General features: G+C 33.7%; 1 protein-coding gene across 1 annotated transcript; it reads right to left on the minus strand.

The window, feature by feature from the left end:
- Positions 1-4,822: 4,822 nt before the first annotated feature.
- Positions 4,823-57,215, minus strand: LOC135849108 (phospholipid-transporting ATPase IA-like). Its single transcript, XM_065369355.1, has 4 exons — positions 56,968-57,215; positions 13,079-14,392; positions 4,950-6,456; positions 4,823-4,888 (listed from the first exon to the last, which is right to left on the minus strand). The coding sequence occupies exons 1-4, from the start codon at positions 57,213-57,215 to the stop codon at positions 4,823-4,825; spliced, it is 3,135 nt and encodes a 1,044-aa protein (XP_065225427.1).
- Between the last annotated feature and the right edge of the window lie 14,874 nt (positions 57,216-72,089).

The raw sequence follows: 72,089 nt of genomic DNA on the forward strand, positions 1-72,089 counted from the left end.
GGAAGTTTTTGAGATTCTCTATCTCTACTAAGAAATGAAATATTCTTGATTTTTTTTTCTCTCAAGTATTATGTAGTTCAACATTTACACTACACAACAAAATAAAAAAAGTTTGAAAAAGTTGAAATTTGGGCTTCTCAGAGCATGTTGAAAAAAGTATAACCACAACTGGTACATACTTTACCTAATTTTTGAATTGATTCAAAATAATGTTATTTATCCAAGTCATACAATATCACTGGATAGTTGGAAAAATTGCTAAACTTTTTTCTCACTTCTGATTGGATTTATTGCGGTAAATTATCAGAAAAAAATTTCAAAAACTTTTTCGTGATTTTCATTATAAATTTTGAAATTTGAAAACTCGAGAAGAAGTAATGCTTGAAGTTGCGGATCCAAAAGTTGTTCTGCAGTCTTTTGAGATTCCATCACAACTGTTGAAACTATGATCTGGCGAATTGGGCCGGGTACCTTACTACACTCTTCAAAGAAATTTTTTTTCCCAATATGGAAACATGGAGCAATCTCCAAAAGGTTAATTTGACAACACTCTCTGTTTAAGCATTAGAGCGAATCCGAGTGAGATTGAAAGAGAGGGAATGGATGGTGAATATCGCGAAATATTTTTCGTCTGAATCTGAAATGAAAAACAAAGTATACGCAATCAGCAAAATCTCTCTTTCAATCAGTTATTTCATCGGCTGGTGTAGTGGTTAGTGTCTTTACAATCGGGTTAGAATGCGTCTTTTACTTTTTTTTGCTTACACTTGTGTTTTCAGTTTTTTCTCTTCCCTTTATTAACTTTAATTCAAAAACGAACAGATAATTCAAATTACTGAATTGATGAAGATGGAGAAGACAGGGGCAGTTAAAATTGAATTTTTTGAAAAACCGATGCTACAAAATCAAGTTTCTTTTAAAAAAATTGCTTTAAGGGGAAGTGGATTCTGGGTAAATTACGTAGATGATAAGGGTGCTGGGTTGAAGTTTGAAATTAAATTGACTTCAAATTTAATTTCAGAAAATTCAAATTAGCACTAGGCAGGATACCTAAAATTTTTAATTATGTTGTGGTATCCTGCCCAAAAAATTGATGAATTTGGATTTTTTCAAAATTATTTTTCACTTAAATTTAAGAAAACTGTTGGTTTAATAATAATAATAATAAAAAAAAACACAATTACTTACTATTCAAATTATTACCGCCGCTGTGTATTTCCAGTTGTGTTACAGCGTTTTTAGAATTTTTCATCTCGCATTTGCTCCAATTTTTCGTAAATTGTCATAGAAGGGTTTGCACGAGTTGCAGCTCCTAGCGGGCAACTTTTTCAGCTCATCTCTTTTGTAAAAATGGGACCACGCTGGTACGTATATGGTTTAGGTGGTCGTTTTTGGTTCTCCGATAAATAATAGAATAATCGAAAACATTTAATGTTAGCGAAGCCGAAGTGTAGACAAAAAAGGACCAGGAAAATGAAATTAAATAGGTATTTAAAATTATTGTAGGCAATTCAACAAATAATAAAAATAAAGAGTAATAACTTCAAGGTATACAGTTTTCTATTTCCCTCCCTAGTCGATTTTGTAACACCTACCTATACGTACGTTGTACTTCAGCAGATGCGTCCAGTATGATGGGTTCGTCGTTGACATTTTTCCCCTGGTAAATTAGGTTTCAAAAATCTGCTATAGAGGCTCTAAAAAGACCTGAATCCGGGTGCCTGCAGTTGCCTTGATAGCGTGCTGAATTTGGAATGCAGAGTGATTTGTGTATTTCAAGCTCTTGTTTCCCTAACATGGAAACATGGAGAATCTCCAAAAAGTTAATTTGACGACACTATCTGGTTTAAAGGCTGGAAGAGGGGGAATGGACGGTGAACATCGTGAAATATTTTTCACCTGAATCTGAAATTAAAAACAAAGTAGATACAAGCAATCAGCAAAATCTCTCTTGCAATTAGCCAGTTTGTCTGCCTGGGTAAATGGTCCGTTAACAGTGAGATGAATTTGTCAAAACGCTTCTTTTACGTTTTCTTCGATTAAGTTTGTGTTTTCAGTTTTTTCTCTGCGCCCTTTATGAACTTCAATTCAAAAATGAACAGATATTAATTCAAATTAGGTACCGAATTGTTCATGATGGAAGGGACAGAGGCGGTTAGAATTGAATTTTTTGAATAACCGATGCTACAAAATCGATCTTTTTTTCAAAAAATCTCTTTCAATGTGGGGGGGGGAAGGGACAGAGGCGGTTAGAATTGAATTTTTTGAATAACCGATGCTACAAAATCGATCTTTTTTTCAAAAAATCTCTTTCAATGTGGGGGGGGGGGGTGGATTCTGAATAAGTTATATGATAAGGGCGCTGGGTTGAAGTTTGGAATGAAATAGACTTCAAATTTGAGTTCATCGAATTCAAATCGGACAAGATGACTGAATTTTTTAAACTATGTGGTGGTATCCTGCCCAAAACAATTGACGATTTCGATTTTTTCAAAATTCTTTTTCACTTACATTCAAGAAAACTGCTGATTTTATCAAAAAAAAACTATGATTACTTAAGTACTATAACCGTCGTCGTTCTAGTAATGCTGTTTTTGAAATGATCAAGCTTTTTCTCCGCCCTGTTTTCGAATTTGACCAACTATTTTTTTCCGTTATATTTTAATGTAAAAAAAAAATCACAAGAAAAAACCGAGATGTTCTGGTTTTCAATTTTTAAAAATTGAACTAAGTCAAACTTTTTGATGTTGAAAACGAGACAATTTTTAAACAATTTTTGGCAACTATGTAAGGACTTACACAATTTCTGGCAAAAAAAACAACTTTTGTTCAAATATGACAATTTTAACAAGAGCATTGGTTTTATCACCATTTTTGGCAAAAAACGTGAGATTTTACGACAATTTCTGAAAAAAGCGACACTTGGGAATAATATTCTTTCACTTATTTCTTTCTTTACAGCTATCGTGCCTCACAAATTCTTTACAATAGTTCTAGACTGAAAAGTTGATACTAAGGTTGAGTCTTGGCGATTGCCTACTGGGCTTAAGGTATAAATTTTCCAATTGTGTCTTTGTTCATCGTATCAAATTTCAAAGCTTTATCATGATTATGATTTGCGATTATTCGTCCAAAAAATACATTTTGCCCCTCAACTATTTATCATCATAAGTCTTCTGTTTTTCATCGGGTACCCTTACGAATACATCTGAGCCATACATTTTTGAATTCTAAACTGTAGGTATGTAGTATAGGCTATAGGTATATGCTTACCATAAAATATCACGGAAGGCGTTTTCATATGAAACGTTGAACTGTTCAATAAAAGATTACTTACTTTCCTAAATAACAAGCAACATAAATAATCTCTAGGGTCTACGATGATAAAACCGATGTGGTGGGGGTGTCTTTGTCCCCCCCCCACAGTCATTTTGGAGTTGTCAATAGTTGGAAATTTCATGTGACAAGTTCGGCTAGTTGGCATTTTAAAACGAAGGCTGTATTCGAAAACATACTAGGTATTTTATGTTACACACAAATGAAACCATTTTTTTCACTTTTACCCACTTTGGGGAGGAGCTAGGGGCCGTGGATGAGGTCCAATCAAAAATCTGATGTCATATTCGTGTTCAGCGTCACAAAAACATACCAACAATTCGATATATCACATGCCCCTGATTATTTTTTGAAAGTTTTGCCCAAATTGGGAGGAGGGGGTTGCCCTCCTATAATAAAAGATTTCATCTTAAAACTTTCAATTTGAAAGTTCAACTTCCAACTTTTGAAAATTTAGAAATGCTTGAAAAGTTAAAAATCCAATGCTTTTTTGAACTGTGAAATCAGTTTTGATCGAAGTATCATAGCTTTGGAGAAATGCGTTGCTTAAGTTGAGTACCTCGAAATTATGTGAAAATAATTGAACCCCCCCCCCCACCCACTGAGGGACTGGGTCCGCAGTAACAAAATATTGTAAAATAATAAAAATATCAATTTTTAGTGTTGAATTTTTTTTCAAGTTTTTAAAAATCTGACGTAGTGCTTTTCCGATGAAGATCGACCAAATTGGAGGATTAAAATTTGGAAGAGAAATATGTAAAAAATATATTTTAAATTGATGGGGGGGGGGGGGTAGGGCTTCCTAGCACGACTTATTTTTATCAACGTGATTGTAGAAATTTCCATATTTTTTTCCTTAGTAGGTATGAATATGAGAGTCATCCCTTCTAATCCACTGGTCAGTCTCGGGTGAAGATGGAAGGGAGGCCAAAAATGGTGTTTATTTGATTTTATCCAAGTATGAATTTGACTCACAATGAGGTGTTCGAAATAGAAAGGTCTTATTTTTAACAATTTTGTCTGACACTTGAACTCCTTTTATATTTTGTAAAATGTGGGGGGGGCTCACCAGCTCCAATTATTTTTCATGAGGAGTCTGAAAATGTCATGGCATGATTTTCTCACCTGAGGTTACAACTTTAGGAGGTGGGAGCGAAAAAAACGAAAAAAAAATGTCCACCATTTATAAATAAGGTATGCCCTAGTTCTCATGAATACCAATTACCATTACCCCCCCCCCCCCTCCACCCATGCATATCAACGTCACTTTCAACTCGATTAAATTCTCGTAAGCAAATCCTAATAAAAACAACAACAACAATCATTTAATACAAAGTATTACACATACAGCCCATTGTACATATAGAAATCGATTACCTAGTTTTAAAAACAAGAAAAGGTACTTCAGTAAATCTAGCTAAGTTACAAAATACATGTTTAAAACACCTCAACGTCTCTCGTCAATCCTCATCTCATCAGACTATTCTCATCCCACGAATAACTTTAATTTTCCCATGAGTATTCTTAAAGAAAAACGTCCGATAGGCGACGACTGCGCAAAAATCAACAAACATGGTACAAATCGGAACGATAATCAAATTCAACCAGAATACAGGCGTGCCGAATATCATCGTACCCATACCCATCAAATCCGGATCGAGGAAAAGCGCATCCCACATATAGCTATAAATAAACAACACAGGAATCCACAGCATCGTTGTGAATATGACGAAAAAAACTGAAAACTTGGTCCAGTGCAGAATATGCAAACTACACTTGAGTAAAACCAGCAGTAAAATATTAGTGTAAACTATATGTCCTTGAATATAGATATGATCGGATAAGCCATTTTCCCACACTGTGTTCGTGGCAAACATATTCATGGTGATGAAAAGCATGACGATTGCGTGCCATATTCCATTGATCAGGCAAATATAGAAACTCTTCGTGTCGAACCAATCGTTATCTTTGTAGATAGAGTAATCAGTCATGAGTTTCTCTTCGGAATAGTCTTTTTCAAATATACCAACAGCTACGGTGGCTCCATCGGTGAACAGGACGTTATACAGGGTGAACGCCCAATCGTCAAAAAACGAAGATCCGGACCAGCCACTGGCCGATGATAGATAAAGCAGGGTGATAGCGATAGGTATATTTTTATAGTAAATGTAGTATATCAATTTGCAAACCCTGTTGTAATTCCAAGTACCGTGGACGAATAATAATCTCTTCAAGTGCTTGAACACAGCTATGGAGTAATCTGCAGCGTGAACAGCTTGTAGACCTTCGACTCCGGAGACACCTACGCCGACGGTGGCTGTCTGAATCATAGCTACGTCATTGGCTCCATCACCGATGGCCAAAGTAACCCATTGGGTTTTATTTTGAACGAAGTTCACGACCATTGCTTTCATAAGGGGGATCATTCGACAGCATATGACTACGTCGCAGTTCATCGAAAGAGTAATGAAGTAATCGGCGAAATCCGAGCTGAGCAGTAACCCCAGCGAATTACCATTTACGACCAAAGCTACCTTCCTGTTGGAGCTCATTTTATTCGTGATCTCGACGCAGCTACGTTGAAGTTCGGCTATATTCTCCGAATTCAAAACGAACATCAAGTTACTCGAAGATAGCAGTTTGGTCGAATATCCTATATTTATAGCTGTCTCTTGCTTGTCACCAGTCAACATCCATACTTTGATACCTGCCTTGATGAAAAAATCTATCGTCTCGGGTACCTCTTCTTGGAGTTTATCTTCGCAAGCGACTGCGCCCAACAAATTAAGATTTCTTTCTAGTTTTTCGGCTGTTCTGGCCACTGCTATGGTTCGAGACTGTAACGAAAGCTTGGCTTTTTCGTACAATTTGATCCATTTATTGAACTCGTCCTCTCTGACGTCGACCATAGCGATGCACAAAGTGCGTAGACCAGCCAGAGCGAATGTTACTACGTGTTTGTAGGTCACGTCTTTGATGCTGGCATCGTTCGAGAGACGAGAGAATATCATATCGTCGCTGCCCATGATGTATAATATGATTCGTTTTTCTGGTGTTCTCACTACGACGGTGGATCTTCGGCGTTCGTTGGTGAATTCTATGTCGGCTAGGATTTCGTATCTGGAAGAATGAAATTTTGGAATTAGGTATGGAAGAGGTGAACTAAGTGCTGATGTTGTTGACAGGGTGACGTGAAATGATAAAAATTGCGAGATTATTGTTTTAAAGTTTTGATTTAGTGTGTTTTAAGGCCCCTGAAAATGGATTTTGGGAGAAAATTACCTCTTTGGTTTTAAAAATTGTTTCCCAAGTTCAAAAAAAATACTTTCGAGAGCCCCTCTTCTCCACAAAGTTCAAAAAAATCAAAAAAATTTACCTACTTAATTAGATGTTGAAGTTTTTTTTTTAAGTAGGATGATGATCTGTGAAGAGGTTTTCATACTTGGAGAGCTGAAGGACGTTTTTTCTCGACCAAAAAATTATTTAAAAAGAAAAATTTTGTAATAAAAATTAAACAATTTTAATTTCTTCATTTGGAAATGGAAAAGGAAGTTTTGAGCAGAGAGGCCAAAATTGCTAGATGAAGGAAAGGTGATTTTTTCTAGGAAAGGAGATTTTTCCGAGTATTAATTAGACGTTTTTTACCATATTTTTTTGATTTTTTTAAATGCATGATTTTTAATCATATTTAAAATTGAGGCTTTAAAATTCTCAAGGATAATTTTTTTTTCAAAAAACCAACAATGTTATGGGAATGGAGACAAAAATATTACAAAAAAATAATTTCCTCGTTGCTACGGTACTAAAAAAGTTAAATGAGCACATGGATTTGTTGATATTTCAACAAGCTTAGATTGTCATAATTTTTCCACTTTTTGGAACTTTTCAGGATTTTTGTCGTCTTTTTTACATCTTTTTTTGTCCATTTTGAAAAAATAGAACGATTTTTACAATTTTTTTAACCACAAGAAAATTTTAAGTGGAATAAAAAATTGTCATTCTATGATCATATAATTTCAACTCCCCCCCCCCTAACTCTAAAACTCTCTCAAAATTATGAAAATTTCACTTGTTGCACTCAAATTGACCAAATTATTAGTATAGGCAATTTTTGAATTATTTTCAAGGAAATTTCAAGTAAAATGAAAAATGAACATTGCAGAATTCCAAATTTTCACCCTCCTCTTTCTTTGCCTTACACAACAAACTCGAAATTATATAGATTTCACTTTTTGGGTTCAAATCAATCAAACCCTTGGGGATTTTTAAATCATTTTGAAGTCATTAAATTTTATGTTTTCTTGAAAATTTCTTTGGTTTTTGTTTTCTTTTTCTTTTTTTCCAACCAACTCGATTTTGCAAAATAATATTCGTGAACATATTTTTTTGCAACGATTGGATTTATTTTGTTTGTTTGTCATCTGTTTTTTTTTTTTTTTTAAATTTTTCAGTAAGTACCTTTTTGAAATGAGAAAACTTCTTGATTTTTTACATAAAATTACCTTCTTTCTCAATTTGAGAATTCTTTTTCGTTATTTTTGAAAAATAATTCAATTTTATTCGTTAAAATAAGAGATTGTGACGTGAGCTCAATATGTTGGGAGAGGGACAAGGGGGAGGACCCAAAGATTGACATCTTTTATCTAAAACGATCGAGAATGAACAGTACAGTATAGTATCAACGTGATATGACAAAATGAGAATTGGAGAATTTTTCTGGTTTTACAGCTAAAAAACACCAAAAAATTTCGAAAAACCAAAAAAAAAAATTATGAATTAATAGCGAAAAGAGTCGAAAGATTACCAAATTGTTAACAATAATTTGGAGCACTTCTTGAAAAAAAAAAATTGAAAATAAAATAAGTAAGTACCTACTTGAACAAATAAAAAAATACACTTGAAAAATCGCTCAAAAATTATAAATTATTGGTCCTCAAAGTTGAAAGAATAATCAGGAAAAGTTTTTGAAAAATGTTGAACGTATTTGAAAAAATATGAAGAAATTGTTTTTTTCCCTTCGTTTTAAAACAAAAAAAAACTTTGAAAAATTTGAAAAATGATTCTGATACTGAAACATCAAGAAAATGTGGAAAACCGAAAAATTTGAGATGATAACGAAAAGAGTCGAATAATAGGTACCTACTTGATTGTGACAATAACTAAATTTTTTTGCGGTAATTAAAAAAAAAAAAAAAAAAAAAAAACTTGAAAGAAAAACTTATGGAGAAAAATTGAAAAGTGGAAAAAAATGATTCAAAAATTGGAAAAAATCGGCCCCCAAAGCTTAAAAAAGTAATTCGGTAAAAAGCATTTTTTTCCATGTTTGAAAAACTAAAAAATTTTAAAAGCGATTCTGAAGTTGGAAAATTACTTTTTTGTCATGGATGTTTTTTCAAGCTGTTAAATTTGGTCATTTGAAGAAAAAAAAAATGAGGAGCCAGGAAACAAGCTCAAAATTTTGACTTATTTCAAAAGTAAAATTTAAAAGAATCAAAATCTTCATTTCAAGTTGACCGAACCTGTCATAATCTTTTGAGGTTCTGTTGATACCAATTATATGAGAAAGGGAGCAAAAAACCTCAACTATTGAATCACATTTTCAATTACTTATCAATAATATTTGTAAATTTAAAAATGCAGCTTTGAAAAATCAATTTTCTTGAATTTCAATTTTTTTAAATAATTGTAAATTAGTAAGCTCTTCTGTTCTTATATCGAAATGTCACCATTTCATTCGAAAATTCTAGTTTTCAAAACTAAACATTCAAAAAGCAAAATTTTTCCATTTTAGAAATTTTGTTCTTCGTTTTTTCATGCACCATTAAATGGGTCTTTTCAGGTAGAAGAAAATTCTATGGCGAGAATCAGACACCGGAAATAAATTCCCCGCTGCCAAGAAATCCCCGTGGCCGAAATTCCCATTCATACGCCCCGAAATTCAAAGATTCATTTTTGTGGTTAAAAAAATAATGCACTTCGTATTTACGGCAAACTGGTTAGGCAATTTTATTAACACTTCTGTTGTTCATCAATGAACGCTCTTAATAGTCGGGGAGCCCGCTTCAGGATCTATTGCACCCCCCCGCACCGTTAACGCACCTTAATCAGCAAAACAACTCAAATCCATTACCTAAAACAAAAACATCTCCAGAAATTAGTACAACCTTCAGAGGACTGATCCATGGTATTTACTTGCATCCTTCAATGATGAAATCAATGATGATAAATAGATGTATGCCATGGTTGATCAACGTGATTCTAATGTATCATACTTATCTGACTTAAAGCATGAGCTATAATTTATGTTGAATTTAATTCCTGTTTTCAATGTTTTTTAGTCGTTTTTTTTTTTTTAGATCTACTTTGGTGTTAAGTAGGATAATTTTCCAAATGATTTTAAATCATCTAATCAACTTTGTATTTTTTTCATGTTCCAGGTGAGTAAGAATTTTTCTCGTTGAATTAAGAAAATGCCCAAAAGTACGCGGCTGGGTAAGTTATTTTCAGCTTGAAATGTAATTTAGCCCTCCTCGTCGTCGCTTTTTCGAGGCAAGGTAGGTACCTACCATAAAATTCTACATTGCGAGTGGAATTTTCCAAACCATATTTTGGGGCCCTTCATACCCCTTTGCTTTCCCTTTCAATTCATCGTGGTCTGGGTTCCAGGAACCCATCCCCATTATCTCCATGTACTACAATGTAGGTAGGTTACCGATTCTAATTTTTTTGGTCAACAAATTATTTATAGAATCGAGCAAATTTTCACCTTTTGTAACAAATTTTGGTGCTCTTAAATTCTTATCAAATGGGTTTTACGATGGAGATGTAATAACATCCTCAATGCGATACCGAAATATTCTACAAATGTTGAAATTCCGATTTTCGACATTTTCAAGCTAATCAACTCCCTCTCCCTTCGTCCTGTTCCTCATTTAGCCTCTAGATCAATTATTATTGGAGTAGGTTTACATGCGTCAATTTTTTTGATTCAGAAATTTTTTGAAATGAGACTGTTCAACTGGCGAGGTTGATGAAGTTGGAATTTTCTAAATACCAGCTCTACCAATTTCCTCCTCTGTTCTGAATTTCATATGCACGTGGCAAAAGCTCGATGTTTACTATTAGTCGGGGAGCGCGCATAAGGATCTATTGCACCCTCCCATCGATCCTCTGGGACAGATTTTTTCTTAAAGGAGGAGTCCTAAGGAACATTTCTAGCACTTGTCCTCGAAAAAAAGTGGCCCTATTTACAAAACGGCGGCCATTTTGATTGACAGGTCAGCCGAAATCGCAGATTTTGCGTTCCAACATAGGACTTGCACAAAATTTTTCAAATCGTACAAAGGTCGATCGAAAGATCAAGCAAAAATTTATCACCTGTCAAAATTTCAAGTGCTCAAGTGCGTTTTTCGATTTTTGGTGAATTTTTGAAAATCAAATTTAGGCCAAAAATGACGGAAAAAATCAAAATCTCACCAAATTGACCAATAAAGCTAAAATTTGAGATATACCCTGTTTTCGACATGCCAAATCGATTGGAAACTGTTTCAAACCGTTTTGAGAGTTTCTAGAGCCTCCAGCTGATTTTTGGAACTCGAAATTTCCACAAAATTTCATCAAAATGGAGTTGGAAAGCTGAAATTTATTCTGCAAACTAATTTCAATGCGCTACGAAGTACTTCAGGTAAATATCGAGTCGTTTGGGAGCCTACAGCGACTTTTTGAAAACTACTGGAGCTTCCAGCAGATTTCTGAAACTTTGAATTTTCACAAAATTTCGTCAATAATGGCGATGGAAAGCTGATATTTACTCTACACTCCAATTTTAACACCCTCTGAAGAAGACTTCAGGCGGGTTCAAGTCATTTTGGAGCCTCCAGCGACTTTTTGAAAATTACTGGAGCCTCTAGTAGATTTTTGAAACTTGAAATTCCCGCAACATTTTACCAAATGGAGTTTGCAAGCTGAAATTTACTTCGCAAACTAATTTCAATACGATATGAAGTCGACTACATGGTGGTTTCAAATGGTTTTGAAGCTTTCAGCTACTTTTTAGAAATTTCAATTTTCCAAAAAATGCCACACGACTTTTCAAAAAATCGCTGGAGGCTCCAAAACGACTTTAAATCTCCCTGCAGTTGACTTCGTAGCGTATTGAAATTACTCTCTAAATTTGAAGCAGTGAAAATTCACTGCTTAGCAGTCACGACATTTTGCCTTCTTAAAAGCAGTGGTTTTTTACTGCAAAACAGTAAAAAAATACTGAATCGGTCAGTCAAAATTTTTTTTTACTGACCAATTCAGTAGATTTTCTACTGTTTGGCAGTAAAAAACCACTGTTTTTAAAAAGGCAAAATGTCGTGACTGCTAAGCAGTGAATTTTCACTGCTTCAAATTTAGAGAGTAGTTTGCAGAGTAAATTTCGGCTATTCAAACTCCATTTGATGAAATTTTGTGGGAGTTTCGAGTTCCAAAAATCTACTGGAGGCTCCAGAACTGCTCAAAACGGTTTGAAACAGTTCCCAATCGATTTGGCATGTCGAAAACAGGGTATATCCCAAATTTCAGCTTTCTTGGCCAATTTGGTGAAATTTTTATTTTTTTCCCCTCATTTTTGACTTAAATTTGATTTTCAAAAATTCATCAAAAATCGAATAACGCACTTTAGCACTTGAAGTTTTGACAGGTGATAAATTTTTGCCTGATCTTTTGATCTACCTTTGTACGATTTGAAAAATTTTGTGCAATGTTGGAACACAAAATCTGCGATTTCGGCTGACCTGTCAAATCTATATGGCCGCTATTTTGGACCACATTTTTTTTTTAGTACAAATGTTAGAAATGTTCCTTAGGACTCCCCCTTATAAAAAAAAACTGTCCCGGAGGAGCGACCGGGGGGGGGGGTGTAATAAATCCTTGGTTTTAGAAAATGCCATTAAAAATGCAAAATTCGATAACCTTCGCTAAAACGTGAAAAAAATCATTTTTGTAAAAAAATTACCTACTCATTTTTCAAAATTGGATTTTGAAACACTTAATGGAACACTAACTAATTACAGTGGAGTCTCGATAACTCGAAGCTGAAGGGAGAAGGAGTTGACTTCGAGTAATTGGAGTTTTCGAGTTATCGGAGTTCGAGTTATAGAGGTTAATTTTGGTACATTTCGAGTTAGCGAAGTTTTGAATTAGATGAGTGTTTTTTTTTTTCACTAGAATGAATTGGAAACGCGTAATTATACCTGGTCGAAAGGATTAAAGTATGGAGTATGGAATGAGATTGTACCATTGAAGATAACTGATATGTGAATGTGATAAGAGTTTTGTATCAATGTGATTCGAATTTACAAGTGTTTTCAACTAGAAATTCGAGTTATAGAGGCAAAACGTTGGCAACGTTCGACTTACAGAGGTTTTTCTTGTCTTTTTCAAAAATTTTACTTCGAGTTATCGGAGTTTTTAGACTTTTTACTTCGAGGTAAAGAAGTGAATTTTACATTGAGTCTTATGGAGAGTTGAAGGGAAACAGACTCTGCTTCGAGTTATCGGAGTTTTTGAGTTAACGGAGTTTGAGTTATCGAGACTCCACTGTAATGGATCTGAGTCATCACTCTTCCTCCTCCCTCTTCACCCCCTTCCCCTTCAAACTTTCGCTTTTTTTCATCAAATTGACTCACCCTAAATTAAAATCTAAACACTAAACAGACACTACTACGAGACAACAAAATCTACGTAAAATACCTACTCAACATCGGTATTCTGCACAGCGACCGTAGCATTCTTGTAATTCCTATTCTTCAACACATATCCGTGCATTTTCGCAGCCTGAATCAGAGCCAAATGATCCGGCGACGAAGCGTAATACTGCAAACTCTTGGTATTCTTATTAAACACCGGAATTATACCAGGACAGAGACATATAGCGAGGAAAAAATGATCGCAAGTGGAATTCTTCGCACACTTCGCCTTCAGCTTATCGATATCTGCAACCGAGTAGGCTTCCCCATTCACCGAACATTTACGAAACTCGAGACTATTCTGCGTCAATGTGCCCGTTTTATCGGTGAAAATATACTTCACTTTGCCCAAATCCGAATTCAAAGTCGAAGTCATCGCTTTAGCATGGACCGCTTTCGGCTTACAGAACATTTTCTTATCGTTGTTGATGAAACTGGCTTGGACTAGTTGGACTACTTCGAGATAGATTTGCAACGAAATAGGGATCATGAAACTGTAACCGATGGCGAAGGTTAATATGGATAGGTAGTTGAACGCTTGCTGAGATGATAAGTCTAAATACCAGACGCTCTCTTTCATTTTATAATCCCAAAGGATGTACATGATGCTGTTGAATATGGTCAAAAAGACGAATACCGTGAACAATACCATCATGTGCCAATTGATTATATCGCTTTTGCTCGACTTCTTGTGCTCTTTACGTCTGGAATTGTGCGATATTTTGGTATCGATTCCGGTATAAATGACGATACCGAGGATCCAGTCTGTATTGCGTAAGATGGCCCCTCTAAGCATGATTTGATCTTCGCTGAGGGATAGTTTGGGCTGTTTTAAGGGTTGCAACGTACCATTGAAGTTGAATATAAGTTCGTTCGGTTTGTCGCAGGTTATCACACCTCTGAGCGTTTTAACAGTATCGATGCATTTATCGAGCATTTGAAACGGAACCCTTCTAATCTTCAGGTTACTTTCACCATCCAAGTTGACCGTCTCGACGTAAGCCAATCCGGTCGAGTTATCGCTGCAACACACCAATAACAAATCGGCCGGGAACTCGAGATTATTCTTGACTCGAATCACTTCGCCAACTTTGATCTCGTGCCATTTAACTTGCGCCCACGTATCGTCTTTCCAAACCTCGGTCACTCTAGAGTTTACTTTTTTATCTTCGCGATGTCGAACGATATCTTCGTATAGTTCTTTGAGACCGGTTACGATCAAGATGATTACGAGGGGTGTGACGGTGGTGTATTGGCCCATGGGAGATACACCGGGTAGTTGTTGAATGATCGAGATACATAGAAAGAATAAATTACTGTAGCTGCGAAATTGAGTCATTAAGAATATCGGTAGAAAGCTGAAAATGTTGTACTTGGCGGTTACTACGTAGTTGGATGCGAATTTGATTTTTTGATTTTCGTTTATTAAAATCGTCCGATGCTGATCGTTTTCTTTTTGCATCCCGCCAGTTGTTCTGTTATCAGTGCTAACGAGTCATGTTTCGTCAATCTGCCAAACAGAAATATTGATGAAATTATAAATCTGTGATTAAACATACTCACGATTTGTCGATTTAAAAATTACATTTCGAATACGTACGTCAAATTATACTCGGTTTCGTTTCACACAATGATATCATAGCGAGCAAGTTTTTGAGATTTTTTCGAAAAAAAATTATCGAGATAAAAATTGATAAATATTTACCTGCTTGTTTGTGGTGGCGCGCGCATCGTGGAGTTTCGAAATCTATGGGTTTGGTAACCATTTATTTCTTATTTACGAAGGGAACTGACTTTTTTTTTTAATTTCTATGAAATCAACTACAAAAATATTAATAAGAGTTTTTTTTTTTTTCATTTTGAATACTTAATAAATTAGTTAAGGTTGTACTTTAGCTTCCTATAAATCGAGAAAATAAGTAAGTAGTTGAATCAGCAATTACTCAAAATCAAATTCTAGACTGATTCGGAATTTTTTTTTATTCGTGTACGAATGGTTTTTTTAGTTGAATGTTCTAAACGAGAAATTCATTCGACTTCATATCATGATGAAAACAAAATGCAAAACTCTCTTGCAATCAGCGAATAGCTGATCACTTGTTTTCTTCGGTATTTCGATTTGTGACATGTACTATTGATTTGCTAAATTTAGTTGGTGAATTTAATTATTCGATCTGTTTTTACGAGAAAAAAAAATTAAATTTTATGAAACTTTGATCTTCTGAATTGATTGGCGGTGGTCTTGAGCTCTTTTGCAACCAGATTTATAGATTTTTCAGTTTTGGAAAAATTGTCAAGTCATTTTTTCCAACACAACAGAATCTAAAAAATTTTCTACAGGCTCAAAAGTGGCTTAATACTACTACCGATTGGTTTGGAAGCTCAAAAATGAGCTATACAGGGCTGAAATACCAAAACTGAAACTGAAATCTAAAAACTAGAAATCGAAAACGAAAAACTAAAACTCGCAGAAATTTTTTTTGCAATTTTATTATTTTTTCCGAACTTTTACAAAACCAAAATCGCAATCAATATTCCTTACTTACCATACCTCTCCTCTCCTCTCCCACCCAAAAAAAACAACGACTTGAGCAACCGAAAACACTACAAGACGTGAGCAAAAACATTTTGATGTACATAGAAAAAAATCGCAAAGAAGCCAGGACACTGCATTAAAAAAATGCAAAAAATTGACTTTTCAACTGTTTGACAAAAAGTGATAATTATTCCAAATTTTTGTCATGAAAGTGGGAATTTTTGGAAGTTTCTGACAAGTAGGCGTTAGTTTAATCATTTCAGCAGTATGCAGAGCTTTTTTGGAAATTTTTAGCCAAAAAAAATGCAAAAACTCTCTTGGACTAAATTTCATGAAACTTGATTCACGTCCTATTTTTGGTCTTCCAAATCGATTTGCAGTGTTTTTGATACAGTCATTTTTTCAACACAAAAGAATCTTAAACATTTTCCCCAGGCTCAAAAATTGGTTAATAGGTTCTACCACTAATTGGTTTGAGAGCTCAAAAATGAGCTACACGGGGCTGAAATACCAAAGCTGAAACTGAAACCCACTGACAACAGAGCAAGATTTTGATCATTTAAGCAAAATACAGAGCTTTTTTGGAAATTTTGGCCAAAAAAAATGCGGAACTCTCTTGCAATCAGGAAACAGCTGATGACCTTTTTTTTCTTATACGAACAAGCTTTTGGTATGCTAATTTTAGTTGGATTTCGATTTTTTTGGGGATTTTTGGCCAAAAAAAAAAATGCAAAAACTCTCTTGCAATCAGCGAACTAGTTTTTTTACTTCTAAGTTAGAATTGTAGAAACTTTTGATTCACGTCTTATTTTTAATATCCCAGATCAATTGGCGGTGGTTTTGAGCTTTTTTGCAAAAAGATTTGCGGATTTTTCAGTTTTGGAAAAACTGTCGTGAAAAAGATTGAAACGAAATTCAGTCATTTTTTCAAAACAAGAGAGTCTAAAAATTTTCTACAGGCTCAAAAATGGCCTGATACCTACTACTACCACCAATTGGTTTGAAAGCTCAAAAATAAGCTACACAGGGCCGAAATACCAAAACTGAAACTCAAATCCAAAAACTAAAACTCGCAGAAATTGTTTTTTGAAATTTTATTCTTTTATCCGAACTTTACAAACCAAAATCGCATTCAATATTCCTCCCCCACCCCTTCCCCCCCAAAAAACAACGACTTGAGCAAGGCAAAGCCCTACAAAACGTGAGAAAAAACAGTTTGATGTGTACAGAAAAAAATAACAAACGATCCAGGACATTGCATTAAAAAAAGTTTGATTAAAAAATGGACTTTTCAGCTATTACCGGCAGAAAATGATAATTTTTCCAAATTTCTGTCAGAAAAGTGATAATTTTTGGAAATTTCTGACAAAAAAGCGAGATTTTGATCATTTAAGCAATTTACAGAGCTTTTTTGGAAATTGTTGGCTAAAAAAATGCGAAACTCTCTTGCAATCAGGAAATACATATGTAGTTGATGACTTTTTTATCTTATGCGAACAGGCTTTATGGCATGCTAATTTTAGTTGGATTTCGACTTTTTGGTGATTTTTGAAAATTCGGGTTCAGGTTTTGTGAAAAAAAGATTTAACGTTATGAAACTTGGTTCACGTGCTAATTTATTTGGTCTGCCAAAGCAATTGGGTGTGGTTTTGAGCTCTTTTGCAACCAGATTTGCGGATTTTTCTGTTTTGGAAAAATTGTCGCGAAAAAGATCATAACGAAATTCAGTCATTTGTTTTAACACAAGGGAATCTATTGAAAATTTTCTACAGGATCAAAAATGGTTTAATACTACTACTAATTGGTTTGAAAGCTCAAAAATAAACTACACAGTGCTGAAATATCATATACTGAAACTGAAACCCAAAAACTAACAATCGAAAATGAAAAACTGAAACTCGCGTGAGTTTCAGTGGAAGTTTCTGACAAAAAAGCGAGAGTTTGATCTTCTTAGAAAAACTTGGAGCTTTTTTCTGCAATTTATGGCCAAAAACAAAAATGCAAAAACTCGCTTGCAATCAGTGAATAGTTGATGACTTGTTTTGTTTTTTTTTGGATATACTGGTACTTAACTTTTTGGTTCGCTAATTTTAGTTTGAGGATTTAATTTTTCGATCTTTAGCGGAATTTTGAGAATTTAGGTTCGATTTTTATGAAAAAAAGATGAGTTTGATCATTTTAGCAAAATAAAGAGCTTTTTTTGGCAATTTTTGGCAAAAAAAAAGAAATCACTCTTTTGCAATCAGCGAAAAGCTGATGACTTGTTTATTTGTCTCGGAGTACTTATATGTATATTTTAGCTTCATTTGCCAATTTCAGTTGACCGCGGATTCAATTTTTCAATTTTTTGCAGATTTTTGAAAATTCAGGTTCAGTTTTTATGAAAAAAGATCAAATTTTACGAAACTCGATTCAGGTCTTTTTTATGGTTTCCCAAATAAATTGGCGGTGGTTTTGAGCTCTTTTGTAACCAGATTTGCGGATTTTTCAGTTTTGGAAAAATTGTCTTGAAAAATATCGAAACGAAATGCAGTCATTTTTTTCAACACAACAGAATCTAAAAATTTTCTACAGGCTCAAAAATGGTTTAATACTACTAGTGTTGTTCAAACACCCGGTTTCTCGGACACCCGGTTGTTTTGATAACATGATCCGGGTACCCGGGTGGCAACCGGTTCCGACCTCAAAAATTGATGAAAAATGAAAAAATCAAGAAAAATTGCGATTTTTAAGATAAATTTAGCGAAATGTCGATGTTTTAATTCAAAGACGACGCGAATCTACAATTATTACTGCCGAAAATCCGAAATGTCAAATAAATAATTTTCTAAAGCGAATATTGAATTTTGATAAAAAATCGCGGACATTCCTATTTTTACAACATTCATTTACTTTTTCAATGAAATTTCCACCCGGTTGCGAATCCGGGTACCCGGTTGCTCCCCAACCGGGTGCAAATTTTATGGTGCAACCGGTTGACCCGGTTGTTTGAGCAACACTAAATACTACTACCAATTATTGGTTTGAAAGCTCAAAACTTTTTTTTTGCAACTTCATTATTTTTCCGAACTTTACAAAACAAAATCGCAATAAATGTTCCTCCTTTCCCCGCCCGCCCCCCACCTCCGCAAAAAAAAAAACTTTTTTGGAAATTTTTGGAAAAAAATGCAAAAACTCTCTTGCAATCAGCGAATAGCAGATGACTCGTTTTTTTTTCAAATATAAATTTTTTGTCGGAGTATTAAATTTTTTGATTTTTTTCAGATTTTTGAAAATTCAGGTTCAGTTTTCACGAAAAAAAATTTAATTTAATGAAACTTGATTCGTGTCCTATTTTTGGTCTCCCAAGTCAGTTGGTGGTGGTATTGAGCTCTTTCGCAACCGGATACATGAAAAAGACCATAACGAAATTCAGTCAATTTTTCAACACCTGAGAATCCAAAAATTCTCTGCAGGCTCAAAAATGGTTCAATACTACTGTCAATTGGTTTGAAAGCTCAAACATAAGCTACACAGAGCTGACATATCAAAACTGAAACTAAAATCCAGAAACTAAAAATCGAAAATGAAAAACTAAGGCTCGCAGACAATTTTTTAGCAATTTTATTATTTTTTTCAAACTGTGCGAACCAAAATCGCAGTCAGTATTCTTCCTTCCCCCTCCCACTACTGCAAAAAAAAGAACGACGACTTAATACAATGATAATTTTTCCGAATTTTTGTCATAAAAGTGAACATTTTCGACAAAAAATTGAGATTTTGACCATTTTTGTAAAATACTGAGCATTTTTTGGCAATTTTTGGTCAAAAACAAATGCAAAAACTCTCTTGCAATCAGCCTTATAGAAACACATATTGGCTATTTAGCAAATTTACTGTTAAACTTCGACACGAATTCATTAAAGAAAATTGCTCAAATAACACGTTTACTCACACACTCTGCAAAGAATACTCCTTTTGCAGCTGGGTAGGTAACTACTTTAGGTATGAATGGCTGACGACTTGTTTTTTTTTTTTTGATCGACATTTTTTGGTTCGTTAATTTTAGCTAATGGATTTAATTTTTCGATTTTTTGCGTGATGAAAAAAAAGATTAAATTTTATAAAACTCAATTCACGTCCTTTTTATGGTATCTCAAATCAATTAGCGGTGGTTTTGAGCTCTTTTGCAACCAGATTTGCGGATTTTTCCGTTTTTGAAAAGTTGTCGTGAAAAATATCAAAACGAAATTCAGTCATTTGTTCAACACTAGAGAATCTAAAAATTTTCTACAGGCTCAAAAATGGCCTAATACTACACTACCTATTGGTTCGAAGGCTCAAAAATGAGCTATACGGGGCTGAAATACCGAAACTGAAACTAAAATCCAAAAACTAAAAATCGAAAATGAAAAACTAAAACTTGCAGAAATTTTTCTTGCAATTTTATTATTTTTTCGACTTTTACAAACCAAAAAGTAATGAATATTCTTCCTCCTCTGGCCCTTCGGCCTTCTCCCTCCAAAAAACAACGATTTACGAACCAGGACATTGCATTAATAAAATGCAAAAAAGTAAACTTTCAGCTGTTTGACAAAAAATGATAAATTTTCCAAATTTTTGTCATAAGAGTGAGAATTTTTGGAAATTTTTAACAAAAAATCAAGAGTTTGATCATTTTAGTAAAATGCTTTTTTTTTTGGAAATTTTTGGCCAAAAAAAAATGCAGAAACTCTCTTGCAATCAGCTAACAGCCGATCATTCCAAATTTATCTAACAGTCGCTAATTTTAGTTGGAGGATTTAAGTTTTCGATTTTTTGCGGATTTTTGAAAATATCGCATTCAATATTCCTCCCCCTTCCTCTCCCCCTCCCAAAAAACTACGACTTAAGCAACCGAAAACACTACACAAGACGTGCGCAAAAACAGTTTGATGTTACATAGAAAAAAATCAGAAACAATATAGCTAAGACATTGCATTACAAAAATGCAAATAAATGGACTTTTCATCTGTTTGACAAAAAGTGATAATTTTTCCAAATTTTTGTCATAAATGTGAGAATTTTTGGAAATTTATGGCAAAAAAGCGTGAGTTTGATCATTTTAGCAAAATACTGAGCCTTTTTTGGCAATTTTTGGTGAAAAAAAAACGCAAAAACTCTCTTGCAATCAGCGAATAGCTGTTGACTATACGTAGAAATATATATATATAACTCTTTTTTGAATATGGCGGTTTCAATTGGCGGATTCAATTTTTCAATTTCTTGCGGATTTTTGAATATTTAGGTTCAGTTTTTATGAAAAAAAAAAGATTAAATTTCATGAAACTTGATTCACGTCCTATTTTTAATCTCCCAAATCGATTGGTAGTGGTGGTTTTGAGCTCTTTTGAACCAGATTTGTAGATTTTCCAGTTTTGAAAAATTGTCATGCAGAAGATCATGACGAAATTCAGTCATTTTTTCAACACGAGAGAATTTAGAAATTGTCTATACATGCTCAAAAATGGCGTAATTACTACACTACCAACTGGTTTCAAAGCTCAAAAATAAGCTACACAGGGCTGAAATACCGAAACTGAAACTGATACCCAAAAGCTGAAAATCGAAAATAAAAAACTAAAACTCGTAGATATTTTTTTGCAATTTTATTATTTTTTCCGAAATTTACAAACCAAAATTGCAATCAATATTCTTTCTCCTCCTCCCCCCCAAAAAAACAACGACTCAAGTAACCGAAAACACTACAAGACGTGACCAGAAACAGTTTGATGTACATAGAAAAAAAATCACAAACAAATAAAAACAGACATTTCGGCTATTACTGGCAGAAAATGATGGGTTTTTCCAATTTTTGTCAAAAAGTGAGAATTTTTGGAAATTTCTGACAAAAATGCGAGAGTTTGATGATTTTAGCTTTAGCAGAACGCTGAGCTTTTTTTAAAGCAATTTTTGGTCAAAAAGAAATGCAAAAACTTTCTTGCAATCAGTGAATAGCTCCTAGCTCCTATATTCTGATTGCAGATCACGTATGAATTTTATTATTTGTGCATGATATATGTAATGGTAAAAGCAACAGAACATAAGTATGGATATTGAAAATCCTAGCTGGATATTCTTGAGGCAAATTACTTTAAATATTCATCGAACTACATAATTATGAGATTTTATTGTACAAATTATCTTGACTCAGCATGTTGGATACGTTGATAATGAGGTCACACTTACGTAAAAAAGCCTTTCCAAGAAAAAAAAAACGAGCAGAAAGTTACAGAACTTGATTGTCCGTTAGTCCAAACTTTTAGAAACTGACTGAAGATGATCTATATAGAGGAAAGAGGTATAATATCGAAAATATCACAGAGTAAGTATTATAAAAATAGACCCGACGAAATCAAGGAGAATTTCACAAATGCTTATTACATACGAGTATTGTACAAGAAGTGCCACCAAGATTATCTTTATTCCTTTGGTACTTATCAAAAGTAGTGGCATAATGGAAAGAATAAATTCGAGTGATATTTGGAAACGAACGTGGGGTTCTCCAAGAAATCCAAATGTTGAGGTGTTTCTCGATCGAATATTGTCTCAATGTGACTCAGATAGGTGATCCTTTCTTTGAACGTACATAGTTCGCAAATCTGCGAGGACAGCAGTTTGACAAAAAATGATAATTTTTCCAAATTTTTGTCATAAGAGTGAGAATTTTTGGAATTTTTTAACAAAAAAGCGAGAGTTTAATGAATTTAGTAAAATGCTTTTTTTTTGGTAATTTTTGGCCAAAAAAAATGCAGAAACTCTCTTGCAATCAGCTAATAGCCGATGACTTGTTTTTTTCTTACGTATGATATAGTGAGAATAGGAATTACTGACTTAGGGATTTAGAATCATTAGAATTGGTTAATGGGTGAAGTCAAGAATTATTCCCTAGAGAGTGAATAATTACTCGTACCAGGATAGCTCGTAGAGAAAAGACCTTATGTAAATTAGGATTCATAGGACAATGTAACATAATAAGCATTATTTTATGTTCGATAGTGGACTCAACATCTACTAGACATCTCGCATAAAATAGAACCTCGTACTATAATTAAGTTTAAGCTTAATTAAAACTACTTGGCGATGCAATTACGTATTATTTAATTTAGACTAGGTGTGTTACGTCCCTCATAATATTATTATTTAACTAATAAGTCTATTTCACAACTTACGACACTGTGCTTATTTTCTGCCTCTCCTGTGATCCACTCATACTAAGATCGGCGACAGAATTGGGTTATATTATTACATATTTTCCGAATGGATCCGATTCGGAGAAATATCCATAAAATGGGTAATTTAAATTATTTGAATGAACGTATTTAATTAATTCACATTTTTGAACAAATTATCCACAGTGGTAGTGGGCGAAAACAGTTAAGAGGGATGATGGTTTTTAGACCATCATTGCCTATACGTCTATTTGTGACCAAGAACCAGCCATCGCGAGTAGCTTATTCCAAGTGAAGTTCGTGGCTGGAGATCCGATGCTCGTACCCTCGAGTTTTCTCTCGATCTACGAGCCACCGGACACAATAAATCATTTCCCCTAGGATGTATAAATACTTTCCCCTATATGCGTAGTTCTCACGTTGCCATACCTCTGGTATAAGTAAATCTTATACGCCTACGCTAACGAAGAATATTACGATTAAATGTACGAAGGGATTAATTTAATTATCGCTAAGGCGATCAGGGCATATTCCCTCATGTCACGTAATGTACTCATTTGTCGGTTCGCTAATTTTAGTTGGAGGATTTAATTTTTTGATTTTATGCGGATTTTTGAAAATATCGTCCTCAATATTTCTCCCCCTTCCGCTCCCCCATCCAAAAACCCGACGACTTAAACAACCGAAAACACTACAAGATGTGAGCAAAAACAGTTTGAAGTATTACATAGAAAAAAATCACAAATAAGGTTAAAAAATGCAAAGAAATGTACTTTTCAGCTGTTTGACAAAAAGTGATGATTTTCCCAAATTTTTTGACAAAAAAGTGAGAATTTTTGGAAATTTTGTAACAAATAAGCAAGAGTTTGATCATTTTAGCAAAATACGGAGCTTTTTTGGCAATTTTTGATGAAAAAAAAAGAACTGTAAAAACTCTCTTGCAATCAGCGAATAGCTGCTGATGACTTGTTTAATTCCATTTGGTTCATTCTCATTTTCTTGTTCAGTTTTGGGAAAATTGTCATGAAAAAGATCAGAACGAAATTCGGGCATGTTTTCATCACACGAGAATCCAAAATTTTTCTACAGGCTCAAAAATGGCTTAATACTACACTACCAATTGGTTTGAAAGCTCAAAAATAAGCTTCAAAGGGCTGAAATACCAAAACTGAAAATCGAGAGTAAAAAACTAAAACTCGCAGACATTTTTTTTTTCGATTTTATTATTTTTTTCAAACTTTACATATACAAACCAAAATTAAAATCAATATCCCCCTCTCCCCACCCAAAAAAACAATGACTTATGCAACCGAAAACACTACAAGACGTGAGTAAAAACAGTTTCATGTACATAGAAAAAATGGCAAAAACGCCAGGACATTGCGTTGAAAAAATGTAGATAAAAATGGACTTTTCAGCTGTTTAACAAAAAATGATAATTTTTACAAATTTTTGTCATAAAGGTGAGAATTTTTGTAAATTTCTGATAGAAAAGCGAGATTTTGATCATTTCAGCAAAATACGGAGCTTTTTTTGGCAATTTTTGGCCACAAAAAAATGCAAAAACTCTCTTGCAATCAGCGAATAGCTAATGACTTGTTTCATTTCAAGCTCGGATTTAAGTTTGTGTCCTAATTTTAGTTGGATGATATAATTTTTAGATTTTTTGCGAAATTTTTAAAAGATAATCACGTCCCTTTTGGTCTTCCAAATCAATTGGCGGTGGTTTTAACCACTTTTGCAACCAGATTTACAGATTTTTAAGTTTTGGAAAAATTGTTATGAAAAAGATCATAACGAAATTCAGTAATTTTTTCAACTCAGGAGAATCTAAAAATTTTCTACTGGCTCAAAAATGGCTTGATACTACAGATACTACCAATTGGTTTTAAAGCTCAAAAATAAGCTACACAGGGCTGAAATATGTACCAAAACACTGAAACTGAAATCTAAAAACTAGAAATCGAAAACGAAAAACCAAAACTTCGAACTCGCAGAATTTTTTTTTCAATTTCATTATTTTATTCGAACTTTACAAACCAAAATCGCAATCAATACCCGCTCCCCGCTCCCATCAGTTCAGCAAAATACTGAGCTTTTTTGGGGAATTTTTGGTAAAAAAAAAAATGCAAAAACTCTCTCGCAATCAGCGAATTCGCTGATGACTTGTTTTTTTTTAAGGATATATTTTTTTGTTGGTTCGATAATTTTAGTTGGAAGATTTAATTTTTCGATTTCTTGCGGATTTTTGAAAAGTCAGGTTCAATTTTTATGAAAAAAAAGATTAAAGTTTATAAAACTTGATTCACGTCCTGTTTTTGGTCTCCCAAATCAACTGGCTGTGGTGTTTTGCTCTTTTGGAACCTGACTTGCAGATTTTTCTGTTTTGAAAAAATAGTTATGAAAAAGATCAAAACGAAACTCAGGCATCTTTTCAATACAGAAGAATCTTACATTTTTTTACATTTTCAAGAATGGCTCAAGACTACTACCACTTGTTTTGAAAAATCAAAAATAAGCTTTACAGGGCTGAAATACCTAAACTGAAACTGAAATCCAAAAACTAAAAATCGAAAATTAGAAGTTGAAACTCGTAGAATTTTTTTTTCGAATTTTATTATTTTTTCGGACTTTACAAAAACAAAATAGCAATTAATTTTTTCCAAAAAAAAAAAAAAAATACAAAATACAAAAAAAATGACTTACTTGATAAGAAGGACTTGTTAGTTGAGTACATATTCATACCTTCCTATTAAGTATGTGATGTGCTGAAGTGTATCAAAAATAAGATTAATTGTTTTAATGTCAAACTTTTTTTGTTTTATTCTGCTAAAAATTGGAAAAAAAATTGAATTGAAATTAAACAAGGAAAATTTGATCAGTTTGAAATACGAGTAAAAACTTTACCCTTGATTATTAAAAATGATCTGCTTTTACAAAGTTATTGTTGTTACTTCGAATTTATTCTCGTCAGAAGTTATTGAATTTTTCATTTCGTTAAATGCAAGGAATGAAAAATCTGCTTCAAGTGGTTATTTAAAAGCGAGCTTAGCAAGCAATGCAACCATCAACCAATAGCATAAATGTAAATGCAAAAACTATCTTGCAATCAGCGAATAGCTGACGGCTTGTTGAAATGGTTTCGGAAGATATGTAGGTACTTCAACTTGTCCGAGGAATTTTGAAAAAATTCTTCGATGGAACGCTACTTTACATCTTTGTAACAAGATTTTCACAAAAATTTGTGGTAGTTACTTTCACTAATACCGATTTGGGATTGGAATTGAAATGATCAAAAAAGAAAGGAATTGTTTGTGGTCTCCAGTGAATTTGCATTTAAAAAAAAATGGCAAAAAATAATTTGATATTTTCATTTTTTGAAATATTTTCAGTTATAGCAGTCAATAACCAAAAAGTCGATGCAAAAACTATCTTGCAATCAGCGAATATCTGATAGCTTGTTTTACACAAATATTTTTTGAATTTTTAATTGGTTTAAATGCTCAAAAATAAGCTACGCAGAGCTGAAATACCAAAACTGAAACTGAAATCCAAAAACTAAAATCGAAAATAAAAAACTAAAACTCGCAGAAATTGTTTTACATTGAGGTATTACTTAGGTATTTCTTTCGAACTTTACAAAACCAAAATCGCAATCAATATACCTCCCCCCCCCCAAAAAAAAACAACGACTTGAGCAACCGAAAACACTACAAGACGTGAGCACAAACAGTTTGATGTACATGGAAAAAATCACAAACCAGCCAGGACATCCCATTAAAAAATGTAGACCAAAAAAAAGGTGATAATTTTTCCAAATTTTTGTGAGGAATGTGAGAATAGCAAAACAGTCTTGTAATCAGCGAATAGGTAGCAGATGAATCGTTTTTACTGGTTTTGAGCTCTTTTAAACCATTTGTAGATTTTTCAGTGCCTATTGAGCCTGTAGAAAATTTTTGGATTCTAGTGTGATGAAAAGATGCTCGAAACTCGTTTCGATATTTTTCATGACAATTTTTTCAAAAATTCCGTAATACTACACTACCAATTGGTTTGAAAGCTCAAAAATAAGCTAAAATGGGCTGAAATACCGAAACTGAAACTGAAATCCAAAAACTAAAAATCGATAGTAAAAAACTAAAACTCGCGGACATTTTTTTTCGATTTTATTATTTTTTTCAAACTTTATACATATACAAACCAAAATCGCAATCAATATCCCCTTCACCCTTCCAAAAAAACAACGACTTATGCAACCAAAAAACACTATAAGCCGTGAGCAAAACAGTTTCATGCACATAAAAAAAAATGCCAAAAAAGCCAGACATTGCGTTGAAAAAATGTAGAAAAAAAATGGATTTTTCAGCTGTTCGACCAAAAAATGATGATTTTGATATGAGGAAATATGCCCTGATCGCCTTAGCGATGATTAAATTAATCCCTTCGTACGTTTACTCGTAGTATTCGTTAGCTTAGGTATATGAGATTTACGTATACTGGAAGTATGGCAATGTGAGAACTACGCATAGAGGGGAAAATGATTTATTTGTCCGGTGGCTCGTAGATCGAGGGAAAACTCGAGGGTACGAGCATCGGATTTCCAGCCACGAACCTCACTTGGAATAAGCTACTCGTGATGGCTGGTTCTTGGTCACAAATAGACGTATAGGCAATGAAGGTCTTAAAAACCTTCATCCCTCTTAACTGTTTTCGCCCATTATCACTGTGGATAATTTGTTCAATAATGTGAATTAATTAAATACGTTCATTTAAATTAACCATTTTACGGATATTTCTCCAATCCGGTACCTATTGGGAAATATGAAACAAAATAACCCAATTCTGTTGCCGATCTTAGTATTAGTGGATCACAGGAGAGGCAGAAAATAAGCACAGTGTCGTAAGATGTGAAATAGACTTATTAGTTAAATAATAATATTTTCGAGGGACGTAACACACCTAGTCTAATTAAATAATACATAATTGCATCGCCAAGTAGTGTTAATTAAGCTTAAACTTAATTATATTACAAGTCTCTATTTTATGCGAGATGTCAAGTAGATGTTGAATCCACTATCAAACATAAAATACTGCTTATTATGTTACATTTTCCGAAATCCTTACGTGTATTTTGTTGTGCTAAAGTATTAATAAATTACTTTTAAGAATATTTCTACGATCTTGAGTACTTTCTTGGTATTTTAGTAGATATGATTTTTGTGTATATGGTGGATTGGTTTTACATAAGGTCTTTTCTCTCAGAGCTATCCAGGAACGAGGAATTATTCACTCTCTAGGGAATAATTCTTGACTTCACCTCTTAACCAATTCAAATGATTCTAATTCCCTAAGTCAGTAATTCCTATTCTCACTATATCAATTTTTCCAAATTTTTGTCATAAAAGTGAGAATTTTTAGAAATTTATGATAGAAAAGCGAGAGTTTGATTGGTTTAGTGAAATACATTACGTTTTTGGCAATTTTTGGCAAAAAAAAATGCAAAAACTCTCTTGCAATCAGCGAATAGCTGATGTATTGTTTTTTTTTAAAGAATATATTTTGTTTTACAGGTGCCAATTCAGTTGACGCGGATTCAATTTTTCAATATTTTGCAAATTTTTGAAAATTCAAGTTTAATTTTTACGAAAAAAATATTTAATTTTATGAAATTTGATTCACGTCCTAAATTTGGTATCCCAAATCGATTTGTGATGGTTTTGAGCGCTTTTGCAACCAGATTTGCAGATTTTTCAGTTTTCAAAAAATTGTTGTGAAAAGGATCATAAACGAAATTCAGTCATTTTTTTCAACACAAGAGAGTCTAAAAATTGTCTACAGGCTCAAAAATGGCTTAATACAAAAATCTAAAATGAAAAACTAAAACTTGCAGAATTTTTTTTGCAATTTTATTAATTTATGGGAACTTCACAAACCCAAATCGCAATCAATATCGCCCCCAAAAAAGAACGACCTAAGCAGCCGAAAACACTACAAGACGTGAGCAAAAACAGTTTGATGTACCTACATAGAAAAAAACCACAAACAAGCCGGGACATTGCATTAAAAATGCAAAAACTCTCTTGCAATCAGAGAATAGCTGATTGCTTGTTTTTTAATTTTCAAAAATTACGATTTTTGGGTTGGCTAACTTCAGTTGAAAGATTTAATTTTTCGATCTGTTGCGAATTTTTGAAAATTTAGGTCAGTTTTATGAAACAAAAAAGAATAAATTGTATGAAACTCGATTCACGCCCTATACTTTTGGTCTCCCAAATCGAATGGCAGTGGTTTTGAGTTCTGTTGCAACCAGATTTAACTACAGATTTTTCAGTTATGGAAAAATTGTCATGAAAAAGATCATAACGAAATTCAGTAATTTTTTCAACACGAGAAAAATCTAAAATTTTCTACAGGTTCAAAAATTTGAAATAAAAACATCACTCTTGATTGTTAAAAATGGTTTATGCTTTTACAAAGTTCGTTGAACTTACTTCGAATTTATTCTCGTCAAAAGTTATGAATTTTTCATTTCGTTAAATTTTATTACTTACCTACCTATACCTACCTATTCAATAAGAAATTAAAAATCAACTTCAAGTTGATATTTGAAAGCGAGCTTAGGAACCAATGAAACCATCAACTAATAGGGTGAAAGCAAATGCGAAAACTATCTTGCAATCAGCGAATTGCTGATGGCTTGTTGAAATAGTTCTTACCTTTGTATAATTCGCGAATTCACGCAAAGTGGCTGACATCTGTCGGGTTTTCGGATAACTTCTGAAAAGGGGATACTTAGGGCCGAATTTATAAACGTTTCCCACCCAAGTAATTAGTATTAAGCATTACTTTATCAAGTATTACTTCAATTTTGCTCATGTCAAAATAATTATAAATGAACTTCAACTCGCTAGAACTCACTAATTCTTATTCATAGTCAATCCAAGTACTGAGTATTACTTACCCAAGTGAAAATATACTAGTACAGGATTTCGGCTGCTAAGTCCTTCCGTATCAGGTAACAAAAAATTTTCAAAAATGTGTTTTGAACTATTTACATATATTATGAGAGCTTTTATAATTTTTTCAAACTTTACAAAGCAAAATTGCAATCAATATTCATCCACCTACCTCCCTAAAAAAAACCAACGATCCCAGCAACCGAAAACATTACAAGACGTGAGTAAAAACAGTTTGATGTGCATAGAAAAAAAATCATAAACATGCCAGGACATTGCATTAAAAAAATGCAAGAGAATGGACTTTTCAGCTGTTCGACAAAAATTGATAATTTTTACAAAACGAAATTTAGTCATATTTTCAACACAAGAGAATCTAAAAATTTTCTGCATGCTCAAAATTGGATTAATACTTACCACTACCAATTGGTTCGAAAGTTCAAAAATACCAAAGCTGAAACTGAAATCCAAAAAGTAAAAATCTAAAATGAAAAACTAAAACTCGCGGAAATTTTTTTGCGATTTTCTTTTCTTTTTCGAACTTTGCTAACCAAAATCGCAATCAATATTCTTCCTCCTCCACCCCAAAAAAAACAACGATTTAACCTAGCGAAAACACTCACTACAAGACGCGAGCAAATAACTTTGATGTGCATAAAAAACATAGCAAGCAAGCCAGGGCATTGCATTAAAAATGCAAAAACTCTCTTGCAATCAGCGAATAGCTCATGACTTGTTTTTTTTTGGAAATATCAGAATTTTGGTCCGCTAACTTTAGTTTGGAGGATTCAATAATTTTATGAAACTCAATTCACGTCCTTTTTATGGTATCTAAAATCAATTAGCGGTGGTTTTGAGCTCTTTTGCAACCAGATTTGCGGATTTTTCCGTTTTTGAAAAGTTGTCATGAAAAATATCAAAACGAAATTCAGTCATTTGTTCAACACTAGAGAATCTAAAAATTTTCTACATGCTCAAAAATAGATTATTACTACACTACCAATTGGTTCGAAAGCTCAAAAATGAGCTATACGAGGCTGAAATACCAAAACTGAAACTAAAATCCAAAAACTAAAAATCGAAAATGAATACTTAACTAAAACTCGCAGAAATTTTTCTTGCAATTTTATCATTTTTTCGACTTTTACAAACCAAAAACGTAATGAATATTCTTCCGCCTCCGGCCCTTCTCCCTCCAAAAAAACAACGATTTACAAGCCAGGACATTGCATTAATAAAATGCAAAAAAGTGAACTTTCAGCTGTTTGACAAAAAATGATAATTTTTCCAATTTTTTGTCATAAGAGTGAGAATTTCGGGAAATTTTTAGCAAAAAAGCGAGAGTTTGATCATAATAGTAAAATGCTTTTTTTTTGGCAATTTTTGGCAAAAAAAAAAATGCAGAAACTCTCTTGCAATCAGCTAATAGCCGATGACTTGTTTTTTATCCATTTTAAATTTATCTAACAGTCGCTAATTTTAGTTGGAGGATTTAATTGTTCGATTTTTTGCGGATTTTTGAAAATATCGCATTCATTATTCCTCCCCCTTCCTCTCCCCATCCCAAAAAACCACGACTTGAGCAACCGAAAACACTACACATGACGTGAGCAAAAACAGTTTGATGTTACATAGAAAAAAATCACAAACAAAAGCTATGACATTGCATTAAAAAAATGCAAAGAAATGAACTTTTCAGCTGTTTGACAAAAAGTGATAATTTTTCCAAATTTTTGACAAAAAGTGATAATTGTTCCAAATTTTTGACAAAAAAGTGAGAATTTTTGGAAATTTTGTAACAAATAAGCGAGAGTTTGATCCTTTAGCAAAATACGGAGCTTTTTTTGGCAATTTTTGATGAAAAAAAAGAACTGTAAAAACTCTCTTGCAATCAGAGAACAGCTAATGACTTGTTTAATTTGTTTAGCAGATTTTAGTGTATCGATTTTTTGCGGATTTTTATAATTTCAAGTTCAGTTTTTACGAAAAAAAAGATTGAATTTTATGAAACTTGATTCACGCGTCTTATTTTTAGTCTCCCAAATCAATTGGCAGTGGTTTTGAGCTCTATTTGCAACCAGATTTGCAGATTTTTCAGTTTTTGAATAATTGTCATGAAAAAGATCAAAACTAAATTCGAGCATCTATACGTATTCATCACACGAGAATCCAATAATTTTCTACAGGCTCAAAAATGGCTTAATACCACTCTACCAATTGGTTTGAAAGCTCAAAAATAAGCTACAAAGGCCTGAAACACCAAAACTGAAACTGAAATCCAAAAACTAAAAGTCGATAGATACTTAATAAAAAACTAAATGGTGAGCTAAACCAGTTTAATGTTCGTAGAAAAAAATCACAAACAAGCCAGGACATATTGCATTAAAAAAATGCAAGAAAATGGACTTTTCAGCTGTTCGACGAAAAATGATAATTTTTCTTAATTTTCATCACAATAGTGAGAATTTTTTGCAATTTCTGACAAAAAAGCGAGAATTTGATCATTTTAACAAAATACGGAGCTTTTTTGGCAATTCTTGGTCAAAATATAAAAATGCAAAAACTCTCTTGCAACCAGCGAATAGCAGACGACTTGTTTTTTTGTTGATTGTTATCTGGTTGTTAATTTTTCGATTTTTGCAGATTCTTAAAAATTCAAGTTCAGTTTTTCTGAAAAATAAGATTAAATTTTATGAAACTTGATTCACGTCCCAATTTTGGTCTCCCAAATTAATTGGCGGTGGTTTTGAGCGCTTTTGCAACCAGATTTGCAAATTTTTCAGTCTCAGAAAAAATGTCGTGAAAAGGATGATAATAAAATTCAGTAATTTTTCAACGTAATAGAATCTACGTATTAAAAATGCTACAGGATCAAAAATAGTTCAATATTACTACCAATTGGTTTGAATGCTCCAAAATAAGCTACGCCGCGCGCCGCGCTGGGCTGAAATACCAAAACTGAAATCCAAAAACTAAAAATCGAAAATATAAAACTAAAACTCGAAGAAATTTTTTTGAAATTTTATTATTTGTTTCCGAACTTTACAAACCAAAATTGCAATCTCACCCCCCCCCCCAAACAACGACTTGAGCAACCGAAAAATCCACAAGACGTGAGCAAAATCAGTTCGATGTAGGCCAACATAGAAGAAAATCGCAAACAAGCCAGGACATTGCATTAATAATGTAGATAAAAAAATGGAATTTTCAGATGTTTGATGAAGAATTATAATTTTTTCAAAGTTTTGTTAGAAAAGTGAGAATTTTTGAAAATTTCTGTCAACAAAGCGAGAGTTTGATCATTTTAGCAAAATACTGAGATATTTCTGCAATTTTTGGCCCAAAAAAAATGCAAGAACTCTCTTGCAATCAGCGAATAGGAAGCAGATGACTCGTTTTTTTTCTCTTTAATAATCAATGGTTAGATGGAGTATTCAATGTTTTGCGGATTTTTCAAATTCAAGTTCAGTTTTTACGAAAAAAAATTGAATTTTATGATACATGATTCACGCGTCTTATTTTTGGTCACCCAAATCAATTGGCGGTGGTTTTGAGCTCTTTTGAACCGTTTGCAGATTTTTCAGTTTTGGAAAACTGATTATGAATAGGATCGAAACGAAATTCGGGCATCTTTTCATCACAATCCAAAATTTTTCTACAGGCTCAAAAATGGCCTACTAACACTACCAATTGGTTTGAAAGCTCAAAAACTAAAAATCTAAAATAAAAACTAAAACTCGCAGAAATTTTTTTTGCAATTTTATTATTTTTTCCGAGATTTACAAACCAAAATCGCAATCAATATTCCTGCCCCCCCCCCGAAAAAACCACCTAAGCAACCGAAAACACTATACAAGACGTGAGCAAAAACAGTTTGATGTAGATAGAAAAAAAATCACAGACAAGATAGGACATTGCATTAAAAAAATGCAAAAAATGGACTTTTCAGCTGTCTAACAAAAAATGATAATTTTTCCAAATTTTTGTCAGAAAAGTGAGAATTTTTGATGAAAAATTGAGATTTTGAACATTTTAGCAAAATACAGAGCTTCTTTGGCAATTTTTGGCCGAATGAAAAATGTAAAAACTCTCTTGTAATCAGCGAATAGCTGATGTCATGTTTTTTTTTAATAACTTGAAGGATTCAATTTTTTGATTTTTTCGGATTTTTGAAAGTTCAGGATCAGTTTTTATGAACAAAAGATGAAATTTTATGAAACTAGTGAGAATTTTTGAAAGGTTCGGACTAAAGAGCGAGAGTTTGATCATCTTAGTAAAATATACCTACATGTTGACATATAAAAAAAACATCACTCTTGATTATTGGAAATGATTTATGTTTTTACAAAGTTTCATTTTGTGAAATTTTTGTTATTACCTGTTCAAGAAATGAAAAATCAGTTTCAAGTTGATATTTAAAAGCGAGCTTAGCAACCAATGCAACCATCAACTAATAGAGTGAAAGCAAATGCAAAATCTATCTTGCAATCAGCGAATAGCTGATGGCTTGTTGAAATTATATCTCTTTCATAATATATTCCAACAGAACTTCAGAAATAATTGGCCACCATGAAAAATACGTAGGTTTTTGTTGAATACACAATTGCACAGAATCAATCAAATCGTTTCGAAAATATTCCTTCAGCGCGAGGAGATGAAAAATTTCGCACATGTTATCTATGAATACTTAAGTATGAGGTACCTATCTTCAAACCCAACAAAGTACACATCGCTACGAAGCTCTTTTCTGGAAATCATCTTCCCCGAAGCCGAGCGTACCGTAGTCGAATGAAAATAGCCGAAATTTGCCCAAATTAGCCATGTTTGAATCGATATACATAAATAATTAATATATTTTTAAAAATTCAAAATTCCACATAGGTTCACCATGAAAAAAGCTGATCTTCAACTTGTCCGATGAATTTTGAAAAAAATCTTCGAAAGAACACTAATTCTTATCATTTTAACAAGATTTTCGCAAAAATCAGTGGTATGTCACTCTCTTTAAGGTGTAATACCGAATTACCGATTGGGGATTGCAATTGAGATGATCAGAAAATAAAGGAATTGATCGACTAAATTGAGACAGCGTGTCGAGCTAAATGTCCTAATAAAAATTGAGGATTTTGTAGGATCTGCTCAAGATTTTTTTTTGTCTCAAACGCTGAATTTTTTTGATTTCACTACTCGCCTCTTCCATACCTCAAATACTTTCCTAGATTTAGGTAATTTTTTCAAATTTGAAGTCCTCCTTCCCGCTTAACTTCCTTCCATAGGTGTGCTTGCCAATGTGCAAGACCTGAGGATGTCAGGACATCAGCATTTTTGAGAAAAAAATAATGAAAATGGTGTCATAATTATTTTAAAATGGCAATCAGTGAAGCGATTACTGTTTATGAAAACCATGCAAAAACTCTTTTGCAATCAGCGAATAACTGATGACTTGTTTTATTTTAAGTTCGAATTAAGTTTCGATTGGCGGTGGTTTTGAGCTCTTTTGCAACCAAGTTATGCAGATTTTTCAGTTTTGGAAAAATTATCGTGAAAAAGATCATAAGCGAAATTCAGTCATTTTTTTCAACACAAGAGAATTTATCAAAAATTTTCTAAAAGATCAACTCCTAAAAAAAACATCGACTCAAGCAACCGAAAACACTACAAGACGTGAGCAAAAACAGTTTGATGTACCTACGTGGAAAAAAAATCACAAACCAGCCAGGATCATCCCATTAAAAAAATGTAGATGAAAAAGAGGTGATTATTTTTCCAAATTTTTGTTAGAAAAGTTGGAATTTTTAGAAATTTTTGGCAGAAAATCGAGATTTTGATCATTTTAGCAAAATACTCGTACGGAGCTTTTCTGGCAACTTTTGGCCAAAAAAAAAAGCAAAAACTCTCTTGCAATCAGCGAATAGCTGCTGACTTGTTTTTTTCCAGAGCCTTTTGATTAAGTATAGTATGGTGGATTAAATTTTTCGATTTTTTGCGGATTTTTGAAAATTCAGGTTCAGTTTTTACGAAAAAATAGGTTAAATTTTATGAAACATGAGTCACGTTCTATTTTTTGTCTCCCAAATCAATTGCAGTGGTTTTGAGCTTTCTTGCTACCAGATTTTCAGATTTTTCAGTTTTTGAAAAATTTTCATGAAGAAAATCATAACGATATTCAGTCATTTTTTCAAGACAAGAGAAACCATTAGAAATTTTCTACAGGATCAAAAATGGTTTAATACGAACTACCAATTGGTTTGATAGCTCAAAAATATGCTACACAGGGCTGAAATACCAAAACTGAAAAATAAATCCAAAAACTAAAAATTGAAAATGAAAAACTAGAACTCGCAGACATTTTTTTGAAATTTTATTATATTTTTTCGAACTTTACCAACTGAAATCGAAATCAATATTCTTCCCATCCCCTCCACCCTCAGAAATAACAACGACTTGAGCTACCGAAATCACTACAAGGCGCGAGCAAAAACGGGCTGACGTGCATAGAAAAAAAACCACAAAATTTTTGTCAGAAAAGTGAGTATTCTTGGAAATTTTTGCCAAAAAAGCAAGAGTTTGACCATTTTAGCAAAATATTGAGCTTTTTTTTGGGAATTTTCAGTCAAAAAAATGCAAAAACTCTCTTGCAATCAGCGAATAGCTGATGACTTGTTTTTTTTTCGATACGAAAAACTTTAGTTCGCTAATTTTAGTTGAAGGATTTAATTTTTCGATTTTTTTGCGGATTTCTGAAAATTCAGGTTCAGTTTTTATGAAAAAAAAAGATTTAGGTAATTTTATTAAACTTGATTCACGTCCTAATTTTGGTCTCCCAAATCGATTGGCGGTGGTTTTGAGCTATTTTGCAATCAGATTTGCAGATTTTTCAGATTTGGAAAAATTGTCATGACTTCGACAGAACGCTACTTTACATCTTAGTAACAAGATTTTCGCAAAAATTAGTTGTAGTCAGTCTCACTAATACCGATTTGGGATTGGACTTGAAATGATCAGAAAAGAAAGGAATTGAGCGACAAAATTGAGACAGAGTGTCGAACAAAATATCCTAATCAAAATACAGGACCTGCTTAACATTTTTTTTGTGTCAAACACTGTATTTTTTTGTCACCTCTTCCTCACACCTCAAATACTTTCCTAGATTTCGGTCATTATTTTCAAATTATAAGTCTGAAGAAATATTGATAATTATATTTTAAATGCACATACCTATTTCTTAAGATTACGTATATTTGTACACTTGGTACCCGCCTACACAAAGCCACTCCTCCAGGCACATATGTCAAACATGACGACTATATTCATATACTGAAAATAAAGTTAGTTCTCCAGTGATCGTCTACGTGTTATTTTCTACAGGTTATGGGCCCAGACGACTCTGGTGCTATTGTACGTGAAAATTTATCGATTTATTAGAGTGCTAAAGTGACAATTTTCTCGAATTATTTTTTGCTGATTTTTCATTTTTTGAAAAATATTTTTCGTTCGTTTTTCAAATAATTTTGAATAAAAATAATGAATAACAACGTAAATTTATCGTTCGCGCCTCTCGATTGTAAAATCGAATACTATGCCGACTGGAGTGTCCGAATGCGCGTACTTTTGCGAAGTATCAATTGTATTGATGTTATTGATGATGCCGATTTTTATGATCACACTCAACTTTCTGCCAAACAAATTCTCGAAAGAAATCAGAAGGATGCGAAAGGTATGGAGGCAATTTATCGTCATCTGTCATCATATTCCTTGAATATTGTCCGTGACAAGAAAACCACTAAAGAAGTTTGGGATTCTTTAAAATCAACTTACGAAGACAAAAGTCCAGCCAACCAATTACATCTTTTTGACAAACTTTTGCAACTGAAAATGGCCAGTGAGGATATTTTGATTCATTTTACGAATTTTGATAAAATTATCAACGAGCTCCGTTGCAGTGGTGCCCAGGCAATAAATGATGAGCAGTTTTTATGCTGTATTTTATTACGTTCCATGAGCCCAATTTATAATCATGCTGTCACTGCAATTGCCATGACATCGAAGGATGATTTGAAGATTGAATCAGTGAAGGCAAATTTACGTACTTACAGCCTCTCACTGAATGATAAACCTGAAAAAATTGAGAAAACTGATGAAACAGTGATGTTTGTTGATTCAAATAATTCGTCTCCTCAACAATATCAAAACAATTACGGAAACAACAATCAATTTCAAAATTATCGACCAATCAGAGGTGGAGCTGGTAGAAAATTTCGAGGCAGAGGTGGAAAATCATTCTATTGTGGAAATTCGTTCAATGCTGGAAATTCGTTCAATGGTGGAAATTCGTTCAGAGGAGGTCGAGGTCAAGGTCGCAATCCCAATTTTTTCAAACCAAAAGGATCGAATCGTGGCTATGGAAATTCTCGTCATTCAATGTTTTGTACCTGCTGCAAAAAATTGGGTCATGTGGAAAGAGAGTGCAGATATCGTTCAAATGATCCGAAATCGAATTCTTCATCCGGTGGAAAGCAGCCAACCAATAATTCCCCAACCAGTCATGCAAATTTGGTGACTGATGATTTTGGCTTTGTAGGAATGGTTTCAGGTAAATACATAGAACTTATAGTAGATTCAGGTAGCACAGAGCATATAATTAATCAAAATAATTTATTGATCAATGCAACAAAATTAAATCCACCCAAAAATCTTGGTTTGGCAAGTAAAAATTCAACAGGTATGTTAGCTACTCAAATAGGTAACCTAGTAATCACAAATGAATATGGCCTAAATTGTACTTTAAATAATGTTTTATATGTACCTGAGGCACGAATGAATTTATTATCTATTAAACGCCTCAAAGAAACAGGATTAAAAGTACTTTTCGATGGTGATGAAGTGTGTTTCTATAAAAATGACGAACTTGTTGCTTTAGGTGAAAATATGAATAATTCGTTGTATAAAATCACATTCTCAGTAGGTGATAATTATCTTCATATGATAAATAATGTGAACTCATCCTGTACTGACGAATTTAAAAAATCAATTTTATGGCACAAAAGAATGGGTCATTTATCCTATTCCTACTTGAGTAAACTTTTTACTGAAAAAATGATAACCAGTACAGAAGCCACCATCATTACTCCAAGCTCAATTTGTGAAACTTGTGTATACAGTAAACAATGTAGAAATCCTTTATCAAAGTATAAGGAAAAATCAATTGGCCCATTAGATGTTGTACATTCAGATGTGTGTGGACCTTTTAGTCCTACTCGTAATGGTGAAAAATACTTCGTAACTTTTATTGAAGGATACACTCACTTTACCTATGTGTACCTTTTGAAAAATAAATCTGACGTTTTTAATGCCTATAAACAATTTGAAGCTAGAATCATATTAATGCTAAATGGCAAAGGCATAAAATACCTATACTGTGACAATGGAGGCGAGTATATCTCCCATGAATTTAAAACTCACTGTTTATCTAAAGGTACAGAACTGCATTATACCATCCGAAACACACCAGCATTAAATGGTATTTCAGAACGGATGAATCGGACTTTGGTAGAGAAAACGAGAGCTTTACTCATAGAATCTGGTTTAACACCAAGTTTTTGGGGCCATGCATTATTAACGGCTACCTATCTAATTAATAGAAGTCCAACTCGTGCATTATTTACAAATAAAACTCCCTATGAAATGCTAACTAATAAAAAACCTAATCTCTCGTATTTAAAAATTTTTGGTTGTGTAGCCTATGCTCAAAAAGTGTTTCCTGGAAAATTAGATGTGAGATCTGATAAATGTGTTCTAATCGGGTATACACACAATGGCTATAAATTGTATAATTTTGTAACAAAAAGAGATGTTATTGTGAGAGACGTAATTTTCGACGAAACACTTGTGTATAAAGATTTATTAAGCCAAAAAGAGTTCGTGCCTATTCAAGGTTTTAAAAATACACTTGAAAAATATGAGTCATGTATTTTCTGGAATGATATGGTGTTGCGAAGCGGCAAAGCTATAAAAACAAACGAAAATGTTAAAAAGGTTGACGAATGTAAAACTATTAATAACAACATGCCTATACCTCCAGTTAACCACCAAAACCTACCAGATGTTTTGAAAGAAGCAAAATCGGTAGATGAAACAAAATCAACTTCACCGGAAGGTAATAAAAACGCACCAAGGCAGCAAAGTAGTTATAATTTACGAAGCAAAGAAATTCTAAACCAGTTGACAAATAGCTGCGTATTTTCGGTAGATGTCTTTGATGGCTCACCCTCGAATTTTTGTGACATTTCGAAACGAAGTGATAAAAAGCAATGGTATGACGCAGTTCGTGAAGAATTAAACTCCCTACGTATTAACAAGGCATGGGAACTCGTAAATCGCCCAAATGATGCAAATGTTATTGGTAGTAGGTGGATTTTTAAAATAAAGCGAGGTGAAAATAATACCCTAGATAGGTATAAGGCACGTTTAGTGGCAAAAGGTTACAGTCAAGAATATAATAAAGATTATCACGAAACTTTTGCGCCTGTAGCAAAAATGGTCAGTTTTCGTACATTTTTATCTTTAGCTATTACCTATGGTTTGCATATTGCACAATTGGATGTCAAAACTGCATTTCTTAATGGAATTTTGACTGAAACTGTGTACATGGAAGTACCAGAAGGTGTAACGTATACTGGCGATAAGGTATGTAAACTCAAACGAGCTTTGTATGGATTAAAGCAAGCATCTAGGGAATGGTATAAACGTTTAGATACCTATTTAAAAAGTTTGGGTTTCGAAAACAGTAAGTCTGATTACTGTGTGTATATTTTAAAGAAAAATAATATTGAATTGCATGTGTACATACTTTTATATGTAGACGATCTTATTATTATGTGCAAAAATATGACGAATTTGTCCAAAATAAAATCGCTACTTTTCAAAGAATTTCAAATGACTGACCTTGGACCACTGAAATATTATTTGGGTATGAGTATAAATCAAACAAGCGATTATATCTCTCTAGATCAGCATACCTATTTAGAGAATGTTTTATTAAAATTCAATATGAGTGATTGCAATTCTGCAAGTACTCCTATTGAAAATAAAATTGACCTTGAGCTTTTGAGCACTTGTGAAATTGATCCAAAATATGAAACTTTGTGTCGGAGTTTGATTGGGAGCTTGATGTATGCTATGCTCTGTACACGTCCTGATCTTTGCTATGCTGTTAGTCTGTTGAGTCGTTTTCAATCAAAGCCTAGTAAAGCTCTGTGGAAAATACTCAAACGTGTTTTGAGATATGTGAAAGGTACCATTGATTATAGATTGATTTACCATAAAAATGCAAATTTAAAATGTCCATTAATTTGTTACACTGATGCAAGTTTTGCAACGAACGATCTCAAAGCTCACTCTACTAGTGGAATTTTGATCAAAAGTTTTGGTACTCATTTAATTACTTGGTCATCTCGTCGCCAACCTAATGTTGCTCTAAGTACTATGTTGGCAGAATATTATGCATTATGTGAAGCAACAAGAGATATAATGTGGCTTCGCGAATTGTTCAATTTCTTAGGGGTAAATATTGAAAAGCCAACCATGATTTTTGAAGATAATAAAAGTTGCATTGATATTGCCAAAAATCCAGTAAATCATAAAGGTACAAGGCAAATGAGAACTAAATATTTCTTCGTAAGAGAAGAATTAGAAATTGGAACCATAATTTTACGAAAAATCGAATCTACTAATAATGAATCTGATATATTAACGAAACCATTACCAAAAGAAAGATTCAACTGTATACTAGAAAAATTACATTTAACCAAATTCAAATACTTTCCTAGATTTCGGTCATTATTTTCAAATTATAAGTCCTCCATCCCCCTTAATCTCTTTCCATAGGTGCGCTTGCAAATGTGCAAAAGCTGAGGATGTCAGGCCATCAGCATTTTTGAGAAAAAAATAATGAAAATGGTGTCATTTTGAGGATTTCCTTCCTTATACCTATTAAAAAACCAAAAGATGATATTTTAGATTTTTACGCGTATACTCTAGTTCGTGGTTTCCTGTGAATTTGCATTTATTTAATGCATGCGGGAATGAAGAAAAAAAATGACAAAAAATAATTCGATATTTTCATTTTTCGAAGTATTCTCAATTATAGAAGTCAATAAGCAGAAAGTTTATGCAGAAACTGACTTGCAATCAGCAAATAGCTGATGGCTTGTTTTATACAGTTCTCTTTCAAATTTTTGTTTTTTCTTGAATTTTTAAATTTTCTGTCCTCTTTAATTTGTTCGATTTATGTACTTCTCAATTTCTTTTGTTCGCTAATTTCATTTGTTGGACTTTAATTTTCAAATTTTTCTTCTTTTTTAATTTTGATAATTTTATTTAGGTTCAATTTTTATGAAAAAATATTACATTTGATAAAATTAAGCTAAAAACATGATTATCAATTATCATAAAAGTGAGGATTTTTGGAAATTTTTGACAAAAAAGCGAGCGTTTGATCATTTGAGCAAAATACTGAACTTTTTTGGCAATTTTTAGCAAAATAAAAATGCAAAAACTCTCTTGCAATCAGCGAATAGCTGATGAGTGACTTGTTTTTTTTTATAACAAGATATACTTTTTTTCCGGATTTTCATAAATTCAAGTTCAATTTTTAAGAAAAAGGATTGAATTTTATGAAACTCGATCCGATTCACGTCCTACTTTTGGTTTCCCAAATCAGTTGGCGGTGGTACTGAGCTCTTTTGCAACCCGATTTGCAGATTTTTCAGTTTTGGAAAAATTGTCATGAAAAAGATCGAAACGAAATTCAGACATCATTTCAATACAAAAGAATCCAACAATTTTCTATTATGGCTCTAAAATGTCTTAAAACTACTACTTACCAATTGTTTTGAAAGCTCAAAAGTAAGATATACTTACAGGGCTGAGATTCCTTAATCTCTACTGAAAAACGACTTGAGCCACCGAAAACAATACAAGACATGAGCAAAAACGTTTTGATGGTCAATGAAAAAAATCACAGGACAAGCCAGAACATTTGTGCTAATGAATGTAGAAAAAAATGACTTTTCAGCTCTTACTGACAAAGAAGCGAAAGTTCGTTTCAAGTTACTTGAAAACGATTCTCTCAAATGAGTCAATAGAATATCATTGCGAACGATTTCATGATATCATAATGAATCGTTCGCGAACGACTAAATCAGTAAAATCATTCCAATTTCCAAGCGATTTTTCACGCAATAAATTAGAAACTAAAAACTTCTCATGTCGTTCAAGAACGATTCGTTCAAAAAATTGTCATCGTTCGCGAACGATTTGACAATTTGATAATGAATCTTTCACGAACCACGAATATTTTCGCGAAAAATTCAAACAGGAAAAATGCTTCAAGTCGTTCGAGAACGATTCGTTTTCGCTCGAAGGAGTGCTGAACATCGTTCATGAACGATTTGATCATCTCGTCACGAATCGTTCGCGAACGTCTAATCCATTAATTTCTTTCATTTATGTGCTTTATTTGCTCAATTTTCATCATTACCATTGCTTTCACTTTTACATTGACTGCCAATCAGCGAATAGCGTTTCAAAGAAACCAATTGGAATCAGCGATTGAAATATTATTGGCTGTTTTCTTTTTGTTTTTGTTTAATTTGCATTTGAATGGCAAAATTAGTTTTTTAAGAAGTTTCAAAACATAGCCAAGTATTTTTAACCTACCTAATTAGTAATTTTATTCTCTTCGTATTGATTTTGTTTTCTAATTTGAAATAATTATATAAATCGGCTATATTTTTCTACGTATCAAAAAAGTGATGAATGAAATGAATTTTTAAATTGATATTGACGTTTGCGGTCATTTTATTATTCATGCCACGAAGGAGTTCTTGTTTGAAAGCAAAACAAAAAACAAAAAAATTGAACGCATTACACAATCAACTATTGCGCATGAACGCATTTAATGCATTCAATAGTCAGGAAGCAAATGCAAAACTCTCTTGCAATCAGCGATTAGCTGATGGCTTGTTTTTTTTTCTTGGTCGACGAATTAAATCTTATCTACTTACATATTTCAGATGAATCGTTCACGACTTCACGAACAATTTTTCGCTCAAGAAGTACGCATCGTTCGTGAACGATTCGACAATCTCTCAATTAATCATCCCTTCATTCACAAACAAATCAACTGAACTAAGTACCAATTCCATTTTCACAAAATTTTGAATTTTTGATCAATTTCCATTTTTTAAGATCATACCTCAAGTCGTTCGAGAACGATGTATTCAGCGCAGTACTCATCGTTCGTGAACGATTCAACAATCTCATAATGAATCGTTCATGAACCAAATCTTTTAATTAAAAAAATATCTCAAGTGTTCAAGAACGATTCTTTGAAAAAAATGTTCATCGAATATGAATTTTTATCGTTTTCGTGAGACTATATTATAGTTAATTTGCGAGTCGAATTGTTATAATTTTTATTTCAATGAAATGTGTGCATAAATTAAAAAACAAGAAGTTTTACTTACAATCGAAGCAATTCGACATTTTTTTTAATTGCATGTTGCCGATTTTGCTTTGAGTTTCAGTACCTAAATTTTTAAAAAAACTAAAATAAAACGTTTTATTTCCTATAAAACTTACAAAGGAGATACCTACCTATTCTAACTAGTCAGCCGCATTTAAAACTTTAATTAATTAATTTTCGTACGACATATGGGCTGGTATAGGAAGTGCGACGAGATTATCGTCATTAAGCAACGCAGATGTACCTGTTCGTTATAAACTTTTACCATTCTATTGCTGATTATGTTGACGACCAAGTTTCACGTTGTATTTCACCTGCTCGCGTTGTTATTCGCGCTGCAAGTGGTAAAATTTCGTTTTACGTCACGTGTTCTCCAAAAGTACGATTTAATTTTCAAACTCTCGGCTAATAGACTATGGCGTGGCTCTTCTTTCATCGAATTTCCATTCTCTCCTCCCCCCTCTTCACCCATCTTCCTCTTCTCGGCGGATTTCATTTCCCTCGAAATATAATATTTTTTAATCGATGAGAAAGCGAGAGAGGTGTTGGGCGACGTTATGATTCGATTCGACCAACTACGACAGAGACGACGACGAAGACGATAAAGATGGTATAAGAATTATCGCTTCGTCGAATTTATACTTACTCTACGAGAAACGTTTTTGATTTATTGTTTTCTTAATTAATTGCTGAAAAAACACCAGCGCGAAAGGATTGGGAAATTTTATAAGCGATGCGGACGACGTCAGACGACGGTTCGACGATAATTCATAGAAAGCTATAATATCTGCGAGGGGAAAAAAAGCGAAATTGGAATAAATTGTGAGAATAGGGTGGTTCCTTTGGTTGTGACGAAGGCGATAAAGCTGAATTTTGAAGGGTTACCTATAATGTGTAGTTTAGACGAGTGTGTTAGTTTTGGTGGTGTTTTGGCGATTTTTTTTTTCGTGTGTTGAGGGATTAATTTTGGTTGTTAGTCATTGAATAAAAATCATTAGAAGGTTGGAAAAGTAGAAAAATACTTACTTACTGAAATGAAATTTGTGCTATGTTTGTTCTAATCCTTCAATCCGCGATCTTGCTTTTCACTGGTTGTTTTTTATGTATGTACTTTATCTGCATTTAAAGGTACCTACCTACGTATAGGTACCGCGATTGATAATTCTAATAATATAATAAACTACTTAGTACAATGTACATCATCATTTATATTTTTCTGTTAATTTTCTAGCTTAAGATAGGTACCTTACCGATCAGATATCAATAGAAAACATTCGAATTGGGCCAAGTTAGCTGCTGAAATTATGCTGGCATCCTTTTTGCTTGAATAGTTTTTTTATGTAGCAAAACCCAGGCATAATACTGCTTCAAAATGCTTTGAGGAGCATTGTTCATTGCAAGTAGTGCAAGCCTAATTAGCTAATTGCTGGTAGGTTCAATGCCCCAGTGAATTAGCAAAGCATTAGTGTAGAGTAGGTACATATTACTGGAATTTATGTTGAACTAGCCAAGTTTCCATCACATGCCTTTAGATCAATCGAAATGTACTTACTGACTCGCCATTTCATCAGCTGCATCAGCAACTGAACATGTCTTTGTCTGACAGATATTGATGACTTTACACACAGGATCTAAGAGTTCTATCTGATTTTTCACTTTCTGTATGAATTTGTCATTAATCAGAAGTTGCTGGACAGAAATTGTTTCACAGTTTTCTTCAGCTTCTTGTCTTCATTCAGCATAACTTTTTTCATGTAAGGTAAATTATAAATGACACGCGAATAAGAATCTTTGATAAGAACATCGATTATCACCAGGAATAATCATTCTGCCACCACCTAACTTGACAGTTTTGTTTTCAAAATCGGTCTGCTTGAATTCTTTCACAATAGATAATACTTGTGTCTTACTTCAATATCAACTAGGTATATCCTTGGCTAGTAAATTTCCAGTGTGAGCTTTACAGGTACAATGCCCTGTGCAGCAATTTTTCGAACCCTGTACGTCCGAATTAGGAGGCCAAAAACCTAAATTTCGAGATTTTCTCGTTCATTTTTCAAAGTTGGTTGTTTCATGTACATTATATAGCCACTTCTTTCGAATTCGTTGTTCTATTTTTCATGTAAAAAAATCGAGTGTTCGTTTCACGAGACTTTATGAATAAAGAAAACTTACCAAAAATGCGCGGTCGTTTTTATGACAAACTTCCAAAAATGCGGTCCTTTTTATGATATACTCGTGGTTAACATCGATCATACAAGGCTTTTGAGACAATTTACCTGCTTTGATTTTTTTTCTCGTATCCGGTCGACATGCCTAAATTAACATGAAAAACTCAATCTAAATCTTAATCTAAATCTAAATCTATATACCCTTCCCCTGCCAGTACTCCAGGAATCTAACTGCTTCATCGTCAAGTGTCCCATTTAATTTTCCAGGATCGATTTTTCCTGATAATTCACACTCAAATAAGTGTCTGTCAGTCTGAACATCGCCGCATTCACACAGATCATCATCAGCCAACTGCCATCTATGAAGGTTGTCATTCCTTCAATTTTTGGCTTCCGGCTTTCTCTGCGCCTGTGTATTTCTTGAATGGCAATCACGTCTATGTTCAGGTTCTTGACCATTTCAGCTAGTATAACTTCCTTTGGCCCTGACAGGCCCTCTATATTTATGGACATGATCCTTAAGGGAGGTGTCCTCGTTGGCGGCCCTGAGAAGGGCCGTTTTAACCCGGGCGTAGGGTGCATGATCGACCGGTGATGGGATGATTGGCCAGTAGTTGAACTACTGTTTCCAGGGTGGGTACCTAGTTCATTGGAATTCATTGTTCTATTATTTATGAAAAAATTAAGTGACCATTTATCGTTATTATGTAGTTACTTAACAAATGAAGAAAACTTACCAAAAACGCATTTTGAATATTCAAAGATTCGGGGTGTTCTTGGTTGATCATTTTCTACTTACGTTGTCTGAGAGACTGTGACTTTCTTTCGTGACCGGACAATTAGCTTAACAGGTACACTCGATGATAACATTTGGTTCGTATACGTCATGCAGTTCTCTCAAATGGTCCATCGAGTTATCTCATTTATATTGATAGTTGGAGTAGGTATATGCTTCATCCTACGGAAAACAATCATAGTCATAAGACCAGGAATCCAGGAATGTTCAAAAATCGAAAACTTCTTTAAAATTTCAGTTCGATGAAACGAGCTTGTAATACCTATTTGAGTTAGGTAGGTAGGTACTTAATTTTGAAACAAAAATTTATTAAATTTATGCCCTTACTTTGATATGGGGTGTTTTTTCTATGGAGATTATTGAATAGAAAAATCAGCTTTTGAACAAAGGTCTCATATAACAGGAACATTTAAAATAAATTCTGTTAGAAGAAATTGCTTACCTACTTGCCTGAATAGATTTTTTCAAATTATTTTCTTCTATAAATAGGTAGTCGCAAGAAGTGTATTTTTTATTGGTTTGTAACCAACTTGTGGGAAGAGGGTGATTTGAGATTCTCAGTCGAACTAGGAGCTAGGACATTGCTATACTGAAATTCAAGGCTACTTACTTATCAAAAGATTTAATCTTGAAACTATTAGGGTAAGTTTGGACTTTCAGATCGCTTTTGTCGATTTCAAAAACAACTTATCAAGTATTTTCAAAACACAAATTTACCCAATAAAAATAAAGCGATTCGAGAACTTTTGATTGTCCATTAAAACCCTGAAAATGATCTCGGATTTTAATGACGATGACCTTATAATTATGTAGATAAACGCAGAAAATCTCAACTTTTGAAATTGAGACATTTTTTTCAAAACAGGTTGGTAGAGGCTAGAGCGAAAAAAAAACATGTTTTCGAAATTGTTCCCTCTTTGAGGACCCATATCTCTCTTTTATATGTAGGTATTGTAGGTATTAGGGTGAGTGATGAAAAAAAACTGAGCGGATTTTGGCCAAATTCAGCAAAGACTTTCATTTTGAGTTGAAAATCGCTCAAAAAAAATTTTAGCTTTGAAGGTGGTCCTGGAAAGGAGATATGAGCCCTCGAAAAGGATCAACTTTCTAAAAAAACTTGTGGTTTTTCAGCTCTAGCCCCTACTCGACCTGTTTTGGGGAAAATAGCGTTGTACATTACTCTGAATAAGTGAGCATTGCATTTTTTTTTTTTTTTAAAGAGTAATTATAATTACCTATATATTAGGTACCTAATCATTTTCAAAAAAATATAAAAATTCAAAGTTTTCAGTGAATATGAATGTCTGAAAGTTTAACGATCACTGGTAGGTACAATATTCTCAGCAGCTTATGATCTGCTATATCCAATTAAAGGCTATTTTTTTTAGTTTTCGTGTGGCTTTTCTTATGATTGTGTAGGGCTCGTAAATTCCTTTAATGTTATGTTTTTGCACGTTTTGAAAAACTCCTGTGTTCATTTCAATGACTTTACTTCTTCTAATCTGTGTTTATTGCAGATTTTCTGTACCTCGAGCTTAGTTTTTTGCAATAAAAATTCTATCCAATTTCGTAATGGTAATTGGCACGTAGACATTTGCTGATGTTTTCAATGTTTAGACAATTTTTGAGACAATTTACCTACTGTTGTTTATGAAAAAATCGAGTGTTCGTTTCATTTGAATTTACAAATAAAGAAAACTTACCTAGCTACCAAAAATGCGTTTGAAATTCTCTTAGGAGATTAGCGGTGGTTAATTGTTTCTTAGAGACCGTTGCTTCTTTCGCGACCTTATAATTAGCTTAATAGGTACAGGTACACTCGATGAAAACATTTGGTTCGGACACCTCAGTTTTTTAAATCGTTTATGGAGTTACCTCCTTTATACTGATATGGTGGGTATAGGTACGCTTCATCATCCTACGGGAAAATGTCATCTAGCCAGGAATGTTTGAAAATTTAAAATTTCTTTAAAATTTCAGTTCGATGAAATCGAGCACGTAATATTCTGAGTTAGCTACTTAAGCTACTCAATTTTGAAACGAAAATTTATTAAAATTCTCTCACTTTGATGGGGTGTTCTTTCAATGGAGATTGATAAATTGAAAAATTAACTCTTGAACAAAGGTCTCATAACAGGGATATTTTGAATGAAATTCTATTTGAAAAAATTACTTACTCGCCTCTGCCGGAATATTTTTTTTCAAATTATGTTTTTCGACAACTAGGTACAGTATAATTTGGAGGGTATTTTTTCGGATGAAAAATTTCAAAAAATCACCGACCCCTTCTTACCACTTGCGGGTCGAATTGACGTGGAATGACCCTCATTTATCAAAATCTTAGAGCTTTGATCATCGTCATCATAACCGGCGTTTCTTTTTGTCGTGTGTGTGAAGTAAGTTCATGATCAATTTTCATGTTGATTCAGTTCATTGACCTTATGAGAAATCGAGGGATGATGGCTTGGCTGGCTGGAAACAGTGATTGTGTGTACTTACGCCTACAAAATGGGTCAAAATTGTTAATTTATTCTGCTCAAGTGTTTCGCACGGACGAAACCAGAGAGCAGAGGGTACTGGCCTACTGGGATATGCCTAAGACCACTACCAATGAGTATGTAAATCCAACCCTTTACCATTTGGTAATAATGGGCGTGGTCGAGGTAAGTTTGGCTACCTAAGTACCTAGCCAAATTAGTGACTTGACCTGACCTCGTCGCAATCTAAAACAACAATAGTCGAGAATTGGCTTGGTGAATGTTTACTGTTATACTTACTTATATTTCAGGAGCTCAGGCCCTGGGTCAAAGTGGTTTTATTTAATGTTTAAAGTTAAAGAGTTAAGTGATTAATTAAAGTAAGTTTTATTCGTGTAATACTTGATAAAATGTGTAAATCAGATTTATGCAATAAAGCATGATTTATGGAAGTGCATATTGCGTTTGAGTATTCTTTGGTGTAAATATTGACTCGTTGTTGATTCCTACGAGATCCTAAGCAGGGGTTATTCAATTTAGAACAGCATAGGGGAACCCATTGTTTGGACTATCAACTCTTGGTGTGAATTCCCATTGGAGATAGTCTAATAGTGTCTCAATTTAGAGAATATCCAGGCCCAGGCATATTCCATAAGAATACGTCTATTTTACATTAATATTTTATCAAATGATGTTCTCGCACGTTTTGAAAAAATCCTATGCTCATTCAATGACTTCACTTCAGATCTGTATTTATTGCAGATTTTCTATACTTCGAGCTTATTTTTTTTTCATTGAAATTTTATATCCAATTTTATCATTGGGAGATGATGTTTTCAATTCTTAGGCGATTTTGAGGTTGTTTTGTGTACTTTCGAATTCATGTTTTTACTATTCATGAAAAAAAAATCGAGTGTTGGTTTTATGTAATTTTACGAATAAAGAAAACTAATTACCAAAAATTAATTTTGAAATTCTGAGTTGGAAGTGCTTGGACTTGTATTATGGTTTACATCGCTTTCTTGAGAGACCGTGGCTTCTCTCATGACCAGACAATTAGCTCAATAGATACACTCGATGACAAAATTTGGTTTGTATACTTACACTCGTGTTTTTAAAATGAAAATTTATTGAATGTATGCTCTTATCTTTCGTGGAGTGTTCTTCCTATGGAGATTAATAAATACAAAAATCAACTCGTGAACGAAAGTCTGATGATCAGGGACATTTTAAATAAAATTCTGTTTGAAAAAATTACTTACTCACTTGAATTTTATTCGGTATGAAATTAACATGCTTCCAAATTCGCGGTACTGTTCTGATTGAGAACTAAAATATAAACAGAAAAATCAACTCTCGAACAAAAGTCTCATAACAGTGGCATTTTAAATCGAATTCTATTTGAAAAATTACTTATTCACCTGAATTTTATTAGCTATGAAACAATAGGTCCCCTTGTAGGTTCACTATTTCAAGCATTATGATTCATCTGACTGTAGGACGATATCATTAAATTTTAGAGCCAAAATGGGCCCATGATTAAGGTTAATTATTCGTGAATTTATTAACAGAATACGAAAATATTATCAACTTACTATAGGTATAAGAATTTGCATATTTTCAGAAAAAATAATCAGTTGGTGAAGGGGTTTATTCTTCATTGTTTTCACTCCCAGGTATGACAATATTCTTGTTGCACTCATTGACACAGGGACTATAGATACTCAGTACTCGTGGTATTTTCGGTTATTGAGCAATTTTGAGGCAATGCGATAGCTGTTTTTGTTCTATCAAATTTCATATTTCCGCTTATTACTTTTCATTTGTTTTGTTGCTTTTTTTTGGATAATTCTTTTATTGAGTACTTATACTGCTTTTTCCCTCGCAACTTTACAAATTGAGAAAACTTACCAAATCATTGTTCACCTTGATCGAAATTTTACAAATATAATTTTTTTCCGGAGCTATGAAGGAGAAAATAATAACAAATCATATTTCTCTCTCATCAAAAAAAGTAAAGATGAAAAAAATTGAATGTTTATCGAAAAAAATTTGAAAATATGAGCTCCAGAAGCGCCTCTGGATAGGAGATATGGGTCCTCAAGGAGGGGGAATTTTTGAAAAATTCGTGGTTTTAGCCCCTAACCAACCCTTTTTCGGAAAAAATGCTACTGCTACCAAAATCCAAGACCACTTTTTTAGGGTTCTACTAGGCGGTTGAAAATTTTTGTAAATTGTCCATTTTTCGATAAATTCGTGTTTTCAAGGTTTTTTCTTCTCAAATTTTTTTAACCTATTATTCAGACCAAAACATGAAAGATTTTATTCCTGTAACTGGGGAAATATTTCGGAATACAGTGGTGCCAATAACTTTTTGGTCATTATTGCTTATTTCAAGAAATCTAGACAAATAGCCAACAATTTACCTTACACTTTTTTGAAATTGCGGTAAAGATGACCAAAAAATTGACACTATTGGATGTCAATATATTTCTCTAGTTTCAATAATGAGATCTTTCTATGTATGTTTAATCATAATTAATGCGAAATATTTGAGGAAAATTTTTTTCTCGAAAAACTGATTTATCCAAAAAGTGAGCAATTTGTAAATTTTTAATCGGTCAAGGGGACCTAAAAACTGGTCTTGGGTTTTGATGGCAACTGCGTTTGGTCGACGCAGAAGCGCAATTATGGGTACTATATTTTGGAACTGAATCATTTTTTAAAAACAAGCTGGAGTAGAGGCTAGAGTGCAAAAACCGTAACTTTTTCAAAAATGTTCAACATTTGAGGATCCATATCTCTCTTCCAAAAATAAGTATACTTTCTAAACTGATCATTTTTCAAAAAAAGAATGCTTACCTATTATTAGATATCAATTGTTTTCAAATAATAATAGTACATCTTGAGTTGATCGGCGAATATAAGATACTATAGTCTTAGAATTTGAGATTACGCAGCGACTAGCGAGAACGACGATATTCGCGTATATTTTCGATTATGTTCTTTATTTTTGATTGAACTTCGAACGTCGATATGTTTATTGGTCAAGTTTGTCTTCTTTGAACTTTTCAGCGACAATCATAAGAACATTCGATTGAATTTTTAAATGGATTTCAAGATTAGGTAACTCGTTTTGGAATTCTATTTTGTTGATTTGAAATATTTTTTAATTTACAATAATTACCATCAATTACCTACTGAAAGGATAAAATCTATGTGGTTTGATAAAATTAGTTTTAAAAAATTGCCCCTTACCGTTCTCAGTGGTGCAGTATCAAAGACGCCACATTTTCGTGTCTTTTCCGCTTTAGCCCATACACAACCTGTTTTTGGAAAAAATGTTACTGCCATCAAAATCCAAGATACCTTCTTTAGGGTTCTACTGAAAGGTTGAAAATTTTCGTAAGTTGCCCATTTTTCGATGAATTCGAATACTAAAGTGTTTTCTCCTCAAATCTTTCTTATATACCTACTTATCCAAGTAGTAATTGGGCCAAAACATGAAAGATTTTATTCCTGAAACTGGGGGAATATTTTGGAGTAAAGTATGCCAATACTCTTTGCGGTAAAAGACAACGCCAAAAATTTATCAAATTTTCACAGTTTTTTGGTGATTTTTGAGACAATTTACCTACTTTGTTGTTTCATGTAACTTGGCTAGTTCATTCGAATGAAAAAATTGAGTGTTCGTTTCACTTGACTTTACGATTAAAGAAAACTTACCTACCAAAAATGCGTTTTGAAATAAATTCTGTTAGGTCGTTGTTCACTGTATGCTTTCCACGTTGTTTTTAGAGACCATAGCTTCTTTCATAACCTGATAATTATAGCTCAATATAGGTACACCCCATGACAATATTTGGTTCGTATAGTACTTCAGTTCTTTTAAATCATTCATCGAGTTACCTCCTCTACATTGATATGTATAGTTAGAGCTGGTATGCTTCATCTTATGGAAAGCAGTCATCAGACCAGGAATGTTCAAAAATTGAAAGTTTCTTTAAAATAATTTCAGTTCGATGAAGTGAGCACGTATAGGTAAGTGAATAATACGCTGAGTCACTTCTTTTTTCAAACTAAAATTTATTATTTGTAAAATTCATGCTCTCACTTTGATATGGACATTTTAAATCAAATTCTTTTAGGAAAAATTACTTACTCGCCTTGTAAAATTCGAATTGAGGGCAGGTGTTGTAGTCAGCAATTCAAACTTCTTATAATTTTATTATACTCCTTTTTTCGTTCTGTTTTAGCCTTCACCAACCCGTTTTCGGAAAAAATGGTTTACTGTCACTGGAATCCAAGACCACTTTTTTAGAGTTCTGTACTGAGCGGTTGAAAATTGTTGTAAATTGCTCATTTTTCGATGAATTCGTGTTTTCAAGGTTTTTTCTGCTCAAATTTTTCTTACTTACTAGTGAGGCCAAAACATTATTCCTGAGATGGGAGAAATATTTTAAAATGCAGTAGTGTCAACTTTTTGGTCATTATTGCTTATTTCAGAAAACCAAGGCCAATAGCCAAAAATATACCAAATTTTTACACTTCTTTGAAATTCGGAAAGATGACCAAAAAAATCAACATTATTAGGTGTTAAAATATTTCTCTATTTTCAGAAATGAGATCATTCTATGTTTAAACATAATTAATGCGAATTGAGTAGACAAATTTTTGAAACAAGAATTTATATTCCAAGAAATGACCAATTTGCTAATTTTCAACCGGTCAAAGAGACCCAAAAATTGGTCTTGGGGTTTGATGGCAATGGCTTTGGTCGATACAGAATCTCAAGTAGGGGCTACTGTCTTTGAAACTGGGTGATTTTTTCTAAAACAGAGCTTGAGTAGAAAAGGTTGGAGCGAAAAAACTACAACTTTTTCAAAAATGTTCCACATTTGAGGTTCCTTATCTTCCTTCCAAGAATACCTTCGGATTTTTTGAAGAAACATTAAAAGCATAAATGGCATTAAAGCAGCCAATAAGCAAAAAGTAAATGCAAAAACTCTCTTGCAATCAGTGAATAATCAGGGTAGATTTTGAATACACAGGTATAAAAACATCATATAGTTGGTTCTAAAAAGCGAACGGTTTTCAAGGCGCTTTTTGAAAATCTCCAATTTATAAAATACAGCTGGATGCTCCAGAACGACTTAAAACCACTATATAGCAATCGACTCAGCATTGGATGAGGAGTCAAAAATGATGAACTCAAGTTTGGCAAATTCCAATATGTAGCGGAAAAATTTCCTCTCGAGAAGTACATATATTGAAAAAAAAATCGAGATCATTTCGTTTGATAAGTATCATCTTCTAATCGCACAAAGACCACAAGAGCCTTCAATTCTTTAAAAAAGAACACAAATCATGAGACGTAGAACATGGTCACAATATGGTCTGTGTTTGTTAATTAATATGCCAAAGTGAAAGAAAAAAAAACACCGAAAAATCATCATTTTTGGTCTAAATGAAGAAGAAAAACAGCTGAAATTTCAGTCGAACCACTTTTTTGGCCATTTTTTCATTTTTGACAAAAATATTCCTTGATAACTTTCGATAAAATGAGAGCTCTTGCGTGATCACAAGATATTGATCGATCGGGATGATCTTTTTTTCATTTTAGTAATGCTCTACAAGAGGCAGCTTTTCGGCGGTATTGGAACTCGCAGATGTTCATTTTTGTCATTTTTAATGCACCTTACTCAGCAAAGCAACTCAAATCCCTTATTTAAAACAAAATAATCTCCAGGAATTGGGAGATGTTGTCTTGCTTTGGTGATAAAATGTACATCCTTCAGAAGATTGATCCATGGTATTTACTTGCATCCGTCAAAGGTGATATTTTGCGGAATAACATTGGTCTCTTCCATTAACTATTCAGTTTACAATCTTAATATAAGCATATTAACCTAGATCTGTTTCAGTTCATGTTTTCAATGTTTTTTTAATCGGATTTTTAAATCTGGTTCAAAAAGGCAAATCTACTATATTGATATTGAGATATGATAATTTCGAAATGATTTTAACTCTTCTAATCAACTTTGTATTTTTTCGTTTTACAGGTGAGTAAGAATTTTTCTCGTTGAATTAAGCAACTGCCCAAAAGTATGCGGCTGGGTAAGTTATTTTTCAGCTTGAAGTGTAATTTCGTCGCTTTTTCGAGGTAAAGTAAGTACCACGATTTCTACTGGCGAGTGGAATTTTCCGAACTATATTTTGGGGCCCCTTCATATCCCTTTGCTTTCCCTATATGGGTTCCAAGAACTCATCCCCATTATCTCCATGTACATATGTAGAATGCAGATTACAGATTGTAAAGCTTTTCGGCGATATTGGAACTCGCAGATGTTCACTATTGTCATTTTTTGCGCACCTTACCCAGCAAAACAACTCTAACGCTTGCGATAATAAACGTCTCGTTTACTTGTGTAGAAAACTAGGTTTAAAATGAGTCATCTTTATTGGCTCTTTGCTACTCGTATTTCCATTAGAATACAGTATGTATTTCATTTTTAACCTTCATGTTTATGTGTAGAAGAGTTCTACAGATATTCCTTATCGTTATGTTTATACTGGGTTTGGTTAGTTTTAAATTTTTCGTGTCTGGAGTTCGAATTGAGGGCAGGTGTTGTATTCAGCAATTCAAACTTCTGAGAATTTTATTATAGGTACTCCTAGACTAGACTATAGAATCGTCATCCACGAAAGACGTATTGTTTTAATATTGGAGTGGTGGCTATATCGACTATCTAACTCTTTGATACTCTTTTTAATCGTTCGTACTCGTACTTCTCGTACCTTTAGTTTAAAAAAAAATTTGCTACTGGCATCTTCGTTTTTTTTTCAATATTTCAACACATAGATAACTTTACAGTAAATTAAAAATTCGTACTTCGACTAGGCGTCTCTGTAGTCTCAGGTTGATGCGATTTAATAATATGATAATTGTCAAATCGAATATTCCACGAGCTGGTACCTGGAATCTCCAAGTCCAAGATAATATATGAAAAGTGATCGTCGTCCGAATCTTATCCGTAAGCATTGGTTTTCATCTCTGTTTTTCTAAGCATTGTTCCCAATGACGAAAAATGGTACTCGTAGGTATACGATACTTGGTATTTTAATGAATTTAACTTCTATTTAGAAGTATGACCAGTTCACCACCACACCACCTTTTCACTATACGGTGTTGGTATCCCGCAAAATAGCACGTACAATACAGTAGGTACTTACCTACTATTAACCCTCGAGAACTGACATCACTGAGGAAACCTCCGGGCGCTGACTTCACTGAGGAAACCTCCGGGTCCATGTCAGCACCCGGAGGTTTCCTCAGTGATGTCAGTATTTTAATTAAACTTGTTAACTTAACATAACCCGGAGGTTTCCTCAGTGATGTCAGTACATTAATTTTACGTGCTGACATAACTGAGGAAACCTCCGGGTTTGACCCGGAGGTTTCCTCAGCGATGTCAGTATAAAAATAAGTCATCGCTTAAGGGTTTAATGACAGCATACAAATAATCACACGCGAATTTTAGGTATACAAACTTCTAGGTACCTACATAGAAGTATTGCTTTACTTATGGTCGAACAAAATTACACGAGTTCCTTACCACAACAAATCTATACTTTTCTCCACTAGCAGCGTCAATCGAATTATGATTTATATTTTATATTTGAGGAGCCCGCTTAAGGATCTATTGCACCCCCCCCCCCCCGTCGATCCTCTGGGACAACTTTTTTCTTGAAGGGGGGAGTCCTAAGGAACACTTCTAGCCCTTGTACTAAAAAAAAAAGGTGGCCCTTCTTACAAAATGGTGGCCATTTTGATTGGCAGGTTGACCAAAATCGCAGATTTTGCGTTCCAACATGGGACTTGCACGAAATTTTTTGAACCTTGCAAAGGTAGATCGAAAGATTAGGCAAAAATTTATCAACTGTCAAAATTTCAAGTGCTAAAGTGCGTTTTTCGATTTTTGGTGAATTTTTGAAAATCAAATTTCAGCCAAAAATGAGGGAAAAAGTCAAAATTTTACCAAATTGTTCAAGAAATCTGAAATTTAGGATATACCCTATTTTCGACATATGCCAAATCAATTGGAAACTGTTTCAAACCGTTTTGAGCAGTGCTGGAGCCTCCAGCAGATTTTTGAAACTCGAAATTCCCACAAAATTTCATCAAATGGTGTTGTATGACCGAAATTTACTCTGCAAACTAATTTCAATACACTACGAAGTCAACTGCCATGCCGGGGGAATTCAAGTCGTTTTGGAGCCTCTAGCGATTTTTTGAAAATTACTGGAGCCTTCAGCAGATTTTTGAAACTTGAAATTTCTTCAAAATTTCATCGAATACAGATGGAAAGCTGAAAATTTACTCTACACTCTAATTTAATCACCCTCTGAAGATGATTTCAGGCGGATTCAAGTCATTTTGGAGCCTCCAGCGACTTTTTGAAAATTACTGGAGCCTCTAGTAAATTTTTGAAACTTGAAATTTCTTCAAAATTTCATCGAATGGAGATGGAAAGCTGAAATTTACTCTACACTCCAATTTTAACACCTTCTGAAGATGATTTCAGGTGGATTCAAGTCATTTTGGAGCCTCCAGCGACTTTTTGAAAATTACTGGAGCCTCTAGTTGGACAAAATTTTTCAAACCGTACGAAAGTAGATCGAAATATTAGGCAAAAATTTATCACCTGTCAAAATTTCAAGCAATAAAGTGCGTTTTTCGATTTTTGGTGAATTTTTGAAAATCAAATTCCGACCAAAAATGAAGGAAAAATCAAAATTTTACCAAGTTGACCAAAAAAAGCGGAAATTTGAGATATACCCTATTTGCGACACGCCAAATCGATTGGAAACGGTTCCAAACCATTTAGAGCAGTTCTGGAGCCTCCAGCAGATTTTTGAAACTCGAAATTCCCACAAAATTTCATCAAATGGTGTTGTATGACCGAAATTTACTCTGCAAACTAATTTCAATACACTACGAAGTCAACTGCCATGCCGGGGGAATTCAAGTCGTTTTGGAGCCTCTAGCGATTTTTTGAAAATTACTGGAGCCTTCAGCAGATTTTTGAAACTTGAAATTTCTTCAAAATTTCATCGAATACAGATGGAAAGCTGAAAATTTACTCTACACTCTAATTTAATCACCCTCTGAAGATGATTTCAGGCGGATTCAAGTCATTTTGGAGCCTCCAGCGACTTTTTGAAAATTACTGGAGCCTCTAGTAAATTTTTGAAACTTGAAATTTCTTCAAAATTTCATCGAATGGAGATGGAAAGCTGAAATTTACTCTACACTCCAATTTTAACACCTTCTGAAGATGATTTCAGGTGGATTCAAGTCATTTTGGAGCCTCCAGCGACTTTTTGAAAATTACTGGAGCCTCTAGTTGGACAAAATTTTTCAAACCGTACGAAAGTAGATCGAAATATTAGGCAAAAATTTATCACCTGTCAAAATTTCAAGCAATAAAGTGCGTTTTTCGATTTTTGGTGAATTTTTGAAAATCAAATTCCGACCAAAAATGAAGGAAAAATCAAAATTTTACCAAGTTGACCAAAAAAAGCGGAAATTTGAGATATACCCTATTTGCGACACGCCAAATCGATTGGAAACGGTTCCAAACCATTTAGAGCAGTTCTGGAGCCTCCAGCAGATTTTTGAAACTTGAAATTTCCACAAAATTTTGAAGTTAGAAAGCCGAAATTCGTTCTGCAAACTAATTTCAATACGCTACTAAGTACTGCAGTTGAATTTCAAGTCGTTTTGGAGCCTCCAGCGACTTTCTGACAATTACTGGAGCCTCCAGCAGATTTCTGAAACTTTAAATTTTCATAAAATTTCGTCAAATGGCGATGGAAAGCTGATATTTACTCTACATTCCAATTTTAACACCCTCTGAAGACGACTTCAGGTGGGTTCAAGTCATTTTGGAGCCTCCAGCGACTTTTTGAAAATTACTGGAGCCTCTAGAAAATTTTTGAAACGTGAAATTTCCCCATCATTTTACCAAATGGGGTTGGCAAGCTGAAATTTACTTTGCAAACTAATTTCAATGCGATATGAAGTCAAGTACATGGTGGTTTCAAACAATTTTGAAGCTTCCAGCTACTTTTTGGAAATTTTAATTTCCCAAAAAATGCCATACGACCTTTCAAAAAGTCGCTGGAGGCTCCAAAACGACTTGAAATCCACCAGCAGTCGACTTCGTAGCGTATTGAAAATAGTTTGCAGAATGAATTTCGACTTTCCATCTCCGTTTGATGAAATTTTGGGGAAATTTCAAGTTTCGAAAATCTGCTGGAGGCTCCAGTAATTTTCAAAAAGTCGCTGGAGGCTCCAAGACGACTTGAAATCCCCCTGCAGTTGACTTCGTAGCGTATTGAAATTAGTTTGCAGAGTAAATTTCGGCTTTCCAACTCCGTTTGATAAAACTTTGGGGGAATTTCGAGTTTCAAAAATCTGCTGGAGCCTCCAGAACGGCTCAAATCGGTTTGAAACAGTTTTCAATCGATTTGGCATGTTGAAAATAGGGAATATCCCAAATTTCAGCTTTCTTGAACAATTTGGTAAAATTTTGATTTTTTTCTCTCATTTTTGGCTGAAATTTGATTTTCAAAAATTCACCAAAAATCGAAAAAGGTACTTTACGGCTCCAGAACTGCTCAAAACGGTTTGAAACAGTATCCAATCGATTTGGCATATCGAAAATAGGGTATATCCCAAATTTCAGCTTTCTTGAACAATTTAGTAAAATTTTGAATTTTCCCCTCATTTTTGGCTCAGATTTGATTTTCAAAAATTCGCCAAAAATCGAAAAACGCACTTTAGCTCTTGAAATTGTGACACGTGATAAATTTTTGCCTGATCTTTCGATCTACCTTTGTATGGTTCAAAAAACAAATCTATACGTTTCTCCACTACATTACATCACTCAACGACTGGGCAATACCACTCACTCGTCATTCAGTCGTGAATTTTTTGCGTCGAATCTGCTGGTTCCAGGAATTCATTCTTCTACACATCTCTCCAACCGTCTAACGTGATGATCAAGGTGGTGCGTTATCGGTTATATTGATCACATATCCGAACATTTTACTCTAGAAGCGAGCAATCTCGTTCACTTGTTCGGAACGTATTAGTAGGTAATTGCAATTGCATTGAAAAAGGCCAAAAAGGGACTTCAACTTTACTAATTTATTAATTTATTTTCGAAATTTTCTTTTTTTCAAGAAACACTCAATACTTTGAATTTTATGATAGTACACATAATTGGACTTAATTAGCAACCAAAACAACTGAACTACGTACTGCATGATTCACTTCCGAAATTCGGAGTTCGTTCGCCGATGTTTCAAAAGACATTCAACGATGTGCTAAATCTGACCACCTGCCATGGCTGCCATCATCATTATGTTTTCTACTTTCATCGTTGACATATGGTCAAGTTTTAGCAGTCTAACGTACACGCAGTGATTAAAGAATATTACGAATATTCTTCGTGTGTAATTAGCAGTGCGGTTTAAACCATTTAGTATCATTTCTTAATTGTAATCGAGTTGAAAATTCGTATCACCGGTTAGCTAGTACGATTTATCGAGTTAAACCGAATTTCGCGTTGCCTAGTGTATTAAAAACTTCATCTTTTTTTTTGAAATTTTGTGCGCGATTAATCAAAGCCAAGGCCCCGAGGGTACTGTGCGTGTAATATTCCATAATTTTACTGATACCAGTTTGAATTCAGTTTTCGTCGTGACGTGTTCTGAAACCTATAATATCGTCAAAACCGAGTCGTCGACGAGACCACCTCCCACGTGTACACAGTTTCGGTATAAAGAATTCAAAATTTAATTAAAACGGTACGATTCGAATAAACCTCCAGCAGCTATGAGCGAGGTAAAGGTAATTCTATGCGACCAGTGTGAAAAACCGCTATTTTCCAACACCAGGCCCGATCAACAAACCCCTGATATCTTTGTGGTAACACCATGCCGGCATTGCTTTCATAAAGAATGTATTCGCAGATCCATACTCGAGTCAGGTGACTTGGACTTCAACGGAAAACAGTGTAAATTCTGCCCTCGGAAAAATTGTAAGATTCCAATACTTTATTCTCAACTATTTGACGTATACCCGAACCTGAAAACGATCAAAGTCGGCGTGTCGAACGACCCTGTGTTCATGGAGAAGCTCAAATCAGCTCAAACAACGGTAGCTCAACAGGAGTCGAAAATTAACACTCTTAACAGATCGGTAGTAAAATTACGTAGCCGAATTGTAGAATTGGAACACGAACTGAAAAATTTAAAGGTCATCAACCACCCCTCGAAAAGTGATTACGTGACACGAGAGCAACTGCAGAAAGCTTTAGAGGGTGTAGCACCGAAACTTCCTGAGGAAAAGAAACCAACGATTCAAGATCGACTCGGATCAAGGAACCAGCAAACAACCGATGAGAAACATAATGCTTTCAAGCAGAACCTGCCTCCAGTTAGCCGATCCGCAATCATGGAAAATCCCATTCAGCTACCTAGAGCGTTCTCGGGAAGACATCCACCACTATTGCGTAAAACGATGCCTGGATTCGATCCGACGAAAGCAAAGCCACCAGCACTAGCAGAAAAGGAAACCTCAGCGAAAGAATTTCAATTTAAAACACCTCCGGCCAAAACTCAATCACTTCAACCAGCCACCAAACCTTCGTCGAATACTACTGCTCCTCAACAACAGTCACCAATTATAGGTAATGGCTCAAATTTGAAAGAATGCTCAAAAATGGCAGTGGATGAACCCGAAACTCCGGCACACGTCAAAATTAAAAAACGTAAAAACCCAAAATCAGAACAGACAAAAAACCACCAACGATTCTTTAAACAATACGGCATCGACTCGTCGAAATTAAAGCCATTTTGGCCGCTCAATTCGTATCCACTGCAATTCACCTCGTTCGGAATTTTCTCCAGCCAGGGATACATACATATTGCTGTTGGAGCTCGAGATATCATCATGATCGGTGACGGATTCATTTACGGTATGGTGCACTACATATTAGAATTCAAGCAGTACCGGACTGATTTACATCCGGAATTATACCGACGTGACCTGAGCATCGCCCATCTCATCGATACCTTGAATGGCATGTATGCTCTGCCTCCCAGACTGATGATCTCGATCGGAACCTGGGACGCGAGGAATGGAATGCAGGCTCCAGAATTCTACGACCAGTTCACCACACTGATTCGAATTCTACGCAATAAATACGTAAGTGAAGTTACAATAATACCAATTATCCGATACGCGAATCAAAACCCATTGGAGGTAGCTGTAACTGAGTCCACGTTCAGGGTAAACTGGTCCACACTGCTTCGAGGAGATTACCGGATATTAAACCTACAGCCTTACTTTGAGGGAATCGAGCCACTGTTGGACGAATTTGGGCCTATGTACGATTTGGCTAATTTTGAACCGGTTGTACTAGCTATCCGAGATCAATTTATCCCCCTTGTGCCCGCAGATGACCAACTGACAGACAATGATCGACGTAACGACGACATCGAGGTAGTCAGCATCGACTCGGACGACGATCAGTCCGAAGCTTCGCAAAAAATAAGCAATTTTTCGGTAAAAAGACAAAGAGATATGCGAGCCTTCGATAATAGTACATCAGCAACAATCAATACTCCGCCATCGTCATCAGGATCAGGACCCAGTACGTCGTCAAGTTGGGCAGAATCATCGCAACGCAGATCATCACCGATCAAAGATTCGCCTGATTCGCCTGACTCGCCAATGGATACCGAAATGCCTGCCAACTCGCAGGAAACTGAAACGAGTGCGCCCGACACAAAGACCGAAGCTAAGACATCATCATAAGTGATTTCAGTACCAGGTGGCACTGTCATAATATCTGCGAAAACTCTGCCACTCCGAAAAAATCGACATCAGAGTCGACACTCGAGGAATTTTTTTCGAAATTCATAACCAAAATTCTTGAAGAAAAAATGCTCTGACTGCTTTTTCAGCGTTTTGAATTTTATTTCTCCCAATTTGGTAGTTTTTCTTTTGAAATATTTCTAATTTTGTCTCAATTTTGACAAGTATTACTCATTCATTATTTTTGAATTTCTCGTTACTTTTTAGTGCATTTTTGCTGAATTTCATCACCTCTAGTTCTTGTGCTTTTTTCATTCATGAAAAAAAAATCGAGTGTTTTATGTAATTTTACGAATAAAGAAAACTTACCAAAAATAAATTTTGAAATTCTGTGTTGGAAGTCTGTATGTGTGGACTGTGGATATGGATTATGGTTTACATCGCTGTTTTGAGAGACCGTGGCTTCTCTTTTCAAAAAATATAGGTATAAAACTTATAATACTGGGTGTTAGGGCTGGCAAATTCATTAACGATGTTTTTGCATATTTTGAAAAACTTTATGTTCATTTTAATGACTTCACTTCAGATCTATATTTACTGCAGATTTTCTAAATCTCGAGCTTATTTTTTTCAAAAAAATGTTAGGTATATCCAATTTTATCATTGGTGGATGATGTTTTCAATTCTTAGTCGATTTTGAGATAATTCACATAGGTACTTTGTTGTTTTGTGTACTTTCGAATTCATTGTTTTATTCATGAAAAAAATCGAGTGTTCGTTTCACGTGACTTTACGAATGAAGAAAACTTACCGAAAATGCGTTTTGAAATTCTGAGTTTTATTGACGGACTGGGAGTACATAGCTTACACATTTTCTGTCTTGAGAGATCGTGACTTCTCTCGTGACCTGACAATTAGCTTAATACTAGGAACACTCGAAGACAATATTTGGTTCTTATATGTACCTACTTACATTCGCGTTTCTAGGAAAAAGTCATCAGACAAGGAATGTTTAAAAATTGAAAATTTCTTAAAAATTTCAAATCGATGAAACTAGAGCACGTAATATTTTTAGTTACTTGATTTTGAAATGAAAATTTATTTAATTTATGCTCTCATCTATCATAATCAACTTATGAACGAAAGTCTCATAATCATGGGACATTTTAAATCAAATCCTGTTCAAAAAAATTACTTACACGTCAGAATTGTATTAGGTATGAAATTAATGTAGTTGGAATCCGCAGTTATGTATATCAATAGAAAAATCAACTCGTGAACAAAAGTATCATAATCAAAGACATTTTAAATCAAATTCTGTTTGAAAAAATTACTTGGTACTTACTTGAATTTTATTAGATATGAAATAATTTTGAATGTCGAGTTGCGGGGCTTTTTATATTGAGAACCAAAATATAGGTCCTCATCAAGTTACCTTTTGACTTCTTTCCCTTCATGAAAAATCAAGTTAAAAAAATTGATAAGCTGCAAACTTAAAAATTTTTTTGAAACATTTTTTCATTTTTTTCTTGCATCTACATTTTCGACTTTTTCAATTTTTCATTCGATAATGAAAAAAAAAAATTTTTGTCCTCTCTTTATCCACATTCAATTTCCTACAAAAGTGCGGCCATTTCATTTCATAATTCCGTCAGAATTGATTCCCGTGAACCAATTGATTTTTTTTTCAATTTTCACGTGACTTTCATGATGTTTATTTTGAAAAATTAATTACGATGTTCTTGTATGTTTTGAAGAAATCTTGTGTTACTTTCCATGGTTTAAACCTCGCCTGAATTTAAAGCAGATTTTCATGTACTATTGTCTAATTTTTTTTTCTTTTGATAAAATAATGTTCTCCTATTTCACAATTTGGACGGGCATGAGCTAATGTTTTCAATTTGAGTCATTTTGGTATGTAAAATGTTAATTTGTTGTTTCGGTTTCTTCAAATGCACTGTTCTATTGCATATATTCATTTTAAAAAAGTATTGTACTTTCAACGGTGACTTTACAAACGAAGAAAATTTACCTAGAACGAAAACCAAAATCAAACTTTTTTTGAATGAACCCCGCATGCGTAAGACTTCTGGAAAACCTGGAAAAGTAAGAATTTCGGCCGTCTGGAAAAGTCAGGGAATTCTAGAAATTTTGAGCAATTTTCCCTCAAAAGTCAGGGAATTTTTTGAAAATGTTCATCTGTAATTTTTCAGTAATTTTAGTTGTTTTATTGTAAGTATTTATTTTGGGAAAAATTTCCCTCGCGTCGCGTCGCTCGAGTAATTTCGTTAAGTTCGGGCTTGGAACTGAACGTATCGAAAACCGTGATTTTTTTAATGCGAAGGAGGGGTAAATTTGATAATACGGTATTTTTGTTTTGAAAAGAAAAGTCTGGAAAATTGAAAAATTGGTGTGGAAAACCTGGAAAAGTCAGGGGAGAACATTTCCAGAAATAAATAGATATCCGTTTATTGAAGGTCAACAATTCTTTCTTGCTTGGAGATCAATGATCATATTCCTCTGATTGTGGGGCGATGGAATTATTTATTTTACAGCCAAAATGGGCCCAGGTCAAATTTCCTTGTTGACTTCCTGCCTTTCTTAACATGGAAGTTTGGCAACAGTATGTCATTCGTGAATTTCTAAACAAAAGAGGAAAATATTAGTAACTTACTATGCATTGCATATTTTCAGAAAATTTATTAATTCGGTACACAATTTTCAATCTGTTATAACGGCATCGCTCCTGGGGGGCGGAAGGAGGGGCAAACTAACAAATCTGTGATATTGAAATTTCAGTGTTATATGTTAGGAGAGAGAGGAATGTATTCATTATTGTTGTCGCTCCCTGGTGCGACAATACCTATTCTTGTTTGCATTGATTATACTGCGTGAAATTCGTACTTTTAGTATTTTTAGTTATTGAGCAATTCTAAGACGATGCAAGGGCGTTTTTTGTCCCTTCAAATTTGGTATTTCCGCTTATTACTTCATATATTCCTACCTATGTATATTTTTTGGTGGGAAAATCTTTCATCGAGTAATATTTGCGTTCTAGTTTCAAAAATGAGATCTTTCTATGTTTAAACATAATTAATGTGAAATATTTGAGAAGAAACTATTTTGGAAACACGAATTCATCCAAGAAATGAGCAATCAATAAATTTTCAATCGGTCAAGAGGACCCAAAAATTGGTCTTGGGTTTTAATGGCAATGAGCATGGTTGACGCAGAATCTCAAATATGGGCACTACATATCTTTTGGAACTGGGTCATTTTTTCTAAAACAGGTTGAGTAGAGGCTGGAGCAAAAAAAACACAACTTTTTCGAAAATGTTTCACATATTTGAGGATTCATATCTCCCTTCCAAGAATACTTTCAAAATTACTCATTTTCTTTTTTAAAAAAAAGAGAGAAAAAAGAAAGCTTAGGTACCCATAATGTATGTAGGTACTTTCGAATTCATTGTTCCATTATTCATGAAAAAAATTGAGTGTTCGTTTCACGTGACTTTACGAATAAAGAAAACTTACCGAAAATGCGTTTGAAATTGTGAGTTATTAAGGAGTGAAACGTTGTGTATGTGTACCTCTGTCTTGAGAGACCGTGGCTTCTCTCGTGACGTTACAATTAGCTTAATACTGTAGGTACACTCGATGACAATATTCGGTTTCTGAAGCTAACATTCGCGTTCCTAGGAAAAAGTCATCGGATGAGGAATGTTTAAAAATTGAAAATTCCTTTAAAATTTCTGCTCGATGAAACGAACTTTTTTTTCAATTTCCATGTGATTTTCATGATGTTCATTTGAAAAATTCATTACGATGTTCATTGTTCTTGTATGTTTTGAAGAAATCTTATACCTATGTTACATTCTATGGTTTAAACCTCTTCTGAATTTAAAACAGATTTTAATTTACTATCGTCTAATTTTTCTTCTTTCGATAAAATGTTCTCTAACTATTCCACAATTTGGACGGGCATGAACTAATGTTTTCAATTTTTGAGTTTTTTTGGTATCATACAATGTTAATTTGTTGTTTCGGTTCCTTCAAATGCACTGCTCTATTATATTCATTAAAAAAAAATTAGTGTACTTTTAACGTGACTTTACAAATGAAGAAAATTTACCTAGAACGAAAACCCAGTGATCGCAAATACACCATGCGGAGAGAAATGATGCTACCAGGATTGTAAATACACGACTGAAAACCTTGAAGTTTTAGCTTTAAAATGATATGTTTATGATTGTGGTATAAAAACTAAAAGTTGGTAAAATTTCGATTTGGAATGAGTGATAGGAATATCTCAGGTCACGAGTGTAAAAAGTGGGAACTTTCATGCATTGCTCGCTCTGGCGGCAGACTGGGTCACTTATTGAGCTTTACATGTGCTCAACTTGTAGTCTGAAGACTCAGAAACACGTCGGTGTACTCAACTTTTCTGTACGACATGTAGAAAAAAAATTTAGACAGACCTGAAGCGACCGAGAGAACATTCTTGTGAAAAAATTCAAATTCATCGCCATGACTTTTCATTCAGTAACTTTAACTTAATGTAATTTTTTTCCTACGATTTTACAAATTGAGAAAACTTACCAATTCTTGCTTAGAATATGAAAGCACAACTTACCTACTAGTTAGTTATTTATTATAAATCGATTGTAAAATCCAGTCGCTACTTACCCTTGCGGGTATTGCATGGTAGAGTGGAAAGGGAGGAGATTATGCAGAGCTGCTTGATAAACGTGACCGTATTGCTGTTCTTTGTCATCATAATGATCGGAAAATCCGGTCAATTGTTGCAAAAATTTACTGGGACCGGAACAGCCTGACCAAGATTGCAGCCAGAGCGGAGATGGAGCGTACTCATATTTATTTTAAAGCGGGCAAAATGTTCAAAATTCTACAACGGTTGAAAAATTCTCTTGACTGAGCACGTCACTCAGTTATTTGGCACGGTGATGTCGTGGGAAAATTCCAACCAATGTGCTTGACCTATAGACTTTTTTCATGCATCAAACTGTAGGTATACGGGTAGGTATAATTTATAAAAAATTTTAGCTTGAAAACTGTGAATCTCGTTGAAAAAAAAAAAAAATTGGCAAAAGGAAATTTTTTTTAGTTTTTGTGTGGCTTTTCTGATAATAGTGTAGGGCTGGTAATAAATTCATTCAATGATGTGTTTTTGCACGTTTTGAAAAAATCCTACGTTCATTTCAATGATGACTTCACTTCTGATTTGTGTTTAGTGCAGATTTTCTGTACCTGAAGCTTCATTTTTCCCAATGAAATCTTATAAAATTTTATCATGGTAGGTAGACATAATTGGCTGATGTTTTCCACTTTTAGATGATTTTTGAGACAATTTATCTACCTACTGTTGTTTCATGTAGCTGGTTCTTTCGAATGAAAAAATCGAGTGTTCGTTTCACTTGACTTTACAAATAAAAAAAACTTACCTACCGAAAATACGTTTTGAAATTCTTCGACAAGATGGCTTTGATTTGGACTCTTCAGTTTTTTCGAATGGTTCATCGAGTTCCTTTCTTCATATTGATGTTGAAGTAGGTATGCTTCATCCTATGGGAAACAGTCATCAGACCAGGAATGTTCAAAAATTGACAATTTCTTTAAAATTTCAGTTCAATGAAACGAGCCGGTAAATAATATTCTGAGTTACTTAATATTTAAACTAATGTTTTATTAAATTTATGCTCTCATTTTGATAGCGTGTTCTATCTAAGGACAATAATAAATAGAAAAATCAGCTCGTGAACAAAAGTCTCATATACCTAACAGCAACATTTAAAACAAATTCTTTCAGAAAAAATTCTTTACTTGCCTGAATAGATTTTTTCAAATTATTTTCTTTGTTTGAACGTTTTGTAAACATCTTTAAGATATAACATAATATAAATAGGTAGTCGCAATAAGTGTATTTTTTATTAGTTTGTAACCAATTTGTGGGAAGAGGGTGTATTTGAGATTCTGAGTCGAACTAGGACATTGCTACTGAAATTCAAGATTACTTACTGTAGGTATCAAAAGATCAAAAGATTTATTTTATGAATTTCTACAGATGTACTTGAGTCGATAATATCTTGGAATGCAGTATCGTTAACTTTCAGATCTCTTTTACCGATTTCAAAAACAACTTATTAAATATTTTCAAAACACAAATTTACTCAATAAAAATAAAGCGATTCGAAAATTTTTGATCGTCCGGTAGAACCCTGAAAAAATGGCTCGGATTTTAATGACAATGGTCTTATAGATCAACGCAGCAAATCTCAACTTTTGAAACTGGGCCATTTTTTCCAAGACAGGTTCGTAGGGGCTACAGCGAGAAAAAAACATGATGTTTTCGAAATTTTTTCCTCTTTGAGGATCCATAATCTCTTCTTCATGTATTAAGGTGAGTGATGAAAAGAAAACTACTGAGCGGATTCTCAACAAATTCAGAAAAGACCTTAATTTTGAGTTAAAAATCGCTGAGAAAAAATTGTAGCTTTGAAGGTGGTCCTGGAAAGGAGATACCTATGAGCACTCAAAGAGGATAAAATTTCTAAAAAAATTGTGATTTTTTCGCTCCAGCCGCTACTCAGCCTGTTCTTGAAAAAAATGGCATTATACATTTCTCTGAAGTTTCAAAAAAATATAAGAATCAAAAGTTCTCAGTGCATAAGAATGTTTGGAAATTAACGAACGCTGGTACAATATTCTCAGCAGCTTATGATCTGCTATTTCCAATTGAAGGCATTTTTTTCAGTTTTTGTGTGGCTTTTATGATATGCATAGGGCTGGTAAATTCATTATTGATGTGTTTTTGCACGTTTTGAAAAAATCCTATGTTCATTTCAATGACTTCAATGACTTCACTTCTGATCTGTGGTTTATTGCAAGTTTTCTGTACCTCTAGCTTAAGTTTTTCCAATAAAATGTTATCTATGTACTTTTATCGTGGTAGATAAGCTAGGTGGACATTGGATGATGTTTTCAATTTTTAGGTGATTTTCAGACAATTTACCTACTCTCTTTGTTTCATGTTGCTAGTTGTTTCGAATGAACAAATCGAATGTTCGTTTCACTTGACTTCACGAATAAAGAAAACTTACCTCAAGTTCAAATATTATGCATAGGTAACATGTTTCTCGCCTTCCAGCAGAAATGGGACGATTTAAAATTGAATTCTGTTAGAAAAAATTAGGTAGGTACTTACTCGCTTTAGGTGTTAGGCTACTCCATCTTTCTTGAGGTGGTATGATACCTCTCCCAGGTACAGCACTGCCGTTTCTACAATTTTCATGTAATAATTCATTTGTAATTTGGTTTTATTACAGTTCACTTCTCACTAGGTAGGTACGACATGAAATGATTGCTCTTCTCACGCTACTTTACGAATGAAGAAAATTTACCTAAAATTATAAAATGAACCAGAATTGTCTTTGATTATGTTCTCTAGTATATCTTTTGATTGAATTGCGATATGTTCAAGTTTGACTTCTTTGAACTTTTCAGTGACAATCATAGAACATTCTATTGCATGTTTTAATTTAGATTTCAAATCGACAATTTTTCGATTTTGTTTATAGATTAACTCGTTTTGAAGTTCTGTTTGCTGATTTAGACTAAAATTTTGTGATCATTTTCTAATTTAAAATAATCACCATCATATCCTGAAGGGATAAGATCTAGTTTGATAAAATTAGTTTAGAAAAATTGCCCCTCATCATTCTCAGAGGTGCAGTATCGAAGAGGGCAGATTTTCGAGAAAAAAATAGTGGCTTTTTCGCTCTAGCCCATACCCAATCCGTTTTTTTGGAAAAAATGCTACTGCCACAAAAATGTGATGGCTGCCTTTGTTCTTTCAAATTTCAAATTTCCGCTGATTACTTTTCATTATGTTTTGTTTTTTTTTAGGAGAATTCGCTTATTGAGTAGTGTTTGTTTTTTTCCTCACGATTTTACAAATTGACGAAACTTACCAAATCATTGTTTTTTGAGGTGTTGAAAGAGAATCTCATATTTTGGTTGTTTTGGGAATCTTCATTAAATTTATGCTTTCAACTTTCAATGGTCGGAACCTTGAGGTAGGTATTTGAACTTTAAGCAGATTTTTTCTCTTCCAATGAAATTTTCTCTCATTTCACAATGTAGAAGATGGACATGAACTATTGTATTCAATTTTTGAGTGATTTTGGTACAATTTTAATTCGTTGTTTCGGTTCCTTGAAATGCAGTAGGTACTCTGGTACTCCATTATATTCATTTTTAAAAAATGAGTGGTTTTTTCACGTGACTTTACAAATAAAGAAAATTTACCACTATTTTCATGTAGGTATGTATCTAGTAATTTTTCCACCTGTCTACCAGTTTCATTATCGGGTTTACTTCTCACTATATAGATACTTCGGTACAACATAAAATGAGTGGTCTTTAGCCAAAAGTTTACCAAATTTTTATAGTTTTTTG

The sequence above is a fragment of the Planococcus citri genome, chromosome 1 (genome assembly GCF_950023065.1).
Source record: "Planococcus citri chromosome 1, ihPlaCitr1.1, whole genome shotgun sequence".
NCBI lineage: Eukaryota > Metazoa > Arthropoda > Insecta > Hemiptera > Pseudococcidae > Planococcus > Planococcus citri.

What these genes read in the sequence shown, in the direction of transcription:
- LOC135849108 (XM_065369355.1), bottom strand. Translation starts at nt 57,215, where the DNA reads ATGACTTATTTTTATACTGACATCGCTGAGGAAACCTCCGGGTCAAAC. An exon ending in AGTGATGTCAGTTCTCGAGG is followed by an intron (nt 14,393 to 56,967) that starts GTTAATAGTAGG and finishes TCAATTTCGCAG; the next exon opens with CTACAGTAATTTATTCTTTC. An exon ending in GTGCAGAATACCGATGTTGA is followed by an intron (nt 6,457 to 13,078) that starts GTAGGTATTTTA and finishes TCATTCTTCCAG; the next exon opens with ATACGAAATCCTAGCCGACA.